General features: G+C 42.4%; 2 protein-coding genes and 1 pseudogene across 2 annotated transcripts; 1 reads left to right on the top strand and 2 right to left on the bottom strand.

Moving 5' to 3' along the window:
* Window positions 1-26222: 26222 nt before the first annotated feature.
* LOC141026830 (uncharacterized) lies at window positions 26223-29802 on the bottom strand (annotated as a pseudogene).
* Window positions 29803-46996: 17194 nt separating this feature from the next.
* Window positions 46997-47740, bottom strand: LOC141026829 (uncharacterized). The gene has a single exon (XM_073503680.1). The coding sequence runs from the start codon at window positions 47738-47740 to the stop codon at window positions 46997-46999; it is 744 nt and encodes a 247-aa protein (XP_073359781.1).
* A 6454-nt stretch (window positions 47741-54194) lies between these two features.
* Window positions 54195-54512, top strand: LOC141026828 (uncharacterized). The gene has a single exon (XM_073503679.1). It carries the CDS (start codon window positions 54195-54197, stop codon window positions 54510-54512), a length of 318 nt encoding a protein of 105 aa, XP_073359780.1.
* Window positions 54513-72089: the final 17577 nt, after the last annotated feature.

Below are 72089 nucleotides of genomic sequence, written 5' to 3'. Positions count from 1 at the left end.
TCATCATCAAAAACAAAAGGGATATCCTTTTGCAAAAGATTAGTGAGAGGCCTAGAAATTTTAGAGAAGTCTTTAATAAACCTCCTATAGAAACCAGCATGACCTAGGAAACTACGAATACCTTTTATGTCCTTAGGACATGGCATTTTCTCAATTGCATCAATCTTAGCTTGGTCCACTTCAATACCTCTTTCAAAAAATTTATGACCCAAGACAATGCCTTCATTAACCATAAAGTGGCACTTCTCCCAATTCAAGACAAGATTTGTTTGTTCACATCTCTGTAAAACTCGATCAAGATTGCTTAAACAATCATCAAAAGACTTCCCATAAACAGAGAAGTCATCCATGAAAACTTCAACAATCTTTTCACAAAAGTCAGAGAATATAGCCATCATGCATCTTTGAAAGGTAGCAGGTGCATTACATAAACCAAAAGGCATACGTCTATAAGCATATGTTCCAAAAGGACAAGTAAAAGTAGTCTTTTCTTGATCAGGTTGAGAAACAGGTATTTGTGAAAAGCCGGAATATCCATCACGGAAGCAAAAGTGTGTGTGCTTAGATAATCTTTCAGGCATTTGATCAATAAAAGGCAAGGGGCCGGGTAATGATCTGTTCTAGTAGCTTTGTTTAATTTTCTAAAATCAATTACCATTCTATAGCCTGTAACAATTCTTTGTGGAATAAGTTCATTCTTATCATTAGGAACAATAGTAATACCTCCTTTCCAAGGGACAAAATGAACAAGACTTACCCATCTACTATCAGCTATGGGATAGATTATACCTGCTTCCAGAAGTTTTAATATTTTCGTTCTTACCACCTCTTTCATCTTTGGGTTTAACCGACGTTGATGATCAACAACTGGTTTAGCATCAGGTTCCATATTAATTTTGTGCTGACATAGAGTGGGACTAATGCCCTTTAAATCATCAAGAGTATATCCAATAGCAGCTCGGTGCTTCCTTAGAACTTTCAATAATCTTTCTTCTTCATGTTCTGAAAGGTTAGCACTAATAATAACAGGATATATCTACTTTTATCAAGATAAGCATATTTCAAAGTGTCTGGCAATTGTTTTAATTCAAACACATGATCACCTTTGGGTGGAGGAGGACCTCCTAGAGTTTCAATAGGCAAATTGTGTTTAAGTAGAGGACGTTGTTCAAAGAAAATCTTATCTATTTCATTTCTTTCATGCATATGTAAATCATTGTCATGCTCTAGCAAGTATTGTTCTAAAGGATCAGTAGGTGTGACAGCAATAGAAGTAATACCAATTATTTCATCCTTACTAGGCAATTATTTTTCATGATGATTTCTACTAAACTTGGAAAAATTAAACTCATGAGACTCATCACCAAAGCTAACACCCACAGTTTGTTTCTTGCAATCTATCTTAGCATTAACTGTGTTCAAGAAAGGTCTACCAAAGATTTGGACCGATCCTACATGCTTTTCATTTACTAAATGGCACATTTTAACACGCACACTAGTGACAAACTCACGAGTCGCGTCCCGCTTCGCTCGGCTGTTCAAACCTCTCACATTCCAGCATAAAATGGAAGGGCTAAAATCCATGGGGATAGATCATCTCCATGCTCACCCAACCACCGATCTCAGTGCACCGCCATGGAGCTCAAGCATCCTGCACCAATGTCCCCACCAACCGGCATTGTCTTCCCGAAGAGAGACGCGATCACGCGGAAGTGCTGCTCTCGAAGCAGTGATCTGAATAGCCCCTTCAGGTCATCCACCATCTGCTCGTCAACCTCAAGATCATGTGGCGCCAATCCCAGCGCACGCAACAAAACATTCTCAGCGGGGGAGGCCTTGGCATCTCCGACACGTTTAGTTGACCTGGTGGTGCGTCTGGGGGTAAAAGGCGGCCTCGGGCCTCAGCGTCGAAGCCTGCACCTCCTTTAGGAGGAGGGGTGCCAGCTTCTTAACGACGCTCACGCAGAAATTCTTTAGTTTGGTGTAGGCAATGGCTTCTTGGGGGGGGGGGTTCATTCCAGCCAAGGCAACCGACTCGGAGGCAACCAACTGCGAGTTCTCCGTCAAGCCTTCCACCACAATGCCTAACTCCAGACGAGAACGCTGCGCCGGATCCCTTGTTATCCCGGTCTCAACCGAGTGGTTTCCCACCAGAACGATGGCAGTGCATGGCTGCGCATCGGACGTAGACACGTCTACGTGAACAGGAGTTGCATGGTGGCCATCAGCAATCATTGGTCCGAGATTTCTCTCCCGCTCAATCTAAATTATCATAATAGTAGTTCCTACTAGTTTACTGTAGACATCCATTTTCTCGCAATTTACCAACCACTGTTTCCCTTCCGGCGCTTCCAGCCGCTGGAAGATCCCTCGTCTTTGTTCTTACGTGGGCGGAGTCTTTCATTCATTGGTTGTTGGTGGAGGTGACGTAGCCCATTCTTGATGATTAGGATTCTATGGTACAACTCGTAGCTAACATACCCATCCTTTGCCTTGGCAGACGCGGGCCTAGCCGCGGCCCCGTCGGTGCCTTCGGCAAGGATCTTGCCGGGGCCCTGGCAAGGGTCTTGCCGTGGGGTCGTTGTCTTCCCCGGCAAGCGTCTTGCCGGGGGTCTCGTGGACTTCTCCGGCTGGGATCCCGCCGAGGGTTGTCGTCTTCTGGTCCTCATCTGATCTTGTGTGTCTATGATCTTGACGAAGATCTGCATGCCACCACAGAGGTGCCTCCCGAGCCTTGGTTCCAATGTAGTTGGTTGGTGGTGTTGGAACCCGCGGGCTCAAGGGTGGCTCGTTCTGCTGGCTTCGGGCAAGTTGCCCCGGCAAGGGTCTTGCCGGGGCTATGGAGGCTGCCCCGGCAAGGGTCTTGCCGGGGCTACGGAGGCTGCCCCGGCAAGGGTCTTGCCGGGGGAGTCCACCTCGCCCTCTTGCTCTTTTGTGTTTCTTGGTCTTGGCGTTGCCTTGTTTGTCTGGTGCTTCGGTTTCCCTCTGGCTTCCCTCCTTTGCCCTGTTAAGTGTGGCCGCGGGCGCAGCTCTCACTGCCCGTGCACAAGTAAAGGGGTCAAAAGGAGAGCCCCTACTTTTGTACACCGACACACGTGATTTTTTCTATACATATTTCATAATAGGTGTATTTACATCTAAGATCCAAAATGCCACTCTCAAAGAAAAAAAAGGACCCGTCCCACAAATGTGAATAAAGCAAAAAAGAAAGGCCACCGCGCCAAAACGCCACTCTTAAAGAAAAAAAAGGACCCATCACACAAAGGTGAATAAAGCAAAACAAGAAACCACACCACGTGATTCGAACTAGCTACCAGTCGAGTTCCCCTAAGGAGACAAACCACCACATCGTAACAAAGACACTGGTACATTCTCGCTCGTAACCTATTTAATGGGTAGTGTCGAGTGGGCTTGTGCCTTGGTGGGACAAGGGCACCATTTTTTTCTTTTATATTTTTCGTCCGCTGAGTGGGCCAACTACTGGGCCGCGGCTCATTTTTTGGTCTGTTTTTTGTCCGTTCATTCTTTTTTTACTTTTGTTTATTATTTATACTTCTAATTATATATATATATATATATATATATATATATATATATATATATATATATATATATATATATATATATGGAAAATACATAGTACCATCTAGTGGTAGTTACCACCATCTTTTAGGCCGTTGGATGCTTTTAGATACGTGCTTCTCTAAACGGGTCGAGGGTGCGAAGCTACTGCCGTTTTCCAGAATCCAACCCAATAACGTACCAAACTTCCCTTGTTTTGTGCCTTCAAATTTGAGAGCCAGTAGATCATTTATCCTCTTGTTTTCCAACCTTCCGCACATGACGCTGCCGTACGCGTGGCCGCCGCCGCCGTCCCACCAATCGATATGAATCAGATGCTTTTCACAAGCTAATGCATGAACTAGTAATCGGACGGATATGTATTGCTAGTGGTGTTAAACCGCGGGGGTTGCATGGCGTTGAAGATGTATGCATGGCCTGGCGGCCCACTATGCATACGCCGTCGCCGGATCCGAGGGCAAGGTGAACCAGAGGTTGGATCAAGTTAGTCTATTTTACCATATAAGCATCTTTGTTAATTCATTGTCTTCCTAGTTCACATTTTCCTTTTTCACGGCCAGACAATGGTACCACGATGTGCTCCCTAATGGACATGACCTGATCCTTCCGCTCTCTCTCCTTCCGAGGTGCTGTAATAACAGCTTGCACATCTGGGAGTATTTTGGTTACAGGAAACGCCGGTTGGATTGGTTGCATGCATGGACGTTTCAGGGTATTGATTGATCAAACAAGTGAGATGTGTAGTTAATTGATAATTTGTGTCCTATTTTTGTTTGATACTTTCTTTTTGTAAATCTGCAGGTACGCGTTTGCTGACTACACGTCGTACGGCAGAGCGATCGTGCCCCGGCGTCCCGAGATGGAGAAGGTGCCATTGATTTCCTTGGTAATGAGGCCAGCACGGGGGCGCTGCTGCATATACTACCTACGGGTATCTGCATCGGCCGCTGCGAGGATGCTGCTGTATGAAGGCACACCACAACCACAACGACGGATGGATGGATGCAACATAGTTACTCCTACAACTCCATGGATGAGAACATGTAGTCACATGCATGGATAGCTGACATCACATTTCCATGCATCATGTACGTACAAGATTTGTACTTCACAAAATTAATCAATCAAACTTACAAATATATATGCTCTGTTTTTAACTGAAGGCTGTACACATTTCATACTCTCTTTTCTCAAAAATGGATTGGCAGACGCTCACCTATACATCATTTTGGCCGGCCGGCCACGCGCATGTACGTTGTGATATACTCCCTCCGTTCCGAATTACTTGTCGTGGAAATGGATGTGTCTAGACGTATTTTAGTACTATACAATCAATACTACGTAATTCCTTTCTAAAATACTATATACTCCATTTTTTGTAAGAATCCATGTCACATAGTCTTCGTTGGACACTTAGAAACTTGAGATATCAACACATACTTCATCTATGCTGGCGGCCCATCACACATTCTTATACAATATACTCCATACTCCTTACTCCATACTTTTTATTTTCAAATACAGTATACTCCACATATACTTTTTATTTCCAAATACAGTATACTCCATACTTTTTATTTTTGAATACAGTATACACCATACTCTTTTTTTTGGAGGGACCATACTCTTTTATTGAATATACTCCATACACTCTTACAATAATACATACTCAGTGTTGTATATGCATTTTTTTTGGAGATACTCTTTTCTAGATACTCCATTTTTGGTAGTATATATACTCACTTTCATTTGGAGATGTTCCTTTCTGTAGTATGTATACTGTTACATGGAAACACTCCATTCTCCGTTGTTGAAGTATATATACCCAAATAAAAAAAGTACTCCATACTCTTATTTCCAAAAGTTAAAAATGTGTATATACCCCCACTCCTTTTTTTACGAAGTATATACCCCCACTCCAACGAAGGGACAAATGCACATATTTGGAAAAGGTGCATACGCTCAAAAGGAGTATATGCGCTCCTGTTAAAAAGATGTGTATACACTCTTCCATTTAATAACTACTCGTTAGTTAGCTAGCTTGTCACGCATGCTTATCCACTCGGTGAATTGCTGCAAAAAGCCGGCCCGTAATCAGGAAGGCGTTCAACAAACACCATCTTATCTGATCAAATGCACCTAGTATCTTCCCACCTAAAATTCAGGGCCTTGCTTTATCTATAAAAATTAAAAAACAATATTTTCTCTGCCTTGCTCTCGTGCGAAGTGGGTTAGCGGGTTTCTACCCGTGCTCAGGCCACCGCGGAACCGTCTCTACCCTGTTAGTTTGGTGCTAGGAGGAGGGACACGTGGAGGACAAAGAGCTAGGGGGTAACTACCACTGCTTGAAAAACAAACTTCACATAAAACGTTTGAAAAAATGTTAACCAAGCATTTGAAAATCTGACATGTGTATAAAGAAAATGATTACCATATGTACAAAAAATATACAATGTGTGTGGAAAAAGTTGATCATGTATTTAAAAAGTTAATCGAGCATGTAAAAAATGTTAAACAATTATATTAAAATGTAAATCAAGCATTTGAAAATGTTAAAATGTGTAAATAAAAAATATTAACCATGTATTAAACATATTAATCTTGTATTTAAAAATATTTAAATGTTGTATATAAAAATGTTGACTATGTATTAAAAAAGTTTTAACCAAGCACTTGAAATTGTTAATTGTGTATAAAAAATTTGTGTCTCATGTATAAGAAAAATGTATACAGAAAATATACAATGTGTGTGAACAAAGTCAATCTTGTATTTAGAAAATTTTAAAGCAAGCATTTGAAAAAAAATGTTAAACAAGTATTTAAAAGATATTAAACATGCATTAAAAATGTTCTTGACGTATATGAAAAATGTAGAATGAAAACCAACAGAAAGAAAGAAAAATGTTCTCGACGTATACGGAAAATATAGGATGAAAACTAGGTCATATATAATGACACAATGCAAATATTTTACATATTTCTGTTTTTTATATTCTTATGCCAATTTCAAAATGCGTTCAAATGACGGGTATGGCCGTTCATAGCTAGAGATGGAATCTTGCAATACTCTTGGTGGATCTCTGATGAAATAGCTACTTGTGTACCCATAAATGAATTTTAGAAAAAAAGACCAAACTGTGAGGCAACTGTTGTTAAAAATTGACCCATCCTGCTGAATCGGCAGAAATTTGTCAATTTGACGAGATGTGGACGGAAAGCTATTAACGTGCGACCATTTGGTTACTTTGAAATAAAATATGGTCTAATATTTTTGAAAAATCGAATGGTGCCATTTTGCAACAAATATTTGGTAGTTTCTTAAAAAACAGTTTTTCGCACTCGGGAAATGAAAAATGAACTTTTTGAGCAAAGAAAAATGAAAACACCCTTTGGCAACATTGGTTCAGGAAATTGTACTTGGTTTAGCAAAAGAAATGGCATGAACAATCTTAATTGTTCCACATGTTCTGAATTTAGTCAATGTTATTTCATTTTTGGTTGTCTTCTCTACTTAGAAGAAGTGATTTTGATTAATAAAGATTTAGGATACAATTGAAATTATATTCATGGAAAATGATTTTTTCGTCCAAAGGAAATGAAAACTTCCTTAGGTAACATTGTTTGCCATTCCAATATGCACCCTTGTGCACAATATAAGATCATTTGAACAAACCATGCCATGAATGTGGCCATAAGACTGATCATTTGGCTTGAAAGCCATTGATCTCCACACATGATAGCTCGTTTCTGAGAACACTTTTTTAAAATAATTATCATATTACAAGTTTATTGTTTTTCCTGGTAATTTGGCCACATATAATGACACAATGCAAAGGTTTTCCATTTTTTTTTGAATTTTTTATGCCCGTTTCAAAATGCGGTCAAAACGGCGGGCTTGACCGTTCCTAGGTAGTGGTTGAATCTTGGAAAACTTTTGCTGTTTCTCTGATTAAATAGATACTTTTGTACCTAAAAATAATTTTTGGAAAAATAAAGAGCAAACTATGAGGCACCTGCAGTTCAAATTTGACCCGCTTCCAACTGAATCGTCAGAAATTTGTCTTTTTCACGAGAGGTGGATAAAAACTTTTGACACCCAACCATTTGGTCAATTGTGCATTAAATATGGCCTAGTATTTTATAAAATTGATTTGGTCCAAATTTGCAACAAATATATGGTAGGTCCTTCACAAAAAAACTCATTTTGGGCACTCGGAAAATGGAAAATGATTTTTTCGCCCAAAGAAAATGAACACTTCCATATAAAACATTGTTTGCCATTCTAATATGCACACTTGTGCACAATATGAGATCATTTGAACAAACTATGCCATGAATGTGGCCATAAGATTGATCATTTGGCTTAAAAGACATTGATCCCCATGCATGATAGCTCGTTTCTGAGAACACTTTTTCAAAATAATTATCGTATTACAAGTTTATTATTTTTCCTGGTAACTTGGTCACATATAATTACACAAATGCGAAGGTTTTCCAATTTTTGATTTTTTTTGAATTTTTCATGCCGGTTTGAAAATGCGGTCAAAATGGCGGGCATTACCGTTCGTAGCTAATGGTTGAATCTTGGAAAACTTTTGGTCTGTCTCTGATAAAATAGATACTTTTGTACCTAAAAATGATTTTTGGAAAAAATAAAGAGCAAACTATGAGGCAGCTGCAGTTCAAATTTGACCCGCTTCCAATTAAATTGGCAGAAATTTGTCTTTTTCACGAGAGGTGGATAAAAACTTTTGACACCCAACCATTTGGTCAATTTTGCATTAAATATGGCCTAGTATTTGAGAAAATTGATCTGGTCCAAATTTGCAACAAATATATGGTAGGTCCTTAAAAAAAACTCATTCTGGGCACTCGGAAAATGGAAAATGATTTTTTCGCCCAAAGAAAATGAAAACATCCCGAGGAAACATTGTTTGCCATTCCAATATGCTCTCTTGTGCACAATATGAGATCATTTGAACAAACTATGCCATGAATGTGGCCATAAGGTTGATCATTTGGCTTGAAAGCCATTGATCTCCACGAATGATAGCTCGTTTCTGAGGACATCTATTCTTGAATAGTTTGCTTATAAAGTTTCCTAGTCATTCAGAACCAACTGCAATATATTGATGGACATAGTACTCTGCTCATGTGTACATCTTTCTTTAAATGTCAGGCTAACATGGAAAGTGCTATGGAACAAGAGGTACCAGAAGGTGAAGAACCAAAGAGTGTTGTTGCTGTTGTTGCTGACCTTTTCTCACTAAAGAATGGCCCTCCAGCAGATTCCCTCACTGGCTGTGTTGTTTTGATTGGTGCCATCTTATGTTACTGGTTACTAGTGCACAATATGGACATGTGCCATCTTATGAACATGGGCTAATAATACTAAGCTACTGGTTGTGTTATATTGGTTGGTGCATCTTATGAACCTATGGTGTAATGATACTGCTGGGCCTAACTTATTGAAATCCTGGAGAATTATATTATTATCATCATCATTATATTCTCATGTGTTGGCTGACTGCCAAATTGCCCAATGTATTTTTGTTTTTGAGATACTGTTGGTTGTTGTTGGTCACCCTTCAATAAGGGCTGGATTGAAAAAACTAAATTGTGTGTGTGGGTTGGACCGTTTCAAGGCCATACATAGTTTTTTTATGAAAAAAAATCAAAACGTTTTTGTTGGGTAGATAAAAGGGCTGGCTCAGTTAATGATGGATTAAATAAATGGGTTGCACACCACAGCCCAAGAACTGATCTGTTGGGCTCAGCCCATGCTTGTGGCCCAAAAGTAAATTTAAAAGTGGGCTAAATTATTGGGCTCAACCCATTAAAATAACTGATTTGGACCGATCCTACATGGCATCCATGTCATCGCATGTGCCACGTTGGCTCGGCCACATCAGATCCTACGTGGTCTAGGCTCATTAGTAGTGACCATAATTTTCGTCAAATATTTAACGACCAAAATTTTGGTCTTGGGCGGCCATGACCAAAACTCCAAAGAAGGTCACGTTTGTTCGTTCTTGACGGCCAACTGTTGACCTTTCAAATTTGGTCAATAAACGAAAACAATGACAAATTAACGACCAAAATGGGGAGTCATAATTGGCTGTATTTCTTGTAGTGATCAGAAGCACAAGATGATGATGGCCATATCATATCACTTATATTGATTGCATGTGATGTTTATCTTTTATGCATCTTATTCCTTTGATTGACGGTAGCATTATAAGTTGATCTCTCACTAAATTTCAAGATAAAAGTGTTCTCCCTGAGTATGCACCATTGCCAAAGTTCGTCGTGCCGAGACACCACGTGATGATCGGGTGTGATAAGCTCTACGTCCATCTACAACGGATGCAAACCAGTTTTGCACACGCAGAATACTCAGGTTAAACTTAACGAGCCTAGCATATGCAGATATGGCCTCGAAACACTGAGACCGAAAGGTCGAGCGTGAATCATATAGTAGATATGATCAACATAGTGATGTTCATCATTGAAAACTACTCCATCTCACGTGATGATCGGACATGGTTTAGTTGATTTGGATCACGTGATCACTTAGATGATTAGAGGGATGTCTATCTAAGTGGGAGTTCTTAAGTAATATGATTAATTGAACTTAAATTTATCATGGACTTAGTACCTGATAGTATTTTGCATGTCTGTGTTATTGTAGATAGATGGCTCGTGCTGTTGTTTCGTTGAATTTTAATGCGTTCCTTGATAAAACAAAGTTGAAAGATGATGGTAGCAATTACACGGACTGGGTCCGTAACTTGAGGATTATCCTCATTGCTGCACAGAAGAATTACGTCCTAGAAGCACCGCTAGGTGCGAAACCTGCTGCAGGAGCAACACCAGATGTTATGAACGTCTGGCAGAGCAAAGCTGATGACTACTCGATAGTTCAGTGTGCCATGCTTTACGGCTTAGAACCGGGACTTCAACGACGTTTTGAACGTCATGGAGCATATGAGATGTTGCAGGAGTTGAAGTTAACATTTCAAGCAAATGCCCGGATTGAGAGATATGAAGTCTCCAATAAGTTCTACAGCTGCAAGATGGAGGAGAATAGTTCTGTCAGTGAGCATATACTCAGAATGTCTGCGTATAACAATCACTTGATTCAACTGGGAGTTAATCTTCCGGATGATAGCGTCATTGACAGAATTCTTCAATCACTGCCACCAAGCTACAAGAGCTTCATGATGAACTATAACATGCAAGGGATGGATAAGACGATTCCCGAGCTCTTCGCAATGCTAAAGGCTGTGGAGGTAGAAATCAAGAAGGAGCATCAAGTGTTGATGGTCAATAAGACCACCAGTTTCAAGAAAAAGGGCAAAGGGAAGAAGAAGGGGAACTTGAAAAGAACAACAAACAAGTTGCTGCTCAAGAGTAGAAACCCAAGTCTGGACCTAAGCCTGAGACTGAGTGCTTCTACTGCAAGCAGACTGGTCACAGGAAGTGGAACTGCGCCAAGTATTTGGCGGATAAGAAGGATGGCAAGGTGAACAAAGGTATATGTGATATACATGTTATTGATGTGTACCTTACCAGAGCTCGCAGTAGCACCTGGGTATTTGATACTGGTTCTGTTGCTAATATTTGCAACTCAAAACAGGGACTACGGATTAAGCGAAGACTGGCTAAGGACGAGGTGACGATGCGCGTGGGAAATGGTTCCAAAGTCGATGTGATCGCCGTCGGCACGCTACCTCTACATCTACCTTCGGGATTAGTTTTAGACCCAAATAATTGTTATTTGGTGCCAGCGTTGAGCATGAACATTATATCTGAATCTTGTTTGATGCGAGACGGTTATTCATTTAAATCTGAGAATAATGGTTGTTCTATTTATATGAGTAATATCTTTTATGGTCATGCACCCTTGAAGAGTGGTCTATTTTTGTTGAATCTCGATAGTAGTGATACACATATTCATAATGTTGAAGCCAAAAGATGCAGAGTTGATAATGATAGTGCAACTTATTTGTGGCACTGCCTTTTGGGTCATATTGGTGTAAAGCGTATGAAGAAACTCCATACTAATGGACTTTTGGAATCACTTGATTATGAATCACTTGGTACTTGCGAACCATGCCTCATGGGCAAGATGACTAAAACGCCGTTCTCCGGAACTATGGAGCGAGCAACTGATTTGTTGGAAATCATACATACCGATGTATGTGGTCCAATGAATGTTGAGGCTCGCGGCGGGTATCGTTATTTTCTCACCTTCACAGATGATTTAAGCAGATATGAGTATATCTACTTAATGAAACATAAGTCTGAAACATTTGAAAAGTTCAAAGAATTTCAGAGTGAAGTTGAAAATCATCGTAACAAGAAAATTAAGTTTCTACGATCTGATCGTGGAGGAGAATATTTGAGTTACGAGTTTGGTCTACATTTGAAACAATGAGGAATAGTTTCGCAACTCATGCCACCCGGAACACCACAGCGTAATGGTGTGTCCGAATGTCGTCATCGTACTTTACTAGATATGGTGCGATCTATGATGTCTCTTACTGATTTACCGCAATCATTTTGGGGTTATGCTTTAGAGACGGTCGCATTCACATTAAATAGGGCACCATCAAAATCCGTTGAGACGACGCCTTATGAACTGTGGTTTGGCAAGAAACCAAAGTTGTCGTTTCTTAAAGTTTGGGGCTGCGATGCTTGTGTGAAAAAGCTTCAACCTGATAAGCTCGAACCCAAATCGGAGAAATGTGTCTTCATAGGATACCCAAAGGAAACTGTTGGGTACACCTTCTATCACAGATTCGAAGGCAAGACATTCGTTGCTAAGAATGGATCCTTTCTAGAGAAGGAGTTTCTCTCGAAAGAAGTGAGTGGGAGGAAAGTAGAACTTGATGAGGTAACAGTACCTGCTCCCTTATTGGAAAGTAGTTCATCACAGAAACCGGTTCCTGTGACGTCTACACCAATTAGTGAGGAAGTTAATGATGATCATGAAACTTCAGATCAAGTTGTTACTGAACCTCGTAGGTCAACCAGAGTAAGATCCACACCAGAGTGGTACGGTAATCCTGTTCTGGAGGTTATGTTACTAGACCATGACGAACCTACGAACTATGAAGAAGCAATGGTGAGCCCAGATTCCGCAAAATGGCTTGAGGCCATGAAATCTGAGATGGGATCCATGTATGAGAACAAAGTATGGACTTTGGTTGACTTGCCCGATGATCGGCAAGCCATCAAGAATAAATGGATCTTCAAGAAGAAGACTGATGCTGACAGTAATGTTACCGTCTATAAAGCTCGACTTGTTGCAAAAGGTTTTCGACAAGTTCAAGGGATTGACTATGATGAGACCTTTTCACCCGTAGCGATGCTTAAGTCTGTCCGAATCATGTTAGCAATTGCTGCATTTTATGATTATGAAATTTGGCAAATGGATGTCAAAACTGCATTCCTGAATGGATTTCTGGAAGAAGAGTTGTATATGATGCAACCAGAAGGTTTTGTCGATCCAAAGGACGCTAACAAAGTGTGCAAGCTCCAGCGATCCATTTATGGACTGGTGCAAGCCTCTCGGAGTTGGAATAAACGTTTTGATAGTGTGATCAAAGCATATGGTTTTATACAGACTTTTGGAGAAGCCTGTATTTACAATAAAGTGAGTGGGAGCTCCGTAGCATTTCTAATATTATATGTGGATGACATATTGTTGATTGGAAATGATATAGAATTTATGGATAGCATAAAAGGATATTTGAATAAGAGTTTTTCAATGAAGGACCTCGGTGAAGCTGCTTATATATTTGGCATCAAGATCTATAGAGATAGATCAAGACGCTTAATTGGACTTTCACAAAGCACATACCTTGACAAAGTTTTGAAGAAGTTCAAAATGGATCAAGCAAAGAAAGGGTTCTTGCCTATGTTACAAGGTGTGAAGTTGAGTAAGACTCAATGGCCGACCACTGCAGAAGATAGAGAGAAAATGAAAGATGTTCCCTATGCTTCAGCCATAGGCTCTATCATGTATGCAATGCTGTGTACCAGACCTGATGTGTGCCTTGCTATTAGTTTAGCAGGGAGGTACCAAAGTAATCCAGGAGTGGATCACTGGACAGCGGTCAAGAACATCCTGAAATACCTCAAAAAGGACTAAGGATATGTTTCTCGTTTATGGAGGTGACAAAGAGCTCGTCGTAAATGGTTACGTCGATGCAAGCTTTGACACTGATCCGGACGATTCTAAATCGCAAACCGGATACATGTTTATATTGAACGGTGGAGCTGTCAGTTGGTACAGTTCTAAACAAAGCGTCGTAGCGGGATGTACATGTGGAGCGGAGTACATAGCTGCTTCAGAAGTAGCAAATGGAGGAGTCTGGATGAAGGAGTTCATATCCGATCTAGGTGTCATACCTAGTGCATCGGGTCCAATGAAAATCTTTTGTGACAATACTGGTGCAATTGCATTGGCAAAGGAATCCAGATTTCACAAGAGAACCAAGCACATCAAGAGATGCTTCAACTCCATCCGGGATCAAGTCCAGGTGGGAGACATAGAGATTTGCAAAATACATACGGATCTGAATGTTGCAGACCCGTTGACTAAGCCTCTTCCACGAGCAAAACATGATCAGCACCAAGGCTCCATGGGTGTTAGAATCATTACTGTGTAATCTAGATTATTGACTCTAGTGCAAGTGGGAGACTGAAGGAAATATGCCCTAGAGGCAATAGTAAAGTTATTATTTATTTCCTTATATCATGATAAATGTTTATTATTCATGCTAGAATTGTATTAACCGGAAACATAATACTTGTGTGAATACATAGACAAACAGAGTGTCACTAGTATGCCTCTACCTGACTAGCTCGTTGATCAAAGTTGGTTATGTTTCCTAGCCATAGACATGAGTTGTCATTTGATTAACGGGATCACATCATTAGGAGAATGATGTGATTAACTTGACCCATTCCGTTAGCTTAGCACTTGATCGTTTAGTATTCTGCTATTGCTTTCTTCATGACTTATACAAGTTCCTATGACTATGAGATTATGCAACTCCTATTTACCGGAGGAACACTTTGTGTGCTACCAAATGTCACAACGTAACTGGGTGATTATAAAGGTGCTCTACAGGTGTCTTCGAAGGTACTTGTTGGGTTGGCGTATTTCTAGATTAGGATTTGTCACTCCGATTGTCAGAGAGGTATCTCTGGGTCCAGTCGGTAATGCACATCACTATAAGCCTTGCAAGCATTGTAACTAATGAGTTAGTTGCGGGATGATGTATTACGGAACGAGTAAAGAGACTTGCCGGTAATGAGATTGAACTAGGTATTGAGATACCGACGATCGAATCTCGGGCAAGTAACATACCGATGACAAAGGGAACAACGTATGTTGTTATGCGGTTTGACCGATAAAGATCTTCGTAGAATATGTGGAAGCCAATATGAGCATCCAGGTTCCGCTATTGGTTATTGACCGGAGACGTGTCTCGGTCATGTCTACATAGTTCTCGAACCCGTAGGGTCCGCACGCTTAAAGTTCGATGACAGTTATATTATGAGTTTATGTGTTTTGATGTACCGAAGGTAGTTCGGAGTCCTGGATGTGATCACGGACATGACGAGGAGTCGCGAAATGGTCGAGACATAAAGATCGATATATTGGATATATTTGGACACCGGAATGGTTCCGGGTGAGATCGGGATAATACCGGAGCACCGGGAGGTTATCGGAACCCCCCGGGAGGTATATGGGCCTTAATGGGCTTTAGTGGAAAGGAGGGAAAGGAGCAAGGGAGGGGGTGCCTCCCCCAAGCCCAATCCGAATTGGGAAGGGGGCCGGCCCCCCTTTCCTTCCTCCCTCCTTCCTCTTCCTTCCCTCTCCCTCTCCAAATAGGAAAAGGAGGAGTCGTACTCCCGGTGGGAGTAGGACTGCCCCCTTGCGCGCGCCTCCTCCCCTTGGCCGGCCCTCTCCTCCCCCTTTATATACGGAGGAGGGGGGCACCCCATGGACACAACAATTGATCTCTTGATCTCTTAGCCGTGTGCGGTGCCCCCCTCCACCATAATCCACCTCGATCATATCCTAGCGGTGCTTAGGCGAAGCCCTGCGTCGGTAGCAACATCATCACCGTCACCACGCCGTCGTGCTGACGGAACTCCCCCTCAAAGCTCAGCTGGATCGGAGTTCGAGGGACGTCATCGAGTTGAACGTGTGTAGAACTCGGAGGTGCCGTACGTTCGGTACTTGATCGGTCGGATCGTGAAGACGTACGACTACATCAACCGCGTTGTGCTAACGCTTCCGCTTTCGGTCTACGAGGGTACGTGGACACACTCTCCCCTCCCGTTGCTATGCATCACCATGATCTTGCGTGTGCGTAGGATTTTTTTTGAAATTACTACGTTCCCCAACACAAATATGGTGAAGTGTCATGTAGTCGACGTTCACATGACACCACTAAGGGAATCACAACATACACACCATCAAAATATCGAACACATATCAAATTCACATGATTACTTGCAAAATGATTTATCCCGTGACCTCAAGAACAAAAGTAACTACTCACAAATAATCAACATGCTCATGATCAGAGGGGTATTAATATGCATAATGGATCTGAACTTATAATCTTCCACCAAATAAACCATATAGTAATGAACTACAAGATTTAATCAACACTACTAGTCACCCCCTAGCACCAATCTATAGTTCCGGTAACAAGATTGAATACAAGAGATGAACTAGTGTTTGAGATGAGATGGTGCTGGTGAAGATGTTGATGGAGATTGCCCTCCCCAAGATGGGAGAGTTGTTGGTGATGATGATGACGATGATTTCCCCCTCCGGGAGGGAAGTTCCCCCGGCAGAATCGCTCCGTCGGAGGAAAAAGTGCTCCTGCCCAAGTTCTGCCTCGAGACGGTGGCGCTCCATCCCGAAAGTCTTCTTCATATTTTTTTCTAGGTCAAAATTACTTATATACTAGAAGATAGGCACCGGAGGTGGGCCGAGGAGGCCACAACCCACCAGGGCGCGCCAGGGGGGCCTGGCGCGCCCAGGTGGGTTGTGCGCGCCTGGTGCCCCCCTCTGGTGATCATTGGCTCCAATATTTCTTAAATAATCCATAAAAAATCTCCGTAAAGTTTCAGCTCATTTGGAGTTGTGCAGAATAGGTGGCCTGACGTAGCTTTTTCAGGTCGAGATTTCTAGCTGCCGGAATTCTCCCTCTTGGTGTGTACCTTGCAAATTATGAGAGAAAAGGCATTAGAATTACTCCACAAAGCATTATTATGGATGAAAACATTATAAATAATAGTATGAAAACATGATGCAAAATGGATGTATCAACTCGCCCAAGCTTAGACCTCGCTTGTCCTCAAGCGAAAACCGAAATCAAAAAACATGTCCACATGCTTTGAGAGAGAGGTGTCGATAAAAACAAAATAAGGACATAGAAGCATCATGTTGATTATTATAACAGCAACAAAATTTAAACATAAGACTTTTATCATAATATTTTTATCATACACTTCCCATGAATAAGTAACAGTTCATCACATAATCGAGGTATAAAGCAAAAACTCTATTACAAACCAACAAACTATGTTCTCAGTCAACTTTGCAACTAGAATTCATCATCTTTTCAGGAAGGGTCACGTGTCGGAGCCTTTTGGCAAGTCCACATACTCAACCATCATATAGTGTTCTATGATTGCTAACACTCACCTTGTACACATGAGCAAAACGTTTCAACCGGACACATAGAAAGATAGGGGCTTATAGTTTCGCCTCCCAACATACTCACCTCAAGGGTGATGTCAACAATAATAACTCATGCTATCTATATTCAACTGGACATATGTGCTTAGATCTTTCCTCACCACATGATGCTTGCCAAAAGAGAAAAATAAAAGGAATAGAAGGAAAACTTTGACTCTTTGCATAAAAGTAAATACATAAAAGATAGGCCCTTCGCAGAGGGAAGCAGAGGTTGCAAGATCGTCCAAGTTCGTGCAACGCTCAACCCCTTAGTGCAAAAGATCATCACGTTACATTGCCCCTTAAGATGACAACCTTTATTATGCAGTCTGTCGCTTTTATTCTTTGTCATCCAAGTTCGTGCAACGCTCAATTTTCTATTACACTAAAAGATCTCACATATTTAAAAGCAATTTTTATTGCCTTTTTGCACCGATGACAACTTACTTGAGGGATCTTGTTCCATCCCTAGGTAGGTATGGTGGGTTTTTGGATGCACAAGTAGTATCTCTACTTAGTGCGGAATTTTTGGCTAGCAAAGATAGGGGGCAAGCATCACATGTTAAAGGATCTATGACAATATGACTTCTATGTGAATATAAACATACATAAACCATTACGTTGTCTTCCTTGTCCAACGTCAACAATTTTGGCATATAATATTTTGATGACGGCTCACAATCAAATAAGATTTCTAGGATAGTATATTTATATGTGAATCTTCCCTTCCCTTATTAATTCTTTCATGAGTTGCATCACCGACCAATGCTATGTTTGTCAATCTCTAATAAAATTTTCTTACTTATACTTTTCCTTGTGTGGTGCTATCACCTACCATAGGATTAGTATATGATCTTATTGATTTATTTCCTTTCTTTTGTTTGATTTCTTTCTCTTTTTCTTTTCTTTATTTCTAACATGAAAGTAAAGAAAGTAAAAAAATTCAAACTAGCTTTATTATATAACTTGCACACGATAACAATGATAGATCACTAAGCAAACTCTCAAAGAAGAAAAGATCGAACTAAACTTTATTCATCTAAGCCAAAGATTGAACTAAGATAAGTAAAAGCAAAAAGATAGTGGGATGATACGATACCGGGGCACCTCCCCCAAGCTTGGGGGAAGCCAAGGGGAGTGCCCATACTCGATACTCAGTTCTCCTTTGATGGTGAAGAAGGTGATGAAGCGATCTTGTCCTTAAGGGTCAAGAGATCCTCCCTTGACGGCATCCGTAGGCTCCTCCCTCTTCGCCTCTATCTTCATTAGACAAGCATCTTCTTCCATGTTGTTGGAGGAGTAGGAAGACATGATGCGTGGCTTGATAAATCTGACCAGAAACAACAAGAAAAGAGAACAGAGGATTTCTTTGCGATACAGTGGTTAACAGGTTCGGGAAGTATATATAGAATTTTTATCTTGCAGGGCAAGTATACAGAAGAAAAACGGAGTCCGGAAGGTGCCCCAGGTGGGCACAACCCACCTGGGCACGCCAGGCATGCCTGGCGCACCCTGGTGTCTTGTGCCCACCAGGGGACGCTTCCTGGAAGTTTCTTTATTTCTAAAATTCTAAAATATTCCAAAACTGACAGAAAATATTTTTGCGGATTTTTCGGAGTCCGTTTACTTACTATATCACGTACCTCCTTATTTTGACGATTCTGGAGTGTTCCAGAAGGACTCTTTTATGTGTTCTTCCGGTGTCAAAGTTTGGACAATATTGCTTTCAACATTAATAGGCGTACCTGAGATATAATGCTTTATTCGTTGCCAGTTGACAACCCTCGGGTTAGTGCCTTCAAAATTATTTATTTTGATGGCTCCAGACCGGTAAACCTCCTCGATAACATATGGGCCTTCCCATTTCAAGAGGAGCTTTCCTGCAAAGAATCTGAAACGAGAGTTGTACAGAAGAACATATTCTCCTACTTTAAACTCATGCTTTTGGATCCTTTTGTCATGCCATCTTTTAACTTTTTCTTTGAATAACTTTGCATTTTCATAAGCTTGGGTTCTCCATTCATCTAATGAGCTTATATCAAATAACCTCTTTTCACCAGCAAGTTTGAAATCATAGTTGAGTTCCTTAACTGCCTAGTATGCTTTATGTTCTAACTCAAGAGGCAAGTGACAAGCTTTTCCATAAACCATTTTATAAGGAGACATACCCATAGGATTTTTATATGCTGTTCTATAAGCCCAAAGTGCATCATCTAATTTCTTAGACCAATTCTTCCTGGACCTATTGACAGTCTTTTGCAAAATTAATTTTATTTCTCTATTGCTAAGCTCAACTTGACCACTAGACTTAGGATGATAGAGTGATGCAATTCTATGGTTAACATCATACTTGGAAGCATTTTACGAAAAGCACCATGAATAAAGTGTGAACCACCATCAGTCATTAAATATCTAGGGACTCCAAACCTTGGGAAAATAACTTCCTTAAGCATTTTAATAGAGGTGTTGTGATTAGCACTACTAGTTGGAATAGCTTCTACCCATTTAGTAACATAATCAACAACAACCAAAATGTGTGTATAGTCAAATCCCCAAACATCAAATGGTTCAACAGCAAGAGAATAGTTCATAGGCATTTCTTGACGCTTACCAATATTACCTATTCTCTGGCATTCATCACAAGATGAGACATACTTACGAGCATCCTTGAAGAGAGTAGGCCAATAAAATCCAGATTGCAATACCTTGTGAGCAGTTCTATCTCCAGCATGATGCCCTCCATACGGTTCAGAGTGACATTTCCGTAGGATTTGTCCCTGTTCATGATCAGGTACACAACGTCTAATAATACCATCTACTCCTTCTTTATAAAGATGTGGGTCATCCCAAAAGTAATGTCTTAAATCATAGAAGAATTTTTTCTTTTGTTGGTATGTAAAGCTAGGTGGCAAATATTTAGCAACAATGTAATTAGCATAGTCAGCATACCAAGGAGTATTATTAGCAACATTTATTGCAGCTAAATGCTCGTCAGGAAAACTATCATCAATAGGGAGTGGGTCATCAAGCACATTTTCAAGCCTAGACAAGTTATCAGCTACGGGGTTCTCAGCTCCTTTTCTATCAATAATATGCAAATCAAATTCTTGGAACAAGAGAACCCAACGAATAAGTCTAGGTTTAGCATCTTTCTTTTCCATAAGATATTTAATAGCAGCATGGTTTGTGTGAACAGTTACTTTATAATCAACAATATAAGGTCTAAACTTGTCACAAGCGAACACCACTGCTAAGAATTCTTTTTCAGTAGTAGCATAATTTCTTTGAGCACTGTCTAGAGTTTTACTAGCATAATGAATAACATTTAATTTCTTATCAACTCTTTGTTCTAGAACAGCACCAACAACATAATCACTAGCATCACGCATAATTTCAAAAGGCAAGTTCCAATCAGGTGGTTGAACAATAGGTGCAGAGATTAAAGCTTTCTTGAGTGTTTCAAAGGCTTCTACACAATCATCATAAAAAACAAAAGGGATATCCTTTGGCAAAGATTAGTGAGAGGCCTAGAAATTTTATAGAAGTCTTTAATAAACCTCCTATAGAAACCAGCATGACCTAGGAAACTACTAATACCTTTTATGTCCTTAGGACATGGCATTTTCTCAACTGCATCAACCTTAGCTTGGTCCACTTCAATACCTCTTTCAAAAAATTTATGACCCAAGACAATGCCTTCATTGACCATAAAGTGGCACTTCTCCCAATTCAAGACAAGATTTGTTTGTTCACATCTCTGTAAAACTCGATCAAGATTGCTTAAACAATCATCAAAAGACTTCCCATAAACAGAGAAGTCATCCATGAAAACTTCAACAATCTTTTCACAAAAGTCAGAGAATATAGCCATCATGCATCTTTGAAAGGTAGCAGGTGCAGTACATAAACCAAAAGGCATACGTCTATAAGCATAAGTTCCAAAAGGACAAGTAAAAGTAGTCTTTTCTTGATCAGGTTGAGAAACAGGTATTTGTGAAAAGCCGGAATATCCATCAAGGAAGCAAAAGTGTGTGTGCTTAGATAATCTTTCAGGCATTTGATCAATAAAAGGCAAGGGGCCGGGTAATGATCTTTTCTAGTAGCTTTGTTTAATTTTCTAAAATCAATTACCATTCTATAGCCTGTAACAATTCTTTGTGGAATAAGTTCATTCTTATCATTAGGAACAATAGTAATACCTCCTTTCTTAGGGACAAAATGAACAGGACTTACCCATCTACTATCAGCTATGGGATAGATTATACCTGCTTCCAGAAGTTTTAATATTTTTGTTCTTACCACCTCTTTCATCTTTGGGTTTAACCGACGTTGATGATCAACAACTGGTTTAGCATCAGGTTCCATATTACTTTTGTGCTGACATAGAGTGGGACTAATGCCCTTTAAATCATCAAGAGTATATCCAATAGCAGCTCGGTGCTTCCTTAGAACTTTCAATAATCTTTCTTCTTCATGTTCTGAAAGGATAGCACTAATAATAATAGGATATATTTGCTTTTCATCAAGATAAACATATTTCAAAGTGTCTGGCAATTGTTTTAATTCAAACACATGATCACCTTTGGGTGGAGGAGGACCTCCTAGAGTTTCAATATGCAAATTGTGTTTAAGTAGATGACGTTATTCAAAGAAAATCTTATCTATTTCATTTCTTTCATGCATATGTAAATCATTTTCATGCTCTAGCAAGTATTGTTCTAAAGGATCAGTAGGTGGCACATCAATAGAAGCAATACCAATTATTTCATCCTTACTAGGCAATTATTTTTCATGATGATTTCTACTAAAATTGGAAAAATTAAACTCATGAGACTCATCACCAAAGCTAACACCCACAGTTTGTTTCTTGCAATCTATCTTAGCATTAACTGTGTTCAAGAAAGGTCTACCAAAGATAATGGGACAAAAGTCATCTTGTGGGGAACCAAGAACAAGAAAATCAGTAGGGTATTTTACTTTCCCACACAATACTTCAACATCTCTAACAATCCCAATTGGTGATATGGTATCTTTATTGGCAAGTTTAATAGTAACATCTATGTTTTCTATCTCAACAGGTGCTATGTCTTTCATAATTTCTTGATATAAGGAGTGAGGAATAGCACTCACACTAGCACCCATGTCACATAAACCATGATAACAGTGATCTCCTATTTTAACTGAAATGACAGGTAGGCCAACAACTGGTCTATTTTTATCCCTTTTTTCGGGTTTGGCAATTCTAGCAGCTTCTGCACAGAAGTAGATAACATGGCCATCCACATCTTCTTCTAAGAGATCTTTAACCATAGCAATATTAGGTTCAACTCTAATTTGTTCATCAGGTTTAGGTGTTCTAACATAGCTTTTGTTAACCACAGTTGAAACTTTAGCATGTTCCTTTATCCTAACAGGAAAAGGTGGTTTCTCAATATAAGCAGTAGGAACAACTGGATCAACATTATAAAGTAAAGTTTCTTCTTTAACCGGTACCGGTTCTTTAATTTCATATTTAATAGGTGGGTGATATTTAAACCACTTCTCTTTAGGGAGTTCCACATGAGTAGCAAATGATTCACAAAAGGAGGCTACTATCTCAGAGTCAAGTCCATATTTAATGCTAAACTTTTGAAAAGCATCGGTATCCATAAAGGATTTAACACAATCATATTTAAGTTTTATACCTGACTCTTTACCTCCGTCGAGTTCCCAATCTGCAGAGTTGCGTTTAATTCTTTCCAAAAGATCCCACCAGAATTCAATAGTTTTATTCATAATAGAACCAGCACAAGAAGTATCCAGCATGGTTTGATCATTACGAGAAAGCCGAGCATAAAAGTTCTAAATAATAATTTCTCTTGAGAGCTCATGATTGGGGCATGAATATAACATTGACTTAAGCCTCCCCCAAGCTATAGCGATACTTTCTCCTTCATGAGGCCAAAATATACATATGTAATTCCGATCACGATGAACTAGATGCATAGGATATTTTTTTGGTGAAACTCCAATTTCAAACGATTCCAATTCCATGATCCAATATCATCACATAGCCTATACCATGCCAATACTTTTCCCTTCAAAGATAAAGGGAAAACCTTTTTCATCACCTCATCTCCGGGTAAACCTGCAAGCTTGAACCATCCACATATTTGTTCTACATATATCAAGTGCATATCAGGATGTTCGGTTCCATCTCCTGCATAAGGATTAGCTAGCAGTTGTTCTATCATACCCGAAGGAATTTCATATACAATATTTTCAGTAAGTGCAGTAGGTTGAGGGGCAATTAATTGTGGTTCCGGACGAGGTGTAGATACCCCGAACAAACCCTCAAAGGATTGTTTTCCATAGTAACAAGTGATAATAAATCTCAGCACACTATATAAATGTTTCCTTACCGAATTCCACTTACCAAAGGCGCTTCACTCCCCGGCAACGGCGCCAGAAAATAGTCTTGATGACCCACAAGTATAGGGGATCAATTTTAGCTCTTTTCGATAAGTAAGAGTGTCGAACCCAACAAGGAGCAGAAGGAAATGACAAGTAGTTTTCAGTAAGGTAATGTCAGCAAGTGCTGAAACTATAAGTAGCGAGTAGTTTGATAGCAAGATAATTTCTAACGAGCAAGTAACGATAATTGTAACAAGTATGCAGCAAGGTAGCCCAATCCTTTTGAGGCAAAGGACAGGACAAAACGGTCTCTTATAATAATCAAAGTGTTCTTGAGGGTACACGGGAATTTCATCTAGTCACTTTCATCATGTTGGTTTGATTTGTGTTCGCTACTTTGATAATTTGATATGTGGGTGGACCAATGCTTAGGTGCTGTTCTTACTTGAACAAACCTCCTACTTATGATTAACCCTCCCGCAAGCATCCGCAACTACGAGAAAAGTATTAAGAATAAATCCTAACCATAGCATTAAACTCTAGGATCCAGTCGGTCCCTTACGGAATAGTGCATAAACTGGGGTTTAAGTTTCCGTCACTCTTGCAACCTACCATCTATTTACTACTCCACAATGCATTCCCTTAGGCCCAAATATGGTGAAGTGTCATGTAGTCGATGTTCACATGACACCACTAAGGGAATCACAACATACATACCATCAAAATATCGAACACATATCAAATTCACATGATTACTTGCAACATGATTTATCCCGTGACCTGAAGAACAAAAGTAACTACTCACAAATAATCAAAATGCTCATGATCAGAGGGGTATTAATATGCATAATGGATCTGAACATATAATCTTCCACCAAATAAACCATATAGTAATGAACTACAAGATGTAATCAACACTACTAGTCACCACCAATCTGTAGTTCCGGTAACAAGATTGAATACAAGAGATGAACTAGGGTTTGAGATGAGATGGTGTTGGTGAAGATGTTGATGGAGATTTCCCTCCCCAAGATGGGAGAGTTGTTGGTGATGATGATGACGATGATTTCCCCTCCAGGAGGGAAGTTCCCCCGGCAGAATCGCTCCGCCAGAGGGAAAAATTGCTCCTGCCCAAGTTCCGCCTCGAGACGGCGGCGCTCCATCCTGAAAGTCTTCTTCATATTTTTTCTAGGTCAAAATCACTTATATACCAGAAGATGGGCACCAGAGGTGGGCCGAGGAGGCCACGACCCACCAGGGCGTGCCAGGGGGGCCTAGCGCGCCCAGGTGGGTCGTGCCCACCTGGTGCCCCCCACTGGTGATTATTGGCTCCAATATTTCTTAAATAATCCATAAAAAATCTCCGTAAAGTTTCAGCTCATTCGGAGTTGTGCAGAATAGGTGGCGTGACGTAGCTTTTTCAGGTCCAGATTTCTAGCTGCCGAAATTCTTCCTCTTGGTGTGTACCTTGTAAATTATGAGAGAAAGGCATTAGAATTACTCCAAAAAGCATTATTATGGATGAAAACATTATAAATAACAGTAAGAAAACATGATGCAAAATGGACGTATCGCTCCGTTGGAGGGAGGGCTTGGCATAGCTGGGAGACATGAAAGACGGGATGCACCATGCTGGAATCCAGAAGCTTGAGTTTGTACGCCACAACACCGATGCGTTGGAGTACTTGATACGGTCCGAAGTAGCGGAAGGCGAGCTTCTGATTGGCGCGAGTGGCCACTAAGCGCTAGATGTACGGCTGCAGCTTGAGGAAGACCCAATCATTGATGGCGAAGACGCGGTCTGATCGCGGTTTGTCGGTGGAGTCCTTCATCTGCTGGCACGCGCGAAGCAGATGTTGCCGTATGAGCACCACCATTTGAGCTCGGTCTTGAAGCCACTCTGTCAAATCCGGGGACGCACAGGCCACCGGGTCGACGATACCGAAGTGCCGCGGCGCGTGTCCATATAGGACCTCGAACGGGGTCATGCCCAAAGCTGCATGAGGTGAGGTATTATACCAGAATTCAGCAAGGGCCAGCCAGGCATACCATTTTGTTGGACAGGCATGGACGAAACACCGAAGGAATGTCTCTAGGCATTGATTCACGCGTTCGGTTTGCCCGTCAGTCTGCGGGTGCTGCGCTGTACTCATCGAAGCTTGGTGTGCGTGAGCCGGAAGAGCTCTTTCCACAGTGTGCTGGTGAAGATTGGATCGCGATTGGAGACAATCGACTTAGGAAGACCGTGCAGCTTGTAGATGTTTGCCACAAATGCTGGCACCACTTGGAATGTCGTGAAGGGATGGAAGAGTGCAATAAAATGGGCATAATGCGATAATTTGTCCACCACCACCAGAATCAAGTTGTAGCCGGAGGAGCGAGGCAGGCCCTCCACAAAATCCATTGTAATCATTTGCCATGCTTGACTGGGCATCGACAATGGTTCCAGGAGGCCAGGATAATGGACCCGTTATGGTTTGGCTTGCTTGCATATCTGACACGCCTCGACAAAGAGCTGGACATGATGCTTAAGCCTAGGCCATGTGAAGAGACGAAGCACTCGCCGGTAAGTCACATTGAACCCTGAGTGGCCACCAATGGCACTCGTGTGCAACGCATTGAGTACTTGCTTCTGCAGCTCTACATTATCACCCAACCAGATGCGTCCATGTTGCCTGATGATGCCTTCTTGCAATGAAAAACCATCTCGGGGTCCTTGTTTTGTTGCCAGTCGTGCAAGTAGGTGTTGTGCAGTGGGATCATCCTGGTATCCTTGCTGTACTGCCTCCAACCAGGCTGGTACTGCTATGGTGATCGCTGCAACATCTCCTTGAGGAGGTCGAGGACTGCGAGACAGAGCATCAGCGGCATAGTTGTCTGCTCCTTTCCTGTAAATGATGTGATAGCGCAGGCTGAGCATCTTGGCCATAATCTTCTGTTGCCATGGTGTACCGAGCCGTTGATCTTCGAGATGTATTAGGCTCCGCTGATCTGTGTGAACAATGAACTCATCATTCTGCAGATAGGTACGCCAATGATCCATTGCCAGCAATATGGCCAACCCTTCTTTTTATATGTGGAAAGCATTCTGTTACGGGGTCCCAGAGCGCGGCTGATGAACCCGATTGGGTGTTTTTCCTGGGATAAGACTGCACCAATGCCCAAATCAGTTGCATCCGTTTCCAGCTCAAAGGTTTTCTTGAAATCCGGCAGCGCTAAGACAGGCGCAGAGATGAGCGCTTGCTGCAAGACTCGAAATGCTCCATCCTCAAGTTCCGTCCATCTGAAAATGACCCCTTTCTTGAGTAAATCAGTTAGCGGACGACATGTAACAGCAAACCCCTTGACAAATTTGCGATAGTAGCCCACTAGGCCCAGAAATCCACGGACCTCTTTGACATTGGTTGGGACTGGCCAGTTTTGGACAGCTGCAACGTTTCTGCGTTGGTGCGCACACCATCTCCACTAATCTCATGGCCCAAATAACAGAGTTGCGGGTTGGCAAAGGTGCATTTGCTATGTTTGATCTTCAGGCCATGTTTCTCAAGCAATTGGAATACTTGGCGCAACAGCTGCACATGTGTGTCTTCATCACTGCTGTGTACTAGGATGTCATCAATGAAAACCAACACTCCTTTTCGTAACAGCGGTGCAAAGACTATGTTCATGCCCCCTTGGAAGGTTGATGGTCCTCCCGTGACACCATTTTCCATTACCTTAAACTCAAAGTGTCCATGGTGCGTTTTGAAGGCTGTTTTATGCTCATCCTCGGGTCTCATCCTAATCTGATAATAGCCAGCTCGTAGATCCAAACTGGTGAACAACCGAGATCCCGCCAGTTCGTCCAAAAAGTCATCAATGACTGGGAGAGGGTAACTATTCTTGATGGTGACTGCGTTGAGGTGACGGTAATCCACGCAAAACCACCATGTAAGGTCTTTCTTCTGCACCAGCAAAACCGATGATGCGAAGGGACTTGTACTTGGTTGAATGATGCCTTGAGCCAGCATATCGGCCACTTGTCGTTCCACTTCATCCTTCGGCGTAGGACTACGTCGGTACGGCCACAAATTGACTGGCTGAGCACCAGGTACCAAAGGAATGGAATGATCAAAGGATCGTTGCGGCGGTAACCCTCGAGGCTCTTCAAATAACATGCCATACTGTTCCAGGAGATCTCTAATAGCTATAGGGATTGGTGGTTGCGCCATGGCTGCTGCCGTAGCACAGAGTTGCACCACACGCGCAACAGCTTTCTGATTCAATTGCTCATGCATTTCCTCACCCAAGATCAAATGGCTGCTGGTGGTGTTTACTCTAGCACCTGCGAGCTGAATGTGTTCGCCCTCATAATCAAATGACATAGTCTTCTTCAACCAATGAACTTGCATGGGACTATGGCGAGCGAGCCAATCGATGCCCAAGATGACATCATAGCAACCAAGTGGTAGGACCTTGAGGTTGGTGGTGAATGTAATTCCTTGAGAGCGCCAGGTGCAAGATGGAATCTCTTGCTCATAGTGCAAAACCCCTCCATTGGCCACCCGAACAGTCAGTGGTCGCTGAGCTTTCTGGACCCCTTGCAAGCGTGAAGCCAACTCTGAACTGACGAAACTGTGTGAAGAGCCTGAATCAACCAACATAAGCACTTCGCTCTGCTAAACCCAGCCATGAAGACGCATAGCGGTTGGAGATTCCACTCCTTCGAGGGCTTCCTTGGACAGCACACATCAGTCGGCATCACTTGACAAAGTATCGCCTGCAGTGTCTCGGATGGTTGTGCGGTGAGCATCTCAATGAGCTCTTCCACCACGAGGAGCTGGACAGTGGGAGCCCACCGGTGCTCTCGGCTCCATCGCTCTCCGCAGGTAAAGCAGAGGCCCTTGGCGCGACGGTACGCCCGAAGAGCTGCCAACTTGTCATCACTGGCAGGCGATCGGTTAATGTCGGAGGCGCGGCGATCGTCCTGGCGTGCCACTGAAGTCCCGCTTCCATGCTTGCCCGGAGGCAGAGGCAGTGGTAACGCTGTGCGTGGCAGAGCACGAGCATTTCCTGATGAGACAGACGGAACAACGGGTTGTCTGTCCTCTCTGCGGAACGCCTCCATCACCTCCTCCTGCAAACATGCAAGATCCACAACAGTATCCAATGTTTGTGGGCGATGTAAAACGACAGCGGAACGAATTTCATGCTGCAAGCCTTCCATGAATTGAGTTACAAAGAAAGCAGGATCCCAAGAGGTGTGGTGTGCTAGTAGATGATGCATAATTTGAGTAAACTGTTTAGCATATTCAGCAACGGTGCCGGTTTGCTTAAGTATGTTAAATTGGTGCAAGATATTTTGAAATTCTTCGCGGCCGAACTGAGTGCAAATCGCGACAGCAAACCCCCCAATCTTGATAGTGCAAGTGGGCTTGTGAGGATTGGAGCCAGGTGAGAGCCCCATCTGTAAAAATACATAGCCGCACAGCTAACCCAAGTGTCTGGGCTCAACGTGCAAACCCGAAAGTACGCCTCACACTTGAGATGCCAGGCCTTCGGATTTGTGCCATCGAACAAGGGAAAATCGAAACCTGGCGGCGGTGGCAAGCGCTGGTACCCACGATCCCCCAAAAACGAATGCTCGCCATAGTGGAAGGGGTCGGACGTACTAGTGGCCGGAGGCAATCGTGGGGTTTGGATCTCCCCAGACGATTTGCCCCGTAGATCAGTGGTGATGCCGTGGCCATCGGGCCCATGACCGTGGTCACCACCAGCTTGAAGCAGCCCGACGGAGGTGGCCAGGGTGCGTCCAGCGTGGCAGGAAGCAGGGGAGGCAGGTCAGCGAGCCGAATATGCTGTGGCGTCGTCTCCTTGCTCATGGGCGGGGCCTTGTCGCAGATCTGGGTGCGGAGGGTACCCACCTCTTGGCGCAGGTCCTCCATGGACTGCTCGATGGAGGGCTTCCAACTCTGCAGATCGAGCACGATGGGGTGGAGGCCGTCGATCTTGGCCATCAGCCCGACGATGGCCGCGGTAAGATCCGCCAGAGCCTTGGCTTGATCGTCCATAGTTGCCGCCTTGCCGCGTCGAGTCTGGATGATCGACATAAATCGACCCGCCAGATTCGAGAAGGGGAAAAAATTGGATGGATCGGAAGGGCTCTGATGCCACTTGTTACGCTCCCGGTAGGGATAATTCACTGGATACAAGTAGATGTCACAATCTGATAAAATTCAAGGGTTCTACAGGAGAAGAAAGGGGATTCAGGAGGAGAGCCGCCGCCTACAGCCTAGTCATTTCTCGTCGGCTCACGCAGGAGGGGTTCGCTTCTTCTTAACCTATCCAGTGGTGTCCCAGATGTGGGTCGCGTAGCGGCTGTTGGGCTGGGTTGGACGACGCGGTCGCTCCGGGCCAGCCGTGGTAGCAGTGGGCCGCCCTTTGGATGCCTCTGCAGGTGGGATTGGGGGCACCGAGGGCGTGACAAAATCCTAGACTTGACATTGGTGCTCGCATTTTCCCGGATTTATTTTAGGTTTCCGGCGATGTTCGTTTAGTGGGATGAGACGTTCCCGTTGACTACGAGGTGTTCTCTTAGAGGTGCTCATAGGGGTGTTGTGTGCGTGTGTGCGTTCATAAGGATTAGTGTATGCTCATGTATGTGAGCAACTTCGTGTACTGTGTTAAAAAAATATGGCTTGAGGCAGGGGAATCCCGTATCCCCTTTTCTTTTTGACCTTGTTGCAGATGTGTTAGCTATTTTAATTGGGGGAGTTGTGCCTCCAGGTCTAGTAACATGTCAGACTAAAGATCAAAGGGAAGGGGATGTGTCTATCTTATAGTATGCTGATGATAGCATCCTACTTTTCCAGGATGATCTGGAGCAGGCTTAAAAATTAAGAAAATTCTATGGATGTTTGAAATTGTTTCTGGCTTAAAAATTAATTTTCACAAGAGTGAGGTGGTGTGTGTGTAGGAATGGAGGAGGATATAATTAAATTGTTTAAGGAAATTTTTACATGTGGGAGAGGTTCTTTTCCCATCAAGTTTTTAGGGATCCCTGTTGATGAAAAATGGTTAAAAAATAGTGATTGGAATCCTTCTGTTGGAAAGATGGAGAAAATGGATTGGGGGTGGCTGGGTAGATTCCTTAATATTGCTGGGAGAACTACTCTGCTTAATTCCTCTTTTAGTCTACCTTTATCCACGCTGTCCTTTTATGGTCTCCCAAAAGGGATCAAGAAGAAGTATGATAGACCTATGGCTAGTTTCCCGTGGAGTGGGGAAAAGGAGAACAAAATTATCATCTGGGCTTGGAGCACTATTTGTAGACCAAAAGAACTAGATGGTTTGGGGGTTTTAGATTTAGAATTAATGAATATTTATTTGCTTGCAAAATGGCTGTGGAATGGTAAGAAAACTAGGTTCTAGGGAGATGTATGGCTAGGAAAAGATAGCTTATCTCCGGCTTTTCCCATACTATATAACATCTCACAGAATCACCACATGACAGTCCATGATGTTTTGTCTTGTAACCTTTATTCTTTAAGCTTTAGGAGAGCTTTGGTTGGGGAAAAGGAAGAACATTGGGCAAATCTGGTGGATTTAGGTAAAAATGTGTCATTAAAATAAGCTGATGATAAACTCTCTTGGTTATTAGCAAGCTCTAGGTAGTACAGTGTGAAATCTTTCTACTCTACAATGCAGGTGGGGAAAATTCCTGACAGATTTCTTTGGAATGTTAAAATTCCACCAAGGGTTTAAACCTTCCTCTGGCTTGTTTTGAAACAAAGTATCTTGACAAGGGATGTGTTGTTACATTGTGGAGGGAAGGGTGAGGTTGTGTGCCTCTTCTGTGGGAATAAGGAGTCAGTGATCATCTCTTCTTCCAATGTCCGCTATCTAGATACATTTGGAATATTGTCAGTTGTAGCTTAGGGATCTAGTGTGATTACTATGATGCAAAAACTTACTTCCATGTATGGATGAAAAGTATGGGCTCTCGGAAAAAGAAAGTTTTCTCTGTTGGTGTTGCTACAATCATTTGGAGTATTTGGGAAGCACATAATCTTGCTTTTCAGAAAAAATGGCCTTATGAGCCGAGTGATGTTCTGTTTAGAATTTCGTTTTGGCTTAATGACTAGAGTGTTTTGCAAGGGAAGGAGGACGCAAAACTAGGTTTACAACGATGCACAAGACTTCTGGAGCGATTCGACATTGAGATCTTTCAAGCAAAGTGGAGCTGGGCATCGTGGGTAATAAGACTGGAAGGTGGCTGGTCGTGGATGGAGATGTCGTGGTCATTTTGGAAGATGTAGTTGCTTTGTCTGGAACTTTGATGTTTGTTGGAGTTTGATCTACTTGTCCTTAGGCTGGCTTGTGGGATGGGGTGTCAGCACGCCCTCCAATATGTCTTTATTTTCTCTTTTGCTTCAACTATTGTTTAGTTAGGTTTCTCTTGCTACATTTGCCTCCCACGACAGGGAGTAGTGGTGTGGTTTGAGCCTTCAGGTGGTGTTGCATTTGAGCCTTCAAGGGGAGTCGTCCCTTTTGTCAAAACAAATTGTTTTGGCATATTACATATTTTATCGCTCACATTAAAGGTTTAGAAACCAGATTAAGTATGTGCGAATATGGCATAACCTGCTTTTCATTTACAAAGTCAGGGTTTGGTACACATGGCAGCATATGGCCTGCCAGGATCCTTTGACTCCTTGTTTGGGTCTAAACACACTTCACTCTATTACTCAATAATGTTCATATGGATACAGTTGAGGTCTGGAGGATTAAGAAGCCAAATTCGATGCCCTATCCCCAGACCAAAAGCATGTTTAGCAAGGCTATGCCTCGACGTCAATATCTCTTCCTTCAAAAATGAAGGAACAATGATGAAACTGGCTAGACGTAGATTTAATCCTCGTGATGATGCTTGCATACATGCCTCGAGTACCTTTTTGTATGTCATCCACAACTCCTTAACAATCTAAAGAAATCACCACATTAGGTTAGGAGAGAGCTAGCGCAAGGGCTAAAGCCTCTCGACATGCCAATGCCTCAAGGGAAATAGGATCCATAATGCTTGAGCATCTGTAAGTCGAAGAGCCTAGGTATTTGCATGAAGCATCCCTACGCACAACACTACAAGCCCCTTCATTTGAAGCTCTCGAGACCGCATCATCCACCCGAATCTTTGCGATACTCGGCGCAGGCGGAATCCATCTATGGAGCGGTTGTCTAGTTGCTGCGGTAGAAGTCCCATGGAAATCTTTGGCTTGCAATCAGCAAGTTTTCTTATCTAACTCTTAACAAAATTATGAGTGGCAAGTGGGTTTTGAAAGAATTGTTCATGAAGCACTTTTTGGCGGGAGTGCCAAATCTCCCATAGGGTAACAAGTACTTTAACAAAATCATCATGAGGAAGGCTGTCCAACAATGAGAAAAACCAATGTTTCGCATATGTTTCCCTAATGCAATCCAACACATCTAGCAAGTCAGAATCCTGAAGGGCCCAAACACAATGTGTCATGTTGCAATGAAGCAACGAATGTTTCCAAGAGTCATCTGGACCACATAGGCCAACTTGTCACGGTCGACATGTTCTGATAGTGTAAAAGTTCAGCAATTGGACACAATTGCAATCGAGTAATAATGCTTGCAGTTGCAACTGTAGATATGGACATGCAACTGGCCTATAAAAATTGTACCGGCCCTTGTTGCAGTCACATTGAGGGACATGTAGTTGTAGTTGGGTTGCAACACTTGTGGTTGCAAGTCCAATGGTGGACATAATAACACCCCCTATTGGCCTAATTGCAGCTTCATTGGGGCCATGCAATTGCAGTTGGGTTACAAACACTTATAGTTGCAATTCTAAGTAGGTTGACGTATAACTAGCTGACAACCCCCGTTTGGACCCAGTTGTAGTTGCATTGGGGCATGAACTTGCAGTCGGGTTGCAATTCTTGCGATTACAAGTCTAGTGATGGGCATGCAACTGCCAACAACCCCCATGCCGGCATGGTTGAAGCCGTAATTAAAATGGCATAAAATAAAGAAACAAAAAAACTTATAAAGAAAAGGAGAAAAAGGGATTTTTTAATAAACAACAGTTGTATCCCTCGCCATGCTTTTGTCTTCATGTTCTCACTTGCTGCAACCAAACTTGGAAGAATAAGAATGAACATCCATTGTCCGTTGATCTAGTTTCCATAGAAAATAGAAAAGGCCGTAATGCGCTACGAGCAACATTAACGAACAATGATAAAGAAGGGTCATGCACAATGTTTGCTGGACAGCATGCGAATCACATCGCAATTTGATTAGACGGCCGATGGCATGGATGAGGCATAGTTAAAACTCATGTTGTCACATGAAAAAGAATAGCACAAACAAAAGAAATGAAGACGAACTAAAGTAAAAAAAAGAGCAAAAAATCAAGAATGAAAGAACATATAAATAAATAAAAGTAAAAATAAAAAATTTAAGGGAAAAAATGAAAAACAAAACTAGAAAATAAATAGGCAATAGACATAAAATAGACAACTTTTTTTTTTGCAAAGCAGCCTAGAAAACAAAGTGAAAGGCAACCTGGGAAAAATAGAAACAAGCTCATATAAAAATGAATAGGCCTCGTACTAGATAACCCCAGAAAAATTTAAGGATGGAAGCGGGCCGTGCTGGGCTTCAACCACATTGATGTACAAACCGCACGATAAAAGCAGTTGCTCAAGCAATCCTTGTTTATTCTATGGCATGCTTGAGGTTGCCACGTGGTACATGTGAGAATGTGACGTCAATGATCCGTCAGTTCTAGCAAGGAAGCAAGAGGGGCAAGAGGAAGCCGTGCTGGGTTTCATGGGATGTATGCTCTACACCAAAATCATTGGAAGGCCTGGGCTTTAAGGACATCGAATTATTCAATCTGTCGCTCTTGGCAAGACAAGCATGACGCTTGATTGAGGGGCCTTCGACACTGAGTGCAAGGATACTAATGGCCATGTACTACCCCTCGGTTCCTTTCTTAGATTCTGAGTTGGGAGCTTATCCCTCGCTGATTTGGAGGGCGATCCTGGATGGGCGAGATGTTATTGCACAAGGCATCATTAAAAGGATTGGAACGGGCGAGAACACCAACATGTGGATGCAAAACTGGCTGCCTAGGTCGGGCATGATGAGACCGGTCGCTTCCCTGGTGACCAGCCCACTACAACATGTCTCGGACCTCATAGATGCTTCTTCAAGTGCATGGCGGGAGGAGGAGCTGAGGAGAATCTTTATTCCAATCGACGTGGAAGTCACACTATCTATCCCACTGTGTACGAAGAGGATCGACGATTTTTGGGCTTGGGGTGAAGATCACCAGGAATAGTTTTCGGTAAGCTCGGCATCAGATCAGATCAAGAGATGAAGGCGTGGGTGTCCTTGTGGAACATCAATGTCCCCTCAAAGCTGAAAAACTTTGTTTGGAGATTATGTAGGGACTCAATACCAACATCAGATATTCTTCATCACCGGCATATGGCCTCAAGCTCAATCTGCCCATTCTGTTCGGCGGAAGATGGTGGAAACACGCCTTAATCGATTGCATCTCCGCAAGGTGTGTGTGGTCTCTGTCATCCAAGGAGATGGTGGAGAAGATGTGTGATAACCTGAACTTAAATGCTAAAAACTATATCTTCACAATGCATCAAATATTGTCGCATGAAGAGTTTACGTGCATGGTGGTCACTCTCTGGGCAATCTGGAGGTCAAGGCGAAGAGCAATTCATGAAGAAATCTGTAACAGTCCCTTATAGATCCATCTTTTTATCAATGTGTTTTCGAGGGATATTGATATACTATCGAAACCAAGACAACAGACTAACACAAGTCGGGCTGCTAGGCCTTGTCATTGGCTAACCCCGCCCCAGGAGTACATGAAGATGAATGTTGATGCTGCAATTTCGAATGGAAAATTTGGTGCGGTTGGAGTGGTCTGTAGGGATTCAGATGGAACTTTTTTGGGGGGCTTCTGCTATTACTTTTCAGCACATCCATGATCCTATTATACCGGAAGCTTTGGCGGTAAGAAAGGCGGTAGCAATCGCGGAGGATTTATATGTTCAGACGATCCAAGTGGCGTCTGATTGCAAGATCGTTGTGGATGATATCAAGCAAAGATCAGTCGTGGATCATGCATCTATTATACATGAAATAGAGCGATCATATGTTTTCACTGCTTGTAATATTATTCACGAGTTTAGGAGCTTGAATTTCGACGCTCACACTCTCGCTAGGCAAGCACTTTCACTTGGGTTCAACCGCCATGTTTGGTTAGGCCTGCCCAGGGATTCGAATTTTCTCCCCGTAAACCTTTTGACAATTTAAATAAAGCCTAGCGAGAATGTCTAAAAAAAACCGCACGAAAGAACCCCTAAAAAACCACAGAAAAGAATCTAATCGCCACCGTACACTCCCCTGCGAGGGCTATGTTTTTTTTTCTAAGACATGCCCATATTTTGCTTATAGCGAGATGTTGCATGGCCTCGTCTGAAACTTCCTCGGATCGCTTTAGTACCGGCCCAGTAAAGTAGCTACGTTTTTCACCGCGTTGCACAATTTTGCATAGTTTTTTTTTCTTTGGTTTTCTTTGTTTTCTTTTTTCTTTTTGGATTTTTCTTTCTGTTTCTGTAATTCTTCACGGGTTTCATTGTTTTTGTGTGTGTTCTATCTCCGTTTTCATTGTTTTTTCTTTTCTTTCCTAGCTTCTTCTTTGTTTTTTTCTTTCTTTCTTGGCTTTCTTTGTTTTTCCTTGTTTCTTTCCCAGTTTTCAGTGCTTCCATGCTTTTGCATTGGTTTTCTCGGTTTTAATTTCCTTTCTTTGATTTTTTTTACTGGATTTCATTGTAGATTTTCACCGGTTTCTTTTTTGTTCAACCAATGCCAACATTTTTCGGTACACATTCTCCATTTTTCGTGTACATTAGAAACATATTTTGTTTACGCCTTTAACATTATTGAAACTAGCGGGGTTACCCGCGCATTTGCGCGGCTAGATATTTTACAATTTACAATTTCATATGTTAGAAGCTATATTTTGTGAGTTATATATTTTTGCACCTTAAGATAAACATCTAATACTACCTTAAGTTAAAACTTATAATGGTTTGAACTAATAATCAATTATATAGAACCACAAAATTTAAATTTGTGAAAAAGTGCATTTTGAAGTCAAACATATTGTCCTAGAATGCTTTTCTTTATGTGTATGCAGTGAAGATGGCTTTTTTGCCTCGCTAAATTAGCTAATTATTATATATGTCTTGTTTATCATGGAAATTGTACTACTAAATTTCTACGTATATGCCATTTGTACTTTAGTCCAATAGAGATGGTTCAGAAAGCCTATATTTATTTGTTTTAAGTTTGATTATTATTCCAACTCTAATATACTCTGCCATCCAACTTCGACAACCCTCCTATAACGACATCTCATTAGCAAGCATCATCGATTAGCGGACGGATTTACCACTTGGTAACTTAGTTTTATTTATCCAATATCACCTCCACAATTCATAGAATTAGACCATACGATTGACAGTTAGTTTTTGACTATGCAATCCTTTTCCTGGTTTCTCAAATCCAAGTTACATGGGATGGATGTAAATTACAATGAGGCTGAGTGGGTTTCCCACGTAAATAAATGGGGAATATTGGTATATTAAATTTTAACACATTTTAATGTGTGTTCCCTTCACATCCCGTTACTGGAGGCATGATTTTCCAATTTAAACTACTGATGCGACGAAGGAGAAGTGAAGCACAAAGCTAGTATCTTGCTGAAATCACTTTCGGCATGAGCACATGCAATGCGACTCGAATTAAAAAAAGAATGCTACTCCGATTGCTCTCATGCAGCCATAGTTTCTGATACATATTCAAGTGTATGCTTCTCTTATCATAATTAATTCTTTAAATCTCCATTGATAAGTAGGCTTTGATAAAAGTAAAATTGTTAAGGTTGTTACATATGAGGACATGGTTTAACGAAGGTGACCTCACTGTAGGTTTGGTTGGCCTTGTCCATGGTCTTTGACTTGTCCGACAGGCTGTTCATTATCCTTGACATGTATCTAATGTTCCGATAGAGATAGTGGCGGTGTCTGGTTTTGATGTGTTAGTCATTGTTGTTTGTTTTTGATGGGCGTTGTTGAGTCCATGCCGTGTATGTAAGTACACTCATGTCTTATATGCATTCAACTTCAAATAGATTGTTGAGATACACGTGCAAAGTTTCGTAAATGGGTATGACCTTGTGTATGCACATGCAAAGCAATCAAGTACGGGATTGACTTTGGGGTTCTCTGTATGTAGGTGACTGATATATAATACACTCATATGTATAGGACTCATGGCTTGCATGTTCCATACGAATATGGTCCCATCTTTGTGCTACAGCGTGTGTGTGGTTGTTGCCATCCATCAAGGCCACTGCCGCAACCAATGGCGCCGACACTCAGTAGTAAGTAGGGCAGCCAAGTAGCTTCTCGTTCTGCTCATTGCCCAATCAAGTACGTGATTGACTTTGGGGTTCTTTGTACTCATATGTATAGGACTCATGGCCTGCATGTTCCGTATGTATATGGTCCCATCTTTGTGTTACAGCGTGTGTGTGGTTGTTGCCATCCATCGAGGCCACTGCCGCAACCAATGGCGTCGACACTCCATGTAAGTAGGGCAGCCAAGTAGCTTCTCGTTCTGCTCATTGCCCCGTCCGCTATCATATAGGGGCCGAGGAAGCGCCTGGCTTGTTGCTAAACGTTGAAGAGCTCTGCGATTCAGCTAGTGCATCCCCTCGTCATGTGCACCGACTCAATCAGTACGACGACCATGAGGTCGTGGCCGACGACCTGGCCGCTTGGTCATGCCATGTTTGGAGCTTCATGTTTTGCGACCACGGCCGCTTGGTCATGCCCTGTTTGAAGCTTCATGCTTGCGACCACGATCTCGACGGTCCCCCGAATCTGCCACATCATGTGTTAACTTGCTGCACGCTAGCCCGTCCCCTCGTGTTCTTGGCACCAAGAACTCCGCTGCACCTGATGCCTTGTAGACGGATTACTCCAGCAAGCACTCCCTCTGTAACATGTGCTTACCAATCCCACTCAGGCATGTATATACTACGTGAGGGGTTAGACTTTATTTAGGGAAGAGAGGAGGATGAGACCTTGTTTTATAGTATTCTATGTATGCATGCATGGTTTCCTTTCATGGAAGCACCTTGCCCGTATGGCTCTTTCTTGTTTTTTAATGCGTTACCTGGTCTGGTTTTTCACATGTCCATGTTAGACACAGATTCGGTGGACTTGTTTTTTTTGTTCCTTTTAATCTCAGCCATCATAATTAGAATCAACGGATGATATATTTTTAGTCGTACTGTAGACATACTTTTTTTGCGGGACCATACTTTATTATATTAAACAAAAGTATACTGGGAATTTGTTTGCCCTACACTCTATGCTAGGTTCTTTTTTGCCGGAATACACTCTATGCTTTGTACGTACACATGTTGCTTTTTTATCAGGTTAGGGAAACTTTGTTATTTCCCATGAGAAGAGAATTTTTTTTAAGACGTAAAGAAAGTTCCATATCCCACGTGAAGCTCCGATGTAGTAGTATTTTGATCAGACTCTTATTTTTTGGGGCGCTTGGACTCTTTAAAGTTGGCAGCCGTGTCTTTTTTTAGCTGTTTGGTAGGCGTGCCTTTTTCTTTACGGGAGGCACTCTTTCCTTACAATGCCAACGTACGTTCTCTTCTATAATTTTCTAGGACAGATATTTTTATAGAAAAAACATATATGTGCCGAACTACTTTTACGTGTCATGCCCAATTGTTTGCACCTAACTATATTTGTATGTAACGCTACATCTATTAAATCCTAATCGTTGATATATAAAATTGGCGGTCAAGATAATTTAATAGATGTGGATGAGCGTGATGTCTTGTTTGACTCTTGTTTTGGGGCGCTTGGACTCTTTAAAGTTGGCAGCCGTGTCTTTTTTAGCTGTTTGGTAGGCGTGCCTTTTTCTTTACGGGAGGCACTCTTTCCTTACAATGCCAACGTACGTTCTCTTCTATAATTTTCTAGGACATATATTTTTATAAAAAAACATATATGTGCCGAACTACTTTTACGTGTCATGCCCAATTATTTGCACCTAACTATATTTGTATGCAACGCTACATCTATTAAATCCTAATCGTTGATATATAAAATTGATGGTCAAGATAATTTAATAGATGTGGATGAGCGTGATGTCTTGTTTGACTCTTGTTTTAAGTATATAATAGATAGATTTGACTCTTGTTTTAAGTATATAATAGATATATGATTAATATTTTTATTAAAAATATACTTTTGTGACCAATATTTTTCATATACATTTCATATTTATGGTATATATCTAATATATTTATATATACACGTTTAACAATTTTCAAATACAAGATTATTATTTTTTGAATACATGGTCAACATTTTTAAATACATGACGAACACTTTGTGATGAAAATATACATTTTTTCACACACAATATACATTTTTTGTATACTCCAGGAGCATTTTTATATAAATTTTTGATTTTTAAACCATGATCAACATTATTTGATAAACTTTGTATTTTTAATATATTTTTCATATACATGACAAATAGTTTTTCTATACACATTTAACATTTTCACATGCTTGATTAACATTCTTCAAATACTTTATTCACATTTTTTCTCAAACCTTGATTAACATTTTTTCAATACACGATCAACATTTTTCGTACACATTGTATTTTTTTATATATTTTTGTACATATGACAGACATTTTTATGTACACATTTTAAAAAATTCATCTTCTTGATTAACATTTTTCAAATACTTGATTCACACTGTTTTTCAAATGCTTGATTAACATTTTTTTAAATACGTCATCAACGTTTTTCATACACATTTTATATTTTTTGTATACCTTTTCATATAAATGAGAAACATTTTCTCTATACATATTTAATATTTTATAACACACATGATCAAGATTTTTCATACACATTATTTTTTATTTAGTATATGTTTTTCGTACACATGACAAACATTTTTCTATGCACATTTAAATTTTTTCAAATGCTTGTTTTGTATTTGGAATACTTGATTAACATGTTTTCAAATGATTGGTTAATAGTATTTCTTAATACACAATCAACATTTTTAATACACATTGTATATTTTTGTATACATTCGTATAGATGAGAATTATTTTCTCTATAGACATTTAACATTTTTCAAATGTTTGTTTACCATTTTTTCACATGCTTTATGTAAAGTGTTTTGTAATATATTTAGATTATTTGGTAGTCTACAAAAACAAGAAAAGAAGAAGAAAACTAAAAACATGAAGAAATATACAAAATGAGGCAGTGGCTTCCTGCGCTGGGCCAGCCCATTTAGTGAGGCGCCTGACGAAATCGTAACCTATGACGAAATCACTAATTGAGGAGCGCTCCCGGCAACGATTAGTCCGGGAGCGCTCCCCGCGCGCCAAGTGTCATGCGCGGAGCGCTCGTGAGACTTTTCCAAGGCGCTCCACGCGCGACACTTGTCGCGCGCACGGCGTCTCCCGTGATTTCCGGTTTCCGGTTTCCCTTTGTGGTTTTTCCTTTTTTCACTTTAGTCCTTGTACTTTTAATGTTTTGTAATACCTTTTGATTTGTTTTGAGATCTGTTTCTCTCTCGTGTGGGCGAACCGTAGTCGCGCACTGTTCTTTCTTTGCCGCCGTCTCCGCCCGTCACGGCCGCCGCTCTTGTCGCGTGGTTACGGCGGCCCCTGTCCCAGCCGCGGCGCTTGTTGCCTGCTCTTACGACGGTCCTTCTTTAGCGCCGACCGCGCTTCCCCATTCGCAATATCGTCGTTCCCTACTGGTTGCATTCGTGAGTTTCCTGTTTCCCTTTATCGTTTCTCTTTTTGTTCCCATTATATTTCTGGGATATGGAGATTTATGGGGTAGCTACAGGTGGGGACTACCAACACTATCAGATGTCAAGTTTCAACTGGGTTTTGTGGGATTAGTTCTTGATAACCACTGTGTTCCTTGCAGTTATGGCTTGTGCTTTTTGCCGTATGCCTGGTGGCCCGTGTTCTTCTGTTGATTCTTCTGTAGATGGGTTCAGTGTGGTTCTGGATCGGCGTTGTTGGAGGCGTGTTGTAAGAATATCATTTTATAATTGTTCAATTTTTGGCACACATGCTTATTTCTTTTGGTGCTGCCCATGCTGTTTAGATTTTGATTATGATCCTTGTTTTGATTTGTTGTGCAGTATGTTCCGTGCAGTGTTAGAGCTCATCTTGCTCGTTACATCGAGGAGTGTAGGGCTTTAGGCATAAGGAGGGGTGACGAAGATACTGATCTTGCTCTTCAGTGCAATGAGGGTTATTTGTATGGTGTTCTGTTTAGTCATGGTCGGGTGAGGAGCAAATTCCATGGTCCTTCCTGGGAACGACTGGTCAGTGATTATGGTGTTCGTCCTCGTGATATAATGACCATTAGGCTTGAACATTATGGAACGTGGATTGGTATTTATTTCTACCGTGTTGGTCGTGTAGATGCGTTGTCTCCTTTACCGTCTGTTGGTAAGGTTTATTTTTAAGGAAGTTTTTAGCTTGTTTTATTGTACATGATGATTTTTCTGTTCCCTTGAGCCTGTGTAATTATATTTTGTAGCTCTTGATGGTTTGAGCGACTCCGAGATGGAACTTGTTGGGAGTTGTTATTACACCCATGGTATTTTTCTTAATTATCAGCAGATGTATTTCATGAGGTGTCAACTCTTTGATGATGAGTACATACCCTGTTGTCCTTTTGTTCACAGGATTGATGCCATGAATGTTAATGGTCATCATATGGTCAGATTTTTTTCCACTGTTTTTTCTTTGTTTCTGTTTATTTATTTATTTTTATTATCTCTTCTATTTATAGTTTTGAATTTTTGTTCTATTTCTGATAGCTTGATGTTTTTTGTCAGGTTATTCCTGGTATTGTTGTGAGGAGTTTGAAGGAGTTTGTGACTTTTCCTAGGAGTGGCGTTTTAACTCTTGAAGTTACTTTGGAATCTGGTGATGATGATATATATGTGAGCACTCCTTGCTCCTACTTCATTGGCTTAGGTAATAGAATGGTGTTCAAACAAGAAGGTTTCAGTGATTTTCTCCAGGCATCGTGTATTGAAGTAAACAGCTTGGTGCTGATAACTTTCAAAGAGCATGATGGAAGGCTTGTTGTTACCTTCAATCTTCTGCCACAGTGATGTTAGTTATAGCCTTTGAATATAATGGATTTTGTTTAAAAATCTATGCTACAGTTTAATGTTATTTGGATATATGAAACGATATGAACCTAACAGTTTATTGCTGTTGTTCATTTGTAGAAGAGACATGGCCGTGCATCTCTTTTAAAGATGTTTTTTGGACGGATGTTATTTAATTGGGGTCATAGTTATAAATACAGTAGAGGCACATGTGTTGTTTACTCTGAGGCATGGTTGTGCATCTCTTTTATGTGAGACACGTGGATTGAGCAAACGGAGGCACGAAATTGAACTCAGTACAGACACAGTTGTGTGGAGGCACGTGTATACTGAGAGGAGCGTGTGTGCAGACCAAAGTTGGACGGGCGATCACGCGTGCGGAGCACGTAGAGTTACTGTGGGTTTCATGTGATGCACGTGGATTGAGCAAACGGAGGCACGGAATTGAAGTCAGTACAGGCACGGTTGTGTGGAGGCATGGGTATACTGAGAGGAACGTGTGTCCAGCACCAAAGTTGCACGGGCGATCACGCGTGCCGAACACGTAGAGATACTGTGGGTTTCATGTGAGAGGCACGTGTGTCTGTAGTACGTAGAGTTACTGTTGGTTTTATGTGAGGCACGTGGATTGATGAAACGGAGGCACGAAATTGTAGTCAGTACAGGCACGGTTGCGTGGAGGCACGGGTATACTAAGAGGAGCGTCTGTGCAACACCAAAGTTGCACGGGCGATCGCGTGCGCTAAGCATGTAGAGTTACTGTGGGTTTCATGTGAGGCACGTCGATCGAGAAAACCAAGGCACGGAAGTGAAGTCAGTACAAGCACGGTTGTGTGGATGCACGGTTTTGAACCCTCTTGCTGCTGTCAAGTTTCTGGAGGCACGGATGTATGGCAGCAGAGGCATCGGTCCGAATATTTGGTTAGAGAGACTCGGTTGTGGATGTACAGGTGTGAAGTCTCTAGGGTCACGGGTACATGGCACCACAGGCATGGGTTGAGTAGACACTTAGAGAGCCATGGTTGTACATAGGTCAGCTGCACACGATAGTGTAGTTTTGTGGCATCATGGAGAACTGGTGTACGGAGAGGAACCTGTGTGCAATAGCAAGGATGTTCTGAATGGATGGAGTGGTGTTTGATGTGAAATAGTTGTGTTGTGTGATTTTAATTTTTTTCAAATGTGGTTAAAGTAACAAAGTTCTTGTCCCTTGCGTCTGTGTACCGAATGTTCTTCTACAATATTTATGAATTGTTCACGCCAATGTTGAATAAGCATTATACTGAAAGTTTATAACGATACCATCACATATTCTTGTAAATGCACGATGCATCTTGTAAAGGTTAAGTATGAAAATTATAATACAATATCGTGGGACATATCTCTCGTTCTATATTCATGGATACAATATATGCTTGCTCAATACTGGGACATAACTTACTAATTACATTTAGACATGCAAAACGTACTATGCATTTGTACATGAGCACACCACTGTGTTTAAAGTTCAAACGTAAAATAGTAATACAATACACACAACATCTTTGAGCAACAACAAACATATTTACAACATAGGTTCATTCAATCTAATTTTTTTAGAGTACGCCAAAAGCATACCGTAATTATAGAAGGGAGAAAAGTTGTTTACAAGAGGCCGCACAAGACGACGAGTCGTCGAGGCGGGAGACTCCAACTCCACACAAGGAAAAACCAAAGCCTACTCTCTCACAAACCTAGCTAAACCCTCAACTCCTACTCCCGCCGATTTCCATTGCTTTATCTCTTCAAGGATAATAAGCACTAAACTAGTGTCCGATTTAACTTGGTCGTCTCTATTGAACACCCTAGCATTCCTTTGCTTCCAGAGGTGCCATGCGGTAGCGATGACGAAGGAGTCGAAACCTCTCTTGATCTTCCCATGAAAGGAGGCGCGCGTCCTCTCCCACCATGCCATGAAAGTGTCATCTTGGTTTGGGATATGGATGTTGACTTGTAGGGCCTCGAAGCATCCGTGCCATACTTGCCTCGCGTAGACGCACTGAGCAAGGATGTGATCCACAGTGTCCTCATCCTACGCGCACGTGAAGCAAGGCGAAGTAGTCTCTTGTAGCCCGTGTCTAGATCTGCGGTCCGAGGTCCAGAGCCGATATTGTGAGGCCAACCAGGCGAAAATTTTGCATTTGAGTGGCACCCAGCTTCTCCAAATTTGGTTGGCAGTGGCAGAGCGTGTTAGGCCAAAACAGAGCCTTTTGTAAGTGGACTTTGCCGAATAGGTTCCAGATTCATCACACGGCCAAATGAAGGCGTCAGGTTCCGCATCATTCCTGACCACCGAGGCGATAGCTTGCTGGAGGTGAATGAGTTGTATATGGGCAGTGAAGGAGAGCCGGCCTTCGATATCTAGCACCCAGGCGCCGTGAAGGAGAGCCTGCTGGACAGTTCTTTTGCTCTTGGTCCGTTTCTCGACCATTGCTGCGATCAGGGGGGCGATGTCCCTGATAGAGAAGCCGTGTATCCACCTATCAGTCCATAATAGAACCGTTGAACCATCTCCAACTCCGATGAGAACCATGCTGTCAAACACTGCTTTAGCTTCCTTGTCGATCATGAGATGCAAGCCTTGCCACGGCCGGTTGGGGTCCGTTCTCCTGAGTCACTCCCATCGGACCCGTAAGGCCAGCCCTTGCAGTTCGAGGTTTTTGATGCCCAAGTCGCCATAGCAAGTAGGCCGGTAGATGGTTTGCCATGCCACAAGACATTGCCCTCCATAGACAGTGGTTTTCCCAGCCCAGAAAAATGCTCTCATCCATTTTTCAATCTCTTCAAACACCCACAATGGCGCATCCATGACCAGCAAATGATGGATCGGCCGCGCCGAGATCACACTTTTGGTGAGCACGAGCCTTCCCGGTCTTTGTATCAGCCCTCGCTGCCAAGCCGGCAGGAAGTTCTTGACTTGGTCGAGCATTGTTTGCCATTGAGCTTTTGATAACTTACAGATGCCGAGCTGGAGCCCCAAATATTTGCAAGGGAACACGCCCATTTGACAGTTGAAAAACTGCTGCACTCTTTCGGCATCACCTGGAAGTCCTTGGATGAGTATGGCAGAGGTTTTGTGGTAGTTGATTCTCAGCCCGGAGGCGTGCCCGAAAGCCTGGAGTATCTCTCTGACACAGGACAAGTCTTGCTCCGTTGGTCGCACGAACAGTGCAACATCGTCAGCGTACAGGGACAGTCTTTGATTTGCCATTATGCCGTTGAATGATGAAAGGGCGCCCGCGCTAGTAGCTCTACATATCAGGACAGATAGGACATCCATGGCAATCACAAAGAGGAGCGGCGAGCTGGGATCTCCTTGCCTCAGACTCCGGGCATGATCTAATCTTTTCCCTTGGTTTCCATTCACAATGACTCTGGTGGAAGCAGATTGGAGCAGTATCGCGATCCATCACAGGAAGTTTGTGCCGAATCCCTTGGCTCTGAGCACTTCGAAGAGGAATGGCCACGAAATAGTGTCGAACGCACGCGAGATGTCCAGCTTGATGAAGACTCCGGGTGACTTCTTGCGTGAACTTTCCTAGCGACCTCCTTGACCAAGAGGAAGTTGTCATGTAGACTCCTGCCCTGAATAAATGCCAATTGATTCGCACCATCTAGCTCAGGCATTCTCTTTTTGACTCGGTTGGCCATAATCTTGGAGAAAAGCTTCCCAAAGCTGTGGGGTAAGCTAATAGGCCGGTAGTCGCCCACTACCTCCGCGTCACATCTCTTAGGAATGAGGACCAACAGCGCCCTGTTTAGCTTAGCAAAACCTCTTCCGTCACACATATAAAGCTTGAGGATGGCAGCCATAATGTCGTGCTTGATGATTGGCCATGCTCGCTGATAGAAAGCGCCTATAAATCCATCGGGCCCTGGTGCACGGTCCGGATGCATCTCACACTTCCTCCTCAGTGAAGATCACGTCTAGCTCGTGCAGATCCATTTGTTGTATCCCCAAAAACTCTAGGTCAAGGGTAAAGTCCCTCGCCTGGTCGGTGCCAATCAGGTTCTCATAAGCCGAGGAGAACGCAGCTTCGATCTGGGACTGATCGGTGATCATGTCGTCTCCCACTTTGACACGCGGAATGAAATTCTTCGTCCTCCTGCCGTTTGCAAAGGCTTGGAACAACTTTGTGTTCGCGTCTCCCTCTCGTATCCACCTCATCCTCGATCGCTGGTGCTCAATAGTCCGTTGAAGCGAGGCCATCCCCAGAAGTGCCAGTTTGAGTGTGCGCTGTAGCCAGATCTCTTGATCGGTGAGGATGCGGTCCTCCTGCGCCCTGTCGAATCTACATGTCACGTATGTCGCCACAGCCATGAGGAGCTTTATATTTCTGGTGGTTCTCTGGCCCCAAGCTTGCAACGCCTGAGCCGCGTTCCTGAACAGCGCATCCAATCTTTGGAAGGGGTCAGTAATGGTATCACTACAGACCCACGCATCGCGAACTGCTTCGTCAAAGCCTTGAAGCTTCGTCCAGTATATCTCAAATCTAAACCTCTTCTTGGGGTGAAAAAGTGGTCCGGAACTAAGGAGTAGAGGTGCATGATCAGAAACTCCGGAGGACAGGGCTTGCAATATACAGTCGGGGAATTCCAGCCCCCAGTCCACAGAGACAAGAACGCGATCAATCTTAGTCATCGTTGGTGTGTCCCTTCATTCGACCACGTTAACCTACGCCCATGCATGTAAACTTCCTTCAATTCACTGCTGTCGATGAAGCTCCGGAACCTAGCCATCATAGTCCTATTGAGGTTTGCATTGCTCTTTTCCGAGGCACGCAAAATCATGTTGAAATCTCCAAGTACCATCCATGGACCCGGGCAGAGAGCGCGCCTCGCGTGTAACTCCTCCAGAAAGGCAGTTTTGAGCAGGTTGCCTTGAGGGCCATAGACCACCGACATCCACCAAACAGCTCCATTCTTAGCGTGCACTTGACCTGTGATGAAGTCGGAGTTCAGGATAAATTGGTCGATCTCGATCGCAGTAGAGTCCCAAGCAACGAGGATTCCCCCTCTGGTCTCCAAAGCCGGCATGTAGGTGAAGCCATCAAAGGATGGCCCAAGACATTGTATTACCGTGAAGCGGTCAATTACATCCAGTTTGGTCTCTTGAAGACATATGATGTTCACACGCACACTAGCGACAAACTCACGAGTCGCGTCCCGCTTCGCTCGGCTGTTCAAACCTCTCACATTCCAGCATAAAATGGAAGGGCTAAAATCCATGGGGATAGATCATCTCCATGCTCACCCAACCACCGATCTTAGTGCACCGCCATGGAGCTCGAGCATCCCGCACCAATGTCCCCACCAACCGGCATCGTCTTCCCGAAGAGAGATGCGATCACGCGGATGTGCTGCTCTCGAAGCGGCGATCCGAACAGCCCCTTCAGGTCCTCCACCATCTGCTCGTCAACCTCAAGATCATGTGGCGCCAATCCCAGCGCACGCAACAATACATTCTTAGTGGGGGAGGCCTTGCCATCTCCGGCACGTTTAGTTGACCTGGTGGTGCGTCTGGGGGTAAAAGGCTCGGCCTCGGGCCTCAGCGTCGAAGCCTGCAGGGGGGGGGGTCATTCCAGCCAAGGCAACCGACTCGGAGGCAACCAATTGCGAGTTCTCCGTCAAGCCTTCCACCATAATGCCTAACTCCAGACGAGAACGCTGCGTCGGATCCCTTGTTATCCCGGTCTCAACTGAGTGGTTTCCCACCAGAACGATGGCAGTGCATGGCTGCGCATCGGACGTAGACACGTCTACGTGAACAGGAGTTGCATGGTGGCCATCAGCAATCATTGGTCCGAGATCTCTCTCCCACTCAATCTAAATTATCATAATAGTAGTTCCTACTAGTTTAATGTAGACATCCATTTTCTCGCAATTTACCAACCACTGTTTCCCTTCCGGCGCTTCCAGCCGCTGGAAGATCCCTCGTCTTTGTTCTTACGTGGGCGGAGTCTTTCCTTCATTGGTTGTTGGTGGAGGTGACATAGCCCATTCTTGATGATTAGGATTCTATGGTACAACTCGTAGCTAACATACCCGTCCTTTGCTGCGTACTCAAGGTGTATTGGGGAAAGCGGCTTCCACTCCCAGAACTGGTGCTTCTCCTTTGGGAATGATTTATTCATGTTCTTGTATGAGGGTCGATGATGGCCGCTGCAAGGTCACCCATGGAGTCCCTTTCTCCACCACCCTTGATGCAGAATAGCCTCTGGATGTCGACGTGGTGCTCGTCTGGAATTTTGATCCATGCACGGGCAAGCATGGTCTTGTCGCTCCTGGTGTCGATGCTAGTGAAAGTTACCGCTTTCCGTTGCAGGAAGTCAAGTAACGCCTAGGAGCGCTCGGACCTGCAGTAGTGGTATACAAGGACATGCTCGCGCATGGCAAGTTGGACGACAGCAATCCCTTGTCATATGTAACTGCTCTTACGTGTGTACTCGAGGTCGAGGCCGACGAACTTGTTCTTCTCCTCCTTTAGCCATTCCTTGTACTTTTTGATGATCCGCTCCACGGTCCTTGGGTCGTTGGTGTACACCACCTCCAGCATGGTTGTACCATGGGTAGTGATGTCTTCGGTGAGTGTTGTTAGTTTCCCATCGTCCATGGCTGGATGTGTGCAGTGGTGAACTGCGGCCGGCGAGAAACGTTCGAGGAAGACGATGCAAATGGAGTCGGAAAAGTGAAAGGGATCTTTACCTTGTCGTGCAAAAAAGGAAACCGCCAAAGAGCAGTTGGTAGTCATCCGGCGGTTCCAGGCGTAGATTTTTGGAAACATGCGTTTGTTTTATCTGTTTTTTTTAAGATTTTCACTTATCTTGTTCATTGATTTTTTATTCGTTGCATGCTGCGTGCGTGATCCATATGTGCGTATTCCATCTTTGGCTGTGAAAGTAGTCGTGTAAACGGTAGAACACTCAGCAGATGCATGGTCGTGCCTTTGTTGTGAAAACGTTTTTTTCGTTTAACAACCTTCCTTGGTCAAGGAGGCACCGTTGTTATGTTATTCGGTGCACAACCGTGTGTTTAGGAAAAGTTGGTGAAGTAAATATAGTTTGCACTTGAAAACGGAGTCCTGTTTGGTTTTCAATTGAGATATGTTTCACTAGATGGTTTGAATAAGTTTGATAACATGGCATTGCTATAGGTTCTGAATCAAAAACTGATTCTTGTTTCGTTTGATTTTTGAAAATGATTCTTTCTGTTTTTTGGTTTTTTGAATTGTGAACTTTTCAAAGGATAAGAACTACATTTGTTCCAATGAATCATTCCGATAGTTCAAACAACATTTGTTGCAAATGATCATTCCGATGGTTGAAACAGCGAGTTGAGGGTCCGTAAGAGCTACATAAGTTCCAAAACATCATTCCGATAGTTCAAGCAAGCACATGGTCCATAATAGTTACATTACTCTACCATCCTAACTACCAAACTTATAGTAACCAGTGTGTTCCTCCTGGGAGGCATCATCATGAAACGAGCGCTGAACATCCTAGGAGATACACTGTTTGCTTCCATTTTAGGTGCTGGTTCCGACGGAATCTACAGAATGCGCTGAATGATGATGGACACAGAACGATCATGGCGCTCTTTGAAAGTGATTAGAACAACGTTCTTTTCAACAAGGGATGCAACTGATATGAAGTCTCTGAAAGAAGACTTTTCTATTACCATCCTGCCGTTGTTTTTGCAGATGTAGTACGACGAAGGAGTGATGACATGGGTAGGTTCATCAGGAGCTTCAAGGGTCACCTTGCCATTGGTTGGCATGTCCACCAATCTCTTCAGTATCGAGACAACACTCCTCGGAATTTTCTAGAAGAAATCGAAATTAAATAGAAATTAAAACCATTGATTTGCCACTTGGACATTAAATAAAAGAATGGCTGAATACGGCGAGTGCGCAAACATTAAGAAATTCCATATTGAAAGTAATATAATTCCTGGCATGTTCAGGTTTGTGTGTAAACAGATAAAACAATATATTAAGAGAACAACAAAAGTTTTGTTATTTTAGGTTTGAATAAATAGGTTCTTTATAATTTTACATATAAGAAAGATTACGTCAATATTGTTTATTTGACATATAAGCAAAATACGTTTGGTATTTTAACAAGGACAGTTGTAACCAACCATGACGCAGTCTTTGGTGTTAGTGGGAGGCAAGACGTGGACAAATGGACAGCAACGGATGAAAGTATCTCCGAAAAGGCGTTGTAGAAAGAATCGTGTCTGGTTGTAGGTAAGCTCAATATCCTTAGAGTAGACACAACAGTGAACATGGTTGAAATCGTCAGAAGAAAGATCGTCGAGAGCTGGAAAAAGAACAATATTTTAAAGTTATTTAAAATTATATCCAACACGGGGTTAATATTATTCAGTTTGATGCATGCATATAAAAATACAGCGAAAGAAGATAAGTTTGTAATATTAAATACCTACCAACATGGGGTAATGGAAGCAGCCTTTTGTCATCCCGATATGTTTGTATTTCAAGATTGAGACCCTCGTCTGGTAGTTCAAATTCTAGGCGGTCTCCAGCACGTAGTTCATAATCATCCGCAAAGATGGTCCACTCACCACCGCAGAACTTTGTGTAGTCCGCCCTATGCTTAAACAAAGCATTGTAAGACCTTCCTTCATGTGTAAGAAGGGCTGGCTCTACCTGCTCTTTACGCAATTTTCTTGCTTCTTTCTTCCTCTCATCAATGTATTCAGCGAGAAAAGCTCTGACATTACAAGGTACATACTGGAAAAAATAGTAAAAATAACAACCTGTAAGTATAAATTTGAACTCGCGTATTATTAATGTTAAAAGTTCTCTTAAATTGGATATGAATTTTTGATACGAATTACAGATAACAACATAATTGTATTATAAATTAATGGATACAGATTTTTGGCATATGTTGACTAATTTTAATTAGAATTGAAGATGCACTATAGTAATCAAGGCATAGGCATGCAAACTAATGGAAAATGAAAACACAAGACAGGTGCGAAGAAGTCACATCAGGGGAACCTAGTGTAGGTGCAAGGGGGTATGAGTAACAACGACGATTTCTACTGTGTTGTAAGCAACTAATATGTTAGTAATGCTTACTAACCATGCGGCTCCAGCAATTTTCATCAAGAATAACCTCAAACTGCTGGAGAACTTCAGGGTGTGGTTCGCAAGGGCCGCCTGGTTGGCGGCAGGTAGGGCAAATCATACAATAATTGAGAGCAACTATGTTAAGAAAACAACAATATCATAACAATTTAAAACAAGCTTCAACGTTGAAGGTAGACAACGACTAGCTTCAACTATGTTAGCCATATTAAAAATATCCGTACAAAGGCAGACAACAACTACAGAATGACAGAGTTTAGATCACTTGTTTAGATTTTCAAATGGTTTTTATATTCCTTTAGAGAATGAAGTCGTTGTACCGGATCTGATGCTTCAATAACTATCAAATGAAAAACCTAAACGTAAAACAGTAATAATTTAAATGTAGTTTTCAAAATGTAAATACGGATCGGAGCATGCTGCTTACGCATATGCTTTTTACCTGGGAGTGCAGAAGAACGGGCGTCGACGAACGGAGATTGGGGTAGGGGAAGAAGCACGGCTTCGAAGTTAATCGAGAGACCCAATAAAAACTCTACAATAACTTGTTTGAAATGAGATTGTGTGCGGGGAAGAAGCACGGACCCTAGAAGTAGGCGGACGGATAAGGCAGATGGGTTGTGATGGGAAGCTTAGGGCAAGCACCCACGTCCATCAATCTACGAGAGAAGCACGGCTTAGAAATTAATCGAGAGACCCAATAAAAACTCTACAACAACTTGTTTGAAATCAGATTGTGTGCGGGGAAGAAGCACGAACCCTAGAAGCAGGCGACGGAGAAGGCAAGTGAGTTGTGATGTGGCTGAGGGAGTCGGAGCTTATTGAAATATAAAGGAGACGGGAGAGAGCAAGAGTAGTAATGAGTGCTTCTTGTTTTATTTTTCATTCTGCGAAATGGAATGAATGCTGGTTGTAGATGGTGTGCGTGCATTCCGAGGTGTTATAGGGACACGAGACATTTGACTCGTCCAGCTGCCTCCCATTGTAGTTGGCCAGCTGTGCTGCCTCCCAGCGGACTCTTCTACATGCCTATCGTGCCTCACAGACTTTTTGTGAGGCACGGTTATACATGCTGAAAAGCATACTCGTGCTTCTGTGATTTAATTGTTTTTATTCACATGTTTAATCAGATATGGTTGGGTGTGTCTTTAGGAGAGGAACGGTAATGATGTTATTAGATGCACGGTCGTTGTAGCAGGAGAGGCATGGTCGATACATCGGGGGAGGCAAATTGACGGGAGGCATGATGGTTCCTAATGAGAGGCACTTTTGCATCTGAAAATGGAGTCACGGTTCGTGACTCTGTGATTGCAATTTTTTTAGGCAGTCGTTGACCCAGAGAGCCACTGTTTTTATGTACGTTGGGTTCAGGCGGGAATATGTATGATAGCCCACGGTTATATATATGTCAGAAGCATGGATGTGCTTTTGTTTTGGTAATGTTTTTGGTGGTACACAGGCATAGAGGTTTGTCTTTAACAAAGTGGAGGCACGCGTGTGGCTTTTGTGCTAGCCGAACCGTGCTTCTATTTTTGTTCACTCCCTGTGTAGTATTTGTACTGCAGAGGTCTAGGTTGGACGACACGGTCATCGTTTGCTTCCTTGCATTCTTCTCTCGGTCAAAAGATGTGCTGGTGACCGATGAGATGGCTATTTATTGTTAGTATTCATTATGCCAGATACCATGCTAGAGTTAAACTAGAGGCTCCTTGATTAGAGCGTGGCAGCCATGAATTTTGAAGTGCATGGTTTCACAAGCTGCAGAAGCACAACCGTCCATTCATCATTCCCGATGCAATTTAATGGGCGCATGGTAACTGAGTCGTCTCTCTCCAAGGTTAAATAGTGGTCTATTCCGGGAGGTTATCGGGTCTTATTCTCACCAGAGAAGTGCAGGTAGCTCTCATCATCCTCGCCACGTATGAGTGACGCCGGAGTAGGACAGTCAAACTCCATTGTCACTCTCACCCTCTTTTCCATGGACGAATTCAGGAACACAACTGAGCGTCTGTTTGTAGACGCCGACGGTAATACCAAGCTCGAGGTGTTGTACACCAACAAGCCCTACAAGGTGGAGGAGATTCTTTCTCTTTATGAGGAATGGCTGCGTGCGGACAGGTACAAGTTTGTTGGTCTTGATCTGGAGTACACACGAGAGGATTATTTTGATCGGAGCAGAAAAGTCGCCGTCATGCAAATGGCGATGCGCAAGCATGTTCTTGTCTATCACTTGTGCAAGGCCAGGAAGGAATGCTCTGAAGGATTTCCTTCGGAACAATGGTATAATTTTCGCTAGTGTCGACATCAGGAATGATAGAGATGTTCTCGCAAATAGTTTCCTCAAATCCCAAGAGAGTGTCACATCGACCTTCAAGAGGAGCTCATGATCAAAGGAGGCGTTCCAAGGATTCCATGGCAGATTTGGCAGGAGCTGTCATAGACAAATCTTACTTTACTATGAAGACGTCTTTTCCAAAAGGTCAGCATGACTACTGGGAATGGAAGCCGCTTTCCCTTGACCACCTGAAATATGCGGCAATTGTAAGTGAAAATTTCATTTTTTTTCTGTCTTTATATTTTTGTTTTATTGCAACAATAGTAATTTTCCCCTTTACCTATATCTTCATTCTCATCCGCTTTTTTTAGGATGGGTATGTCAGCTACGAGCTCTATCGGCGAGTTCTGTCGATGAAGGACATGATGCATCCTCGTTGTCTTCCCGACCGCAGATGCCGCGCATGTTTCTGAGGAGATCTCCAATTGAGTAGAATGGTCACCGTGGACGTCTGTGTCGACGTTTGTGAGCAGAATGGACTCCTGGAAGACTTTCATTTCTTTTTTTGTATAATTAATGAGTACTTTTAGTTCAGTCCTGTGGAGTACCCTTTTTTTGGAATTTTGGTTTTTTTATTTTCACAGTATCATGTTTGGCTTGTCTCGTGTTATGGGAATGTAAATTTTTATGTTTTTTTGTGTTACAAGTTCATTGTTGACGTTTGCGCGAGTTTATGTACATTTATAGAACCCGTTGAAGTGGCGCATATGTATTGTTTGGGAGAGACGTGTTTTTTTGGCTTATATTCAGCACCGTTTGTATGTGTTTGTATTGTTGTGTTTTACACATTCGCACAAGAGAGGCATGTCTGGTAACATACGAGGCAACATTTTTGTTTCCTGTCTTTGTGTTCTTCGGGACCGTGCCTCGAGAAGCCCGGCATCCGTGTCGTTGGAGGCTTCACTCCCGTGCCTTCTTTTCCGCTATTCATGTACCTCACGTGACACACGCGATGTCTCTATGTGCTGGTGTCACACGGCAGTACGTTTCTCTTCAGACTACACAACCGTGCCTCTGCCACCACTCTTTTGTGCATCCAGGTGGTTTGTACCCGTGTGTCGAGAACGCCAATTCCAAAGCCGTACCTGTGCGCCGAGAAGCCGCAATTCCGTGCCTGTATACACTTCAGTTCTGTGCCTCCTGTACCTGCATTCGCGTGTCTCAGGGGACACACTGGCTATGACTCTACGTGCCTGTGGTGCCAGGCGCCCGTCTGTGAGGGGATGCGGTGGCTGTGACTCGTCGTGCCTGTGCTTCTACACGCCCGTGCCTCCGGAGATTTTAAAACTGTGGCACTCTGACTTCTCCCGTTGATTTGCTGCTTGTATTGATATATCTCACGTGATACACGCCATGACTCTATGTGCCTGCGGTGTCACACGGCTGTCCCTCTTGAGAGTTCGCAACCGTGCCTCTCGAACAGAGTGTTCTCACCGATGCCTCTACCACCTCTCTTTTTTGCATCTAGAGGATTTGTACCTGTGCCTCGAGAATGCCAATTCGAAAACCGTATTTGTGCGTCGTGAAGCCGCAATTCCATGTATGTATAGGCTCCAGTTCCATAGCCCCTCTAGCTGCGTTCACGCCTCTTGGGCGACACGCTGCCCGTGACTCGTTGTGCTTGCGGTGCTACACGACCGTGCCTCAGGATACTGTATAATTGTTGCTCTTTGACTTCTCCCGTGGTTTCACTGCCTGTATCCATTTGTCTCACGTGAGACACATTATGACTCTCCCTGTGCCTGTGGTGTCACACGTCTGTGCCTCTAGAGACTTCTCAACCGTGCTTCTGCATCTGAGTATTCCTACCGATACCTCTGCCACCACACTTTTGTGCACCCAGAGGGTGTGTAGCCGTGGCTCGAGAACGTCAATTGCAAGGCCGTACCCGTGCCTCGTGAAGCCGAACCACGTGCCTGTAGAGGCTATGTTTCCGTGCCTCCATTGCAAGCATTCATGTGTTTCCGGCGAGTTGCTGCCTGTATCTCTACGTGCCTGTGGTGATACCGACCGAGGTCTCGAAAATTCGTACACCCGTGCCTGTGGAATAAACACGTATGTGCGTTTTGTGCCTGCATACCCGTGCCTCACGTGAAACCCGCCTTGACTATCAAGGGACCGATGGTGTGAATCTAGCTAGATGAGGCACGAATGAGTTTTGGCCTTCGGATCTAAGGTGTACGGCAGACTGTTTGTTTGCTTCATTGGATTCTTCCGTCAGTGGTCTTTTTTCAAAGGAGGAATTGATGACCGATGTGGCGGCTGTTCGATGTGACTATTCAGTGTGTCAGTTACCGTAAAATAAAGTTAGAGGCTCCTCGATTTCTCCACGGCATCAAATATTTGTGCACAGCCGTGACTTTAGGAACTGCATGGTTCCACGAGCTGCAGAAGCACAACCGTCTATTCGCTGTTCCTAGTTCACACGTTAATGCGCATGGTAACTCAAACATCCCTCTCAAAGGTTAAATAGTGGCCGTGTTTGTAAGGTCTCCACGTCGTATTGTAGCCACAGAACATCAGGCAGTTCCCACCCTCCTCACCACTCCCCAACCTTGTCGCAGGGTCTCAGGAATCTCCATTGGCGCCTTGCTGCTTGCTGCCGTGGATGACGTTTGAACACCACCGAGTACCATCCGATAGTTGCCGATGGTAACACGAAGCTCGACGTGTGGTACACCAACGAGCCTGGCAAGGTGGAGGAGATCATTGCCTTGTACAAGGACTGGTTGCACGAGGAGAAGTACAAGTTTGTTGGTATCGGCATGGAGTTCACACGAAAGGATTGTTATGGGCGTAGAAAAGTCGCCGTCATGCAACTGGATGCGGAATCATGTTTTGGTCTATCACTTCTGGAAGGCCAGGACGGAGTGCCCTGCCCCGAAGGATTTCCTTGAGAATAGAGGTACAACTTTCTCTAGTGTGGGCGCCAGGAATATTAGAGATGCTCTTTTTCAAGATTTCATCAGAATTCCAGAAGGGTACCACATCGACATGTAACATCCCAAATTTTCAATTTGGAATGTTATACATTAGATCATCATGCGTAACATATTTTATTGCATTTTGATTTGCGATCCTAGAAATTTCACGCAACTCAAGGACCCACGGAGAGAGTTGGGGATTTCGTTATTTTCATATTTGGGATTTCTCAAATTTTGAAAATAGGATCATTTGTTTTAATTATTTTTCTCTCCAAAAATATTTCATATCAAAATATATAAGAGGGGACAAAATGACTTCTCCACAAATAATGAAATATTGGAGGAAAAATATTAAAAACAAATATTTGATTTTATTTGATTTTATTCGAATTAGGAAAAATACGCGTTTTTCAAAATTCTATTTTAGGCCCAAATAAATGTTCATCTTGTCCGGCTTATTTTTAGAGGACGGGAAAAATTTATTTCGGGATTTTTGAAGTCCGTTTAGTATTTCTTTTCTTACTTTTTCTGCATGTACAAATTATTATTTTTTTAAAAAAAAGTCAACCGCCTTACGGCCGTGTCTGACCCGGACACCTCAGCCCAGCCGGCCTTTAAAGCCGCGGCCCGAGCCCCGCCTCAGCCCAAGTCGCCGCCGCCCCGAAACCCTAGCCGCCGCCCCGCGCCGCCGCCGCTGCCCCGCGCCGCCCGCCGCCCGCGCCGCCCGACCCGCCACCCGCCGGAGCCCGGCCGCCGTCCGCCGCCGCCCGCCGGAGCCCCGCCGCCTCTCGCCCGACGCCGCCACCCGCCGGAGCCGCTCGCGGCCGCCGCCGTCACGCGAACCGAGGTAGCCGCCGATTTTTCTCGAAAAACCGTTCGGTTTTATTTCGAAACCGAGATGCGTTTTTTATTACATCGGTTTATTTTTTCTTCCGGTTTAGTTAAATAGCGAACGCCCGTTCGCTCTTTCATTTTTTTACAGACAGCGAACGTGCGATCGTTAGCCTGTTCGTCAGTTTTTCTTTTTCTCAGATTTTCCGCGATTATTCCTGATCGCGATTTCCGATCTGTTTTTCGTTTTAGTATAACTTTTCGCTCGTTTATCGGAATCAGGCGATTCAAGCGCCTAGAGTTTCGTCTCGAAATTCTCTTTCCGTTTAACCAACTCAAACAAGTTTTTGCTACTGTAAAATTTGACTTAGATCCAGATTAGTAAACAAAGCTTGTTTCTTTCACCGTTTGACCTTCGTTGCTTCGTTTGAATTGATTCTTTTTGCAAACCGGAGTTCTTAAGTTGAACTTTCTGGTTAGATCTCTTATTTTGAGTTTTATTTCGTGCACCCTTGCTTGATTGCTTATGTATGTATTGTTTGTTGGCGATAGTGTACCCGGAGTGTGAAGCGTGCTACTACGAGTCTCTAGGTTTCACGGATCATCAGCAAGGCAAGTAGCACTTTGATCATACTTTTCATCACCCAGTTTTATTGCATTAGATCAATCCTCAAACAGTTGCATGATTAGGATCTGATTAATATGTGGGTTTTGGGAAGTAGATGAGGTAGTAGCTATTGTCCTGTTTACTATCAAACCTTTGGGAGTTACTTCAACGTTTGCTTATATTGCTATGCTATGCTCGTAGACGTGGATTGGGTTTGAGTGAATTCTTCATGACAGATGTGAGATTATTAATTTATGGTTCAACTTAAGGTGGCTACTTTAATTTACATCTGGGTGGATTGAGGCACCTGGAGAAACCAGTGTTGCCTGTATTTTTTTGGATATCCCGGAGTACCCGTGTGATCATCCTATGGACCGCCACCCAGACTCAAAGGGATCATGAGATTATTCATTCTAGAAACTTCCGTGTGCAGCCACAAGCTATTATGGGCTCTAGCATAGTTGAGTAGGTTACATGACCTCTTGAAGAGGTGGGCTAGCAGATGTAGGGGAAAGTAGGTGTAACTGTCCACCCGGAGTAAAGAGTAGTGTTTCTGAAAGACTGTGTCTCGGTCATCCGTTTCGCAAACACCATGTAGTGCGAGAAATCAAGCGGAGGCGATCGAGTCTTGTGGGGAAAAGTGCACAAACCTCTGCAGAGTGTACAAACTAATCATGATTAGCCGTGTCCCCGGTTATGGACATCTTGAGTATCTAGTTCTTGGATTATCATGTGAATCTCATCATCATGTTACTTAATTTAATTTGATTGGGTTAATCATGTTCTTAATTGGGATTGAGTTGGAGGTACCTTCTCAATGTTTAACAACCACCATGATAGTTAAATAAAATTTATTTCTTTGTGGTAGGGAAAAATTGGCTTTCCGCAAAACTGTAACCATAGAGCTTTCCACCAGCCAAATATGCATGTAGTGATATCATTATTCTGTTCATTACTCTCTATGTGTTACTTTGCCAGCATATTCCATGTGCTGACCCGTTTTCGGGCTGCAACGTATCATGTTGCAGACTTTTCAGACGACGAGTAAGGAGCCTTAGGTCGTGGTCTTATACTCAGTGATGCCGTTGGAGTTGATGGACTCACTTTATCTTCCAAGCCTTCCGCTGTTATCGTATTTTAGATGGCCTTAAGCCATATTTATTGTATTGAGTTCTCTTGAACTATTCGATGTAATAAGTGTGTGATTGCTACTCTGTTATAAATCCTTCAAAGTACTGTGCGTGTCAGCATTACCGATCCAGGGATGACACTGATGCACAGAGACTAGACTGTTTGAGGTCTGGTCGCTACACGACATCCAAGAGAAGTTCATGATCAAAGGCGGTGAAGAAAGGGACTCCATGGAGGACTTAGCAGGAGCCATCATTGACGAATCTTACTCGAAGCTGGGGTCCTCTTTTCTAGAACTTCATCACTACTGGGATTGGAAGCCACTTACCTTTGATCACATGAAATATGGAGCTACTGTAAGTGAAGATTTCATTTTCGTTAGTTTCTGCATTTGTTGCAAGAACAGTATGTGTTTTTTGTATATTCATGTTTTCATTTGCTTTTCCTTTAGGAAGGGTATGTTAGCCATGAGCTATACCGACGGTTTCTGTCAATGAGGGACATCCTGCATCATCGCTGTCTTCCTGATCTCAGACGGCGAGGACGTTTCTGAGGAGTAGTCCAGGTGGAAGTGCTGGCAAGATGGATTGTGTGGTGAATTGGTTATTTGATAGTTATTGTATGGGGTAATATCACATCGACTGATGAATTTGTAATTCTGGTGGTTTTATTTTGAACCAGATGGAGTTGACTAGTTTGGAAATTTAAGTTTATTTTCATTCCATTATGTTTTTCTTGATTGGGTGCCTTCAAGAATATTTACCTCTATGATTTTATGCTACGCGTTGGTATAAGATGATATGTATTAAGAGGACCACTCAGATGTGCACTTTCGTGAATCTAGGCAGCACACAGTCGTCTGCTCAGGGAGGCATTGTTTTTGTTTTAGGCAAGGCACGCTCTGGTGTTATTAGTTTGCTAGATGCTTCAGTTCTTCTCTCAATATGGTCACACTGATAGGTAGGGGCGTTACTTTCACTTTGTGTTCGTAGTGTTTTTTTAAGATTCTTCAGATTTTCTCTCTGTGCTGTTTGTTTCAATATATGATGTCTATTTTAGGGACGGTAATCCAGTGTGAGAGTTGCTGTGGGAGTATTGTGTTAGCGACGGTTGCGTTTCAGGGTTCCAATTATTGTGGTGGTACTTTGATTTGGAAAGGCATGGCTGTGAAGGTATTCGATGCACTGTCGTATGTTTGGCAGAGGCGTTATCCTTCCTTTGGGTACTAAATTCGGAGAGGCACTGCGTTATGTTAGTATGAGTCACTGTCATGGTTGTATGTTCTGTAATATTTCTAGGTTGTCTTCTAGTGAAGTCACATCTGTCTAGTTAGTGGAGGCATGTCCTATGTTATGTTGAGTGAGAGTTCTGTCTGTCGTTCGGAAATGCTTCCTCTGACACGTTCGCTCGGAGAGGCACATCTATGATGTTATTCAAAGGCACGGTCGTGCCTTTCTTTCTAACTGTTTGCTTTCACTTATTTGCTGATAGAGGCTCGTTGGTGAAACTTGTGAGGTCACAGACCTTTTACAGTTGAAGTCACGGTCGTTCTTCTGTTTTGGTATTTTTTCAGTTTAGTCGTCTATCCCAGAGGATGGATCTTCTTTCGTTAACTTGAGTCATGGTCGTGCTTCCATGACTCGTTGGCTTGGAGAGGGACCGGTGTTAAGCTATCGAGGGGACGGTCCTGTGTTAACTGGTGGCGCACTTGTGTGTGTCAGCTTAGTTGTCCGTGGTAAGAGAGGCACGTTCTACGTGGATAAGAGGCACGACAGTGCCTCTGTGACCCGCATTACTAGAGGTGAGTCATTTAGCTCCTTCGTCAGATGCTTACGAATCGATAGTGTTTTTCCTCCGTGTTCCAATTGTTTCATTTATTATGTCTACTCGAAGTGAGTGGTGTTCTAGTGCAAGGAAGCGATGTCTTGAATATCATGTTTACAACTTTTGGAAAAAATACAATTCTTATTTATAATGTTTGCTGTTCAGGAATTTAAGACTTGACCATTTGAACACACAGCTGTGTTTAATGGGATCCATAGCAGATATCTTGGACCGACACAAAAATAGCTGAAACACTGTTGTGATTACATGAGTCGATATGGCTGAAACAATGTTCGGATGGCTCCAGCTAAATTAAGGCACAGTTAAGAAGTAGTCATCTTCTTCCAACTCTTCTTCTTTCGCGCTGGATATTGTGTTTGTCGAGGACGATGCTCAGTGCCTCAAATACATGGCCCATGTTGTAGTTGGATGTTCTCATTTTGAAAGTTAGTTGTTCTCTCATCGGTTTCACATGGATCTGCAAACACATTGATACGTCTCCAACGTATCTATAATTTTTGATTGCTCCATGCTATATTATCTTCTGTTTTGGACATTATTGGGCTTTATTATTCACTTTTATATTATTTTTGGGACTAACCTATTAACCGGAGGCCCAACCCAGAATTGCTGTTTTTTTCCTATTTCAGAGTTTCGCAGAAAAAGAATATCAAACGGTGTCCAAACGGAATGAAACCTTCGGGAACGTGATTTTTGGAACGAACATGATCCAGGAGACTTGGACCCTATGCCAAGGAAGCTTCCAGGAGGCCACGAGGTAGGGGGGCGCGCCTACCCCCCAGGCGTGCCCTCCACCCTCGTGGGCCCCATGTTGCTCCACCGACGTACTCCTTCCTCCTATATATACCTACGTACCCCCAAACGATCAGATACGGAGCCAAAAACCTAATTCCACCGCCGCAACCTTCTGTACCCACGAGATCCCATCTTGGGGCCTGTTCCTGAGCTCCGCCGGAGGGGACATCGATCACGGAGGGCTTCTACATCAACACCATAGCCTCTCCGATGATGTGTGAGTAGTTTACCTCAGTCCTTCGGGTCCATAGTTATTAGCTAGATGGCTTCTTCTCTCTTTTTGGATCTCAATACAATGTTCTCCCGCTCTCTCGTGGAGATCTATTCGATGTAATCTTCTTTTGCGGTGTGTTTGTTGAGACCGATGAATTGTGGGTTTATGATCAAGTTTATCTATGAACAATATTTGAATCTTCTGAATTCTTTTATGATGATTGGTTATCTTTGGAAGTCTCTTCGAATTATCAGTTTGGTTTGGCCTACTAGATTGATCTTTCTTGCAATGGGAGAAGTGCTTAGCTTTGGGTTCAATCTTGCGGTGTCCTTTCCCAGTGACAGTAGGGGCAGCAAGGCACGTATTGTATTGTTGCCATCGAGGATAGCAAGATGTTTTTTTTACCATATTGCATGAATTTATCCCTCTACATCATGTCATCTTTCTTAAGGCGTTACTCTGTTCTTATGAACTTAATACTCTAGATGCATGCTGGATAGCGGTCGATGTGTGGAGTAATAGTAGTAGATGCAGGAAGGAGTCGGTCTACTTGTCTCGGGCGTGATGCCTATATACATGATCATACCTAGATATTCTCATAACTATGCTCAATTCTGTCAATTGCTCAACAGTAATTTGTTCACCCACCCTAAAATACTTATGCTCTTGAGATAAGCCACTAGTGAAACCTATGGCCCCCGGGTCTATCTTCATCATATTAATCTTCCAACACTTAGTTATTTCCCTTGCTTTTATTTTACTTTGCATCTTTATCATAAAAATACCAAAAATATTATTCTATCATATCTATCAGATCTCACTCTCGTAAGTGACCGTGTAGGGATTGACAACCCCTTATCGCGTTGGTTGCGAGGATTTATTTGTTTTGTGTAGGTGCGAGGGACTCGCGCGTAGCCTCCTACTGGATTGATACCTTGGTTCTCAAAAAACTGAGGGAAATACTTACGCTACTTTGCTGCATCAACCTTTCCTCTTCAAGGGAAAACCAACGCAGTGCTCAAGAGGTAGCAAGAAGGATTTCTGGCGCCGTTGCCGGGGAGGCTTACGCAAGGTCAAGTCAAGATTTGGACTCTCGACAACGAGCCATTTCTGGCGCCGTTGCCGGGGAGTCTACGCAAAAGTCAACATACCAAGTACCCATCACAAACCCTTATCTCCCGCATTACATTATTTGCCATTTGCCTCTTGTTTTCCTCTCCCCCACTTCACCCTTGACGTTTTATTCGCCCTTTTTCCGTTTGTCTTTTCATTTGCCTTGATGTCTTTCTTGGCTCGTTTGTTCGCTTGGTTGAAATTGTTGAGTATTTATTCCTAAACAGAGAAGCTAAGATCTATGGATCCTCATCCGCTTGCTAATCTTTTTAAGAGATCCAATTATTATGAACCAATTGCTAGTGAGTTTTGTGCACTAGATTATCTTTATGAAGTTTTGCTTGAAATTTGTGAATCTGAAAATTGTGATGAAGAAATTTATGAAGAGATTCACGATAGCTCCTTGAATAAAAAGCATGATTGCAATAATTTTATTATAAATTCTCTTGATGTCAATTGTGCTAATATTATGCAAAACCCTAAGCTTGGGGATGCTAGTTTTGCTATGTCTACTACTTGTTGCAATGATCATGATTGGGGTGATAGTTCTTCTTATAATCTTGAAAATTTATTTAAGCCCCATGATGAATATGAGACTGATAATAATGTTTGCAATAATATTGAAATTGGGTTTGGAAGAGTGTCGACTTTAGATCCCACATATTTGGAGAATGTTCAATCTTATGATATCTTTGATAAAAGTGGGTTTGGAGAGGTCATGACTTTAGTTAATATTAATCCCACTATTTTGGAAGAGTGTCAACTTTGCATGCATGTGGATCATGTTGAGAATATTGTATGTTATAGTTATATTATTGAATTTGATAATGATCCCACATGTAATTATTATGAGAGAGGAAAATATTGTTATAGAAATTTTCATGTTACTAAAGTACCTCTCGTTATGTTGAGATTGCTACTGTTCCTTTCCGCTTCCTTGCATATACTAGTTTTTGCTTGCTATGATAATTTGTTTTTCTACAAGATGCCTATGCATAGGAAGTATGTTAGACTTAGATGTGTTTGTCACGTATTTCACGATGCTCTCTTCGCGCTTCAATTCTTGTCTTTTATGCGAGCATCATTAAAATTATCAATGCCTAGCTAAAAGGCTTTAAAGAAAAGCGCTTGTTGGGAGACAACCCAATATTTTTCCTTGCTGTTATTCAATAATTATTTGATCTAGCCTCTGGTTAGATGTGTTTTTATGTTTTATTTGGTGTTTGTGCCAAGTTAAACCTATAGGATCTTCTTGGATGATAGTTATTTGATCTTGCAGAAATTTCCAGAAACTCTCTGTTCACGAAAATAATTGTTGAAAATCACCAGAACGTGATAAAATATTGATTCCAATTGCTTCTGATCAATAAACAAATTGTCTAGGTCTTCCTATTTTGGTTGATTTTTTGGAGTTCCAGAAGTTTGCGTTAGTTACAGATTACTACAGACTGTTCTGTTTTTGACAGATTCTGTTTTTCGTGTGTTGTTTGCTTATTTTGATGAATCTATGGCTAGTAAAATAGTTTATAAACCATAGAGAAGTTGGAATACAGTAGGTTTAACACCAATATAAATAAAGAATGAGTTCATTACAGTACCTTGAAGTGGTCTTTTGTTTTCTTTCGCTAACGGAGCTCACGAGATTTTCTGCTGAGTTGTGTGTTGTGAAGTTTTCAAGTTTTGGGTGAAAGATTTGATGGATTATGGAACAAGGACTGGCAAGAGCCTAACCTTAGGGATGCCCATGGCACCCCCAAGATAATCTAAGGACACCAAAAAGCCAAAGCCTGGGGATGCCCCGGAAGGCATCCCCTCTTTCGTCTACTTCCATCGGTAACTTTACTTGGAGCTCTATTTTTATTCACCACATGATATGTGTTTTGCTTGGAGCGTCTTGTATGATTTGAGTCTTTGCTTTTTAGTTTACCACAATCATCTTTGCTGTACACACCTTTTGAGAGAGACACACATGATTCGGAAATTATTAGAATACTCTATGTGCTTCACTTATATCTTTTGAGTTATATAGTTTTGCTCTAGTACTTCGCTTATATCTTTTAGAGCACGGTGGTGGATTTGTTTTATAGAAACTATTGATCTCTCATGCTTCACATAGATTATTTTGAGAGTCTTAAATAGCATGGTAATTGGCTTAAATAATTCTAATATGCTAGGTATTCAAGATTAGTAAAAACTTTCTTATGAGTGTGTTGAATACTAAGAGAAGTTTGATGCTTGATGATTGTTTTGAGATATGGAGGTAGTGATATTAAAGTTGTGCTAGTTGAGTAGTTGTGAATTTGAGAAATACTTGTGTTGAAGTTTGCAAGTCCCGTAGCATGCACGTATGGTAAACGTTATGTAACAAATTTGAAACATGAGGTGTTCTTTGATTGTCCTCCTTATGAGTGGCGGTCGGGGACGAGCGATGGTCTTTTCCTACCAATCTATCCCCCTAGGAGCATGCGCGTAGTGCTTGGTTTTTGATGACTTGTAGATTTTTTCAATAAGTATGTGAGTTCTTTATGACTAATGTTGAGTCCATGGATTATACGCACTCTCACCTTTCCATCATTGCCAGCCTCTTCGGTACCGTGCATTGCCCTTTCTCACATTGAGAGTTGGTGCAAACTTCGCCGGTGCATCCAAACCCCGTGATATGATACGCTCTTTCACACATAAACCTCCTTATATCTTCCTCAAAACAGCCACCATACCTACCTATTATGGCATTTCCATAGCCATTCCGAGATATATTGCCATGCAACTTTCCACCATTCCGTTTATCATGACACGTTCATCATTGTCATATTGCTTAGCATGATCATGTAGTTGACATAGTATTTGTGGCAAAGCCACCGTTCATAATTCTTCCATACATGTCACTCTTGGTTCATTGCATATCCCGGTACACCGCCGGAGGCATTCATATAGAGTCATACCTTGTTCTAGTATCGAGTTGTAATCATTGAGTTGTAAATAAATAAGAAGTGTGATGATCATCATTTAATAGAGCATTGTCCCAATAAAAAAAAGGCCAAAAAAAGAAGGCCCCAAAAAAAAGGAGAAATAAAAAGGGACAATGCTACTATCCTTTTTTCGACACTTGCGCTTCAAAGTAGCACCATAATCTTCATGATAGAGAGTCTCTTGTTTTTTCACTTTCATATACTAGCGGGAATTTTTCATTATAGAACTTGGCTTGTATATTCCAACAATGGGCCTCCTCAAGTGCCCTAGGTCTTCGTGAGCAAGCAAGTTGGATGCACACCCACTTAGTTTCTTTTGTTGAGCTTTCACACATCTATAGCTCTAGTGCATCCGTTGCATGGCAATCCCTACTCCTTGCATTAACATCAATCGATGGGCATCTCCATAGCTCATTGATTAGCCTCGTTGATGTGAGACTTTCTCTTTTTTTTGTCTTCTCCACACAACCCCCATCATTATACTCTATTTCACCCATAGTGCTATATCCATGGCTCACTCTCATGTATTGCGTGAAGGTTTATAAAGTTTGAGATTACTAAAGTATGGAACAATTGCTTGGCTTGTCATCGGGGTTGTGCATGATGAGAGCATTCTTGTGTGACGAAAATGGAGCATGGCTAAACTATATGATTTTGTAGGGATGAACTTTCTTTGACCATGTTATTTTGAGAAGACATAATTGCTTAGTTAGTATGCTTGAAGTATTATTATTTCTATGTCAATATTGAACTTTTATCTTCAATCTTTCGGATCTAAATATTCATACCACAATTAAGAAGAATTACATTGAAATTATGCCTAGTAGCATTCCACATCAAAAATTCAGTTTTTATCATTTACCTACTCGAGGACGAGCAGGAATTAAGCTTGGGGATGCTTGATACGTCTCCAACGTATCTATAATTTTTGATTGCTCCATGCTATATTATCTTCTGTTTTGGACATTATTGGGCTTTATTATTCACTTTTATATTATTTTGGGACTAACCTATTAACCGGAGGCCCAGCCCAGAATTGCTGTTTTTTTGCCTATTTCAGAGTTTCGAAGAAAAAGAATATCAAACGGAGTCCAAACGGAATGAAACCTTCAGGAACGCGATTTTTGGAACGAACATGATCCAGGAGACATGGACCCTACGCTAAGGAAGCTTCCAGGAGGCCACGAGGTAGGGGGCGCGCCCACCCCCAGGCGCGCCCTCCACCCTCGTGGGCCCCACGTTGCTCCACCGACGTACTCCTTCCTCCTATATATACCTACGTATCCCCAACGATCTGATACGGAGCCAAAAACCTAATTCCACCGCCGCAACCTTCTGTACCCACGAGATCCCATCTTGGGGCCTGTTCCGGAGCTCCGCCGGAGGGGGCATCGATCACGGAGGGCTTCTACATCAACACCATAGCCTCTCCGATGATGTGTGAGTAGTTTACCTCAGACCTTCGGGTCCATAGTTATTTGCTAGATGGCTTCTTCTGTCTTTTTGGATCTCAATACAATGTTCTCCCCCTCTCTCGTGGAGATCTATTCGATGTAATCTTCTTTTGCAGTGTGTTTGTTGAGACCGATGAATTGTGGGTTTATGATCAAGTTTATCTATGAACAATATTTGAATCTTCTGAATTCTTTTATCTATGATTGGTTATCTTTGCAAGTCTCTTCGGATTATCAGTTTGGTTTGGCATACTAGATTGATCTTTCTTGGAATGGGAGAAGTGCTTAGCTTTCGGTTCAATCTTGCGGTGTCCTTTTCCAGTGACAGTAGGGGCAGCAAGGCACGTATTGTATTGTTGCCATCGAGGATAACAAGATGGGGTTTTTTATATCATATTGCATGAATTTATCCCTCTACATCATGTTATCTTGCTTAAGGCGTTACTCTGTTCTTATGAACTTAATACTCTAGATGCATGCTGGATAGCGGTCGATGTGTGGAGTAATAGTAGTAGATGCAGGCAGGAGTCGGTCTACTTGTCTCGGACGTGATGCCTATTTGCATGATCATACCTAGATATTCTCATAACTATGCTCAATTCTGTCAATTGCTCAACAGTAATTTGTTCACCCACCGTAAAATACTTATGCTCTTGAGAGAAGCCACTAGTGAAATCTATGGCCCCCGGGTCTATCTTCATCATATTAATCTTCCAACACTTAGTTATTTTCGTTGCTTTTTTACTTTTCTTTTATTTTACTTTGCATCTTTATCATAAAAATACCAAAAATATTATCCTATCATATCTATCAGATCTCACTCTCGTAAGTGACCGTGTAGGGATTGACAACCCCTTATCGCGTTGGTTGTGAGGATTTATTTGTTTTGTGTAGGTGCGAGGGACTCGCGCGTAGCCTCCTACTCGATTGATACCTTGGTTCTCAAAAACTGAGGGAAATACTTACGCTACTTTGCTGCATCACCCTTTCCTCTTCAAGGGAAAACCAACGAAGTTCTCAAGAGGTAGCACACATAACCGTGCAAACTAATAAAATTTATTGTAAAACATAATGTTCAGTTGGCTTGGATGAACGTAGTTTGATGTGTTGTCAATGAGAGTGAACTTACATTATTGATAAAAAATGAATTATTATTCAAATTAATGAGCGGCGTCAAATGCATGATGTAAATAGCACCGTCATCCCTGGAAATTGAGAGCATTAATGTCTGTGATTAGAAGGTGAACAATAGATATGATATGTGTAGTGGAACAAAAAAATGCATGGTTTAAATGATGTAGAGCTACGGTTAAAAGAAACTCACTCTCTGTCTGAGTTACATACACTCTGCACAGGTTTGACATGAAAGGAGGCTATGGTGTGAGGATAGTTGATGTAAGCAGAATGGTAAGCTCTCTTGAAGTTTTTGATGACAATGTCTGAGTGTTCCTTTATACCGTCGCAATTGATATAAGGACACAGAATTTCGAAGCGACGCATTGCAAGATTCACGATGATGAGGTAGATAAAATGCGGTTTCTTTCTCACAGGTATTAAGAGCTAAAACAATTAACAGGGAATAATATCATTGTAACAAGAAAAACTGGTAGAATTGAAGACGAACACTGGACAGATATAGTGAGTAGGGTGAACTCACGATGTTACATTTGTTGGGCAGCCTGTACCCAATAGTTTTTCCCACAACGTGTTCCTTGAGTAGTTCAGTGCTTGCTCCTAGAACTTGAAATTTATCCTGCAGAAAATTGAAGCTGTGTCACTCAGTGTGGTAGGAGTAGTAAATGTGGTTTGTTATTATTATTTATGAGAGAAGCAAGAACTTACAGAAGCGTCCATGTACATTATATGCTTGTGCACAAATGTTGGCGGTGCGTAGAATTGTTCTTTCATCAGCAACACTGAGTAAGCGTCGACCACGAATGAGTTGATATATCCGTATACCTTCATTGACAAACCTAAAGTTCGATGATCGGCCCAATGTCGTTCGACGAAGAATATCTTCTTGCTGCCAAAAAATAAATGCATTTTAAATTGTATGATTTTCTTATTTAACATTAGATGTGATGAGTATTTAATTACAATAGTATAAGAATCGAGTCGAAACACTTGAATATGATAGCTTCAGGCAGAATACATTACAGTGGTAAAAGAAGGGACCAAAACTTTACTGTAACAGGAACAACCAATTGATTACCTATCATTTTGATTGGCGCCTGGCATATTGTCGACGATTGTTTCATACACTTCTTTCTCCTCCGTTGTGGAATCTCTTATTTCCAAAAGTTGGCAGTGATCTTGATGTTCATTCCCTTGGTCAGTGAATTGAGTCTGTTCTAGCTGAGAATGATGTTGATGAGGCTGGAAGACATGACCACCAGAGTTCATTTGACCATTACTAAGTTGCAGATGACCCTCATTATAATTGTTGTTTCTCTGGACCATTAGGCCTTGTGGTTGGTGCTGCATGCGAAGTTCTGATGTTCTGGCGGTTGGATCATTGGTTGAGCTCGAAGGAACATCTGTTGGAAGATGCTGCAGAGGATGGCCGGAATACCGCATGCTATTGAACTGTCGTTGCAAGGTACTGTAACTCTGCCCATGAGACTCGCCTCTGTGTCGTTACTGATGGTTCTGCTCTTGAGGTTGGCGTTGTTGGCACCATGGAGTGCTGTTATTCTGGGCATCATTGTGTTGGTGGTAGTGGGCATTAGGGACAGGGGTTTGTTGCTGGTACTGCTTGCGACTTTGGTTGTTCATTGCATAAGGTGAGCGCTGGCTGCTGTTTGAACTGCCGTTATTCTGAGCACCAGGATGTCGGTAGAAGTGGTTTTTGATAATAGGAGCTAGTTGGTGGTAGTGTTGGGACAAGGGAGTTGCTGGTAAACTTTGGGACAAGACAGTTTGAGTTAAACCTGTAGAGTATGACGTATCAAAAGCCTGTGAAAGGTGGTTACCGCTTGACATTGATCCTGATCTGCTGGGTATAGGTGGCTCTGGATAGTTAGAAAGGGAATATGTCGCTGACGACCTTGAATTCTTGGCCAAGTGCGAGACAGTATCAGGTTGACATTGTTGGGATGCTACTTGGTTATGAAAGGGTTGCTTCTTCTTTTCTTCAATGACTTTGTCAAGTTGTTCATAGATAGATGGGTAGACCATATTTCATCATCATCAATGAATCCACAATCAAGGAGGGCTCTTCGGTTGTCAGCATGTAGAGACTGATTGGTTGCAGTTTCTGTTGAATTATGAGGAGGTTCCTGTCGTGGTTTTGTCACGGCAGATGTCCTAGAGAAAGGACTTAGTCGTGGAGCCATCGCTATGGGTTAGCTTAAAGGGGTTAAAGAGGACAAGGGACGCAAGAGAGTTTTATACTAGTTCGGCCCCTTACGATGAAGGTAAAAGCCTACGTTTAGTTGTGATGGAATTGATGGGGTTTCGATGACCAGGGAGCGAATACGCTTTGCCTGAGTCTCGAGTTGTTGTCTCTCGTTGAACCGCCGCCGGGTCGTCCCCTTATATACATGGGTTGACGCCCGTCGGTTTGCAGAATCCGAGGCCGGCTCATGATCGTGTCCGGCTCGGTCTCTGCTACTTCTATCTTACAACACAAGTTTACATATCAATGCCGGTTTAT

Source organism: Aegilops tauschii, chromosome 7 (genome assembly GCF_002575655.3).
Source record: "Aegilops tauschii subsp. strangulata cultivar AL8/78 chromosome 7, Aet v6.0, whole genome shotgun sequence".
In the NCBI taxonomy this organism is placed as follows: domain Eukaryota; kingdom Viridiplantae; phylum Streptophyta; class Magnoliopsida; order Poales; family Poaceae; genus Aegilops; species Aegilops tauschii.
Note: the sequence above shows the minus strand (reverse complement) of the source record. Positions and strands in the feature narration are given on the sequence as shown.

What these genes read in the sequence shown, in the direction of transcription:
- LOC141026829 (XM_073503680.1), bottom strand. Translation starts at nt 47,740, where the DNA reads ATGACTAAGATTGATCGCGTTCTTGTCTCTGTGGACTGGGGGCTGGAA.
- LOC141026828 (XM_073503679.1), top strand. Translation starts at nt 54,195, where the DNA reads ATGGACGAATTCAGGAACACAACTGAGCGTCTGTTTGTAGACGCCGAC.